At 39.4% G+C, this 72,089-nt stretch overlaps 2 protein-coding genes across 4 annotated transcripts; one reads left to right on the top strand and one right to left on the bottom strand.

Moving 5' to 3' along the window:
* The first annotated feature begins 16,540 nt into the window (after positions 1-16,540).
* On the top strand, positions 16,541-41,480 carry TRNT1 (tRNA nucleotidyl transferase 1). Of its 2 annotated transcripts, none has more exons than XM_053720926.1 (8): positions 16,541-16,590; positions 19,774-19,896; positions 23,350-23,543; positions 27,087-27,225; positions 28,446-28,572; positions 39,954-40,147; positions 40,295-40,548; positions 40,682-41,480. In XM_053720926.1, exons 2-8 carry the CDS (start codon positions 19,794-19,796, stop codon positions 40,928-40,930), a joined length of 1,260 nt encoding a protein of 419 aa, XP_053576901.1. In that variant the 5' UTR covers positions 16,541-16,590; positions 19,774-19,793; the 3' UTR covers positions 40,931-41,480. The 2 variants fall into 2 exon arrangements, with proteins under 2 accessions (XP_053576901.1, XP_053576902.1); XM_053720927.1 differs by having other exon boundaries at positions 16,553-16,577.
* Positions 41,481-41,580: 100 nt separating this feature from the next.
* On the bottom strand, positions 41,581-70,063 carry CRBN (cereblon). Of its 2 annotated transcripts, none has more exons than XM_053720924.1 (11): positions 69,785-70,063; positions 66,309-66,415; positions 64,553-64,755; positions 64,253-64,402; positions 62,014-62,179; positions 61,033-61,095; positions 60,566-60,650; positions 48,164-48,279; positions 48,014-48,078; positions 46,941-47,072; positions 41,581-42,403 (listed from the first exon to the last, which is right to left on the bottom strand). In XM_053720924.1, the coding sequence occupies exons 1-11, from the start codon at positions 69,852-69,854 to the stop codon at positions 42,217-42,219; spliced, it is 1,344 nt and encodes a 447-aa protein (XP_053576899.1). In that variant the 5' UTR covers positions 69,855-70,063; the 3' UTR covers positions 41,581-42,216. The 2 variants fall into 2 exon arrangements, with proteins under 2 accessions (XP_053576899.1, XP_053576900.1); XM_053720925.1 differs by having other exon boundaries at positions 66,309-66,412; positions 69,785-70,061.
* Positions 70,064-72,089: the final 2,026 nt, after the last annotated feature.

Below are 72,089 nucleotides of genomic sequence, written 5' to 3'. Positions count from 1 at the left end.
CCCCTTTTCTGCAAGTATACTTTATTATCAAAAAGAAAGTAATTGTGTTGTAACACAAAATCAAGCAGTTCAATTACAAAGTCATCAGCCTCACTGCCTTTTGGGTTTGTCATTTTTAAGAAGAATTGTACAGCCTGTTTTCCTAGAGAGTGTGATATATTTGAATATAGACTCTCAACGTCAATGCTTGCTAGTAGTGTATTCTCACTAACATAAACATTTTCCAAGCATTTTAGAACTTCTTTAGTGTCTTGGACATATGATGTCAGTGTGTGTACATATTGTCTTAATTTCTTGTCTAAAAAAGTACTCACTTTTTCAGTCAAGCAACCGTTCCCAGATACTATAGGTCTTCCTGGGGGTGACAGTAAGTTTTTGTGAACTTTTGGCAGGCTGTAAAATGTAGCTACTCTGGGTTTCAATTCACTCATATATTGATGTTCTGATTTTGTAATGATTCTTTCACCATACCCTTTGTCTAATATAGATTTCAGTTCTTTTATATATATTAGTGTCGGGTCTTTAGATAAAATTTCATAATTATCTTTATTTGTTAGAATATCAAGACACATCTTTTTGTACTGGGGGTTTGACATGATAACCAAGTTACCGCCCTTATCGGCATTCTTAATTGTTATATCAGTGTTGTTGGTTAATTCTGCCAATGCTTCTCTTTCTTTAAAACTAAGATTCTTTTTAGTTTTACTTTTACGATTAAGGGCTTCAAGTTCTGTAGTTACCAATGTTACAAATTTGTCTATCGTTGGATATTTGGAGATTGTGGGCATGAAGGTGCTCTTAGGTTTCACAATGCTATTTGTTTGTATAGCATCAGTGTCATCATTTTCATCTAGTAATGTTTTCATTAGAGTGACAATTTCTAGATCCTCTTCATCCACTCCCATATCCCTAAGGCATGCTTTATTCGCCTCCTTGTGGTATTTGTGTAGTGCCAGCTTTCTGGCAAAAAGATGTGTGTCTTTGACCCAATTAAAGGTGTCATATTTAGGGGTAGGGATAAAGGAAAGCCCCTTGGATAGTAAACTATGGTGTTCATGTCTCAGAGTAATTTCTGCCAAATTGATGACTTGTAATTGATTATCTTTCATTTTTGTTTGTTTGGTTTTCTCTTGTTCTGTTGTCTTGTTTTTATATTTGCTTTTGGTGGGAACAGATCTTTCTCTAAAAAAATCCTGGTAATGGATGGTTCTGTCATAGGTGTTATAGCTGTAGTTGTGGTTATTGGTGTTGATTCTTCTTCTGACAATTCTGACTCTGTAGAAGAACTTTCTACTGTGGTATTTTTACCTTTATTTTCCTGTATCTGTCTCACATTTCTACGTTTGTAATTAACTTTATAAATATTGCCTTTTTGATGGTCTGACCAGTCTCTCTGTAGTTTTCTATTTTTTGTTTCACTAAGTTCTTCTTTTAGTTTATCAATATGGAATTTTAGTTTTTGATCTAAAGCCTCAAAATCTTTGTCTGAGGTGAATTTATTGGTTTGTATTCTTGCCTCTTCAACTAATTTTGTTAGTTGCTCATATTGACTTCTTTCATATTCTAATGTCAGTTTCATCAGATCTAATGAGCACTGTGTCAGAATTTCCTGCCACCTTACGACAAAGTTCTCATCTGGGATGTGAAAAGAAGGTGCTAATTGTATCCTCAGACCCCTAGGAATGAGTTTGTTTTTTACATAGTTTTCTAGACTAAAAATCTCCCAAAAGGTCTTAACTTGTTTTTTCATAATTTTGGCTATACTTTTGAAGGCTTCTTCTATATTTGTAGCTTTTGGACATATATTGCCTACATTTAGTGTAAAGAGCCTTTCGGCCTCCTGCTTCCATTTATCAAAGTCAATATTAGAAGATAGATAGCCCGCCATAGCTATCTATTCTTTTTACCTTTAAGTTCCCAAATTCAAAGGATGTGAATTGAATCACTATTATAATAAGGTTGGTTAGGGAAGGAATTCAAGGATTTGTAGCATTTAAGCTAAGTGCTGAATTAGGCACTATTAAATTAGATAAGGTTAGTTAAAAATGTTAACACTTTATTTAACATATATACAAAGACAGACAATTTACTTAAATCGGATCACTGTATAGAAACAAACAATCATAAATTGTTTCTATATATTGTCATTCCAAGTGACCCAACTCTAACATCATAAAACCAAACCTAAACCGAAAGGTAAAGGTAAAATATAAGGGCTACGTGCTCTAGAGAATACTATAGTGGTGTCGTTTTTATTGAGTAGGTTTCAAGTATAAATCATACAGTGCTCACACAGGCTATGCGCTCAAAGGCGTCCTCCTACCTGCGTACTGCTGAGATTTAACTCAGTCAGCCGATTTCTAGCTGATCCCTATCAATCGATATCTCAACATTCATACAGTCTCAGTGTATCTGTCGGGGTTTAAATAAAACTAAAGTTGCTTAGTTTTTAGAGTATATATATATGTATTAGCGATTTCAGTTCTAAGTGCTTATCATCTCTACTTGAACCAGTTCTGAAAAATATATTGGCACCATAAGCCCTTTTATCAAATCAGATTATTGCCCTTAGATCGCTATATATATATTTATGAAAGTAAACGCTCTTAGAGCGGCAACAATAGTAACCAAACAGATTTTTCGTAACTTAGTTTCTAACACCACGCTAGAGTTCCAGAGCACGCCCACCGACGCGTTTCGTCACTTGTACGTGACTTCGTCAGGGCATAGGGCCCGCCCAGCCTCAAGTGCCGTCTTTTATCCTCCATAGTTGCCATGGTAACGGCTTGTGTATTGCGGAAGTGTCCACCGCAATATCTACGGCTAATAAGTGTTACTCTCCGATATTACTGTTAGGTAATGTGTAATATGTCCGGTGTAGGCAAATTCCATGTCATTAATCTCAGATTGTTATACGGAGCATTTATGCAGTAATAGGAAGCTATCCTCCGACTGACTGAATGATTTTTACAGACACATCTGCAATTACATATGTATTGTTTGTTTTTCACAGTAGTGAGTGCGATCTATCTCTGAAAATATTTTTATGAAAGTATAACAGCAGTTTATGCTAAACAATGTGTTATTTAACATAAGGACGAAGGGTTAAATGTTTATTGAGCATAAGTCTATATGTATAATCGTTCTAAAAGCTTATATTTCTCTAGTGTCAAACTGACAATTCAGTATGTATCTATTTAATATACAAGAATGTAAAGGAATGTATGTCTATATGACTTAATTAGCTTTATAGATGATTTTATCATAGCACATTTTTGTAAAGTTTACACATCCATCCTATGCTTATCTAGATAAAGGAGCCAAATCCTAATTCTGTTGCTCCCTAAGGGGATATGTGTGTAATTTTCAACTATATATATAGTCATCTTTAGTAGCTACATCCCATACTTCTTGCTTTATTACCGATCTATAGGCTTAGGTATAGATCTTTAGTTCGATCTTAAATTAGAGTATGATCTCTAGAGAAAGCTCTTATAAGAGATTGCCTCATTTAAACCCTTTGGTGATGCAGATTTTAGTTCATGTATCCATCTGCATTCTTTTTGAAGCAGAAGTTTGTTAATGTCACCCCTTCTGCCCTTAAGCTTTAGTTGTTCTATGGCAAAGAAATGTATCTGATATTTCTCTTGTGGATGAACTGTGTTCATATGCTTAGCTACTGGTACATTTCTGTCCCATTTTATGTCCCCTATATGTTCAAGGACTCTTGTTCTTAGTTCCCTTGAGGTTTCACCTACATAGATTAGGGGACATTTGCACATGGCTACGTATACCACTCTCTTGGTTCTACAGTTCATGAATTCCTTTATAGGGTAATTTTTCCCTGTTTTTGGATGAACAAATTGTTTCATTGGGGACATATTTTTACACGCTTGGCAGCGGCCGCATTTAAAGAACCCTTTAGTTTCTTGAAGCCATGTTTTCTGAGGATTTTGTACAAAGTGACTCCTAGTCAGGGTGTCTTTCAAATTCTGTGATCTCCTATTAGTTATCTTTGGTCTATCAGCGATAACTTCAGACAATTCAGGGTCCTCCTGTAAAACGTGCCAATGTTTTTGAAATATGTGTTGGATACTGCTGTGTTTTTCATCGAATGTACCTATAATTCTAATTTGCTGACTGTCTTTATTTCTGTCAGTGTCAATTTTTTCCTGTAATAGGGGTGCTCTCTCTAGTGCCTTAGCTCTTTGGTAAGCTTTTTTGAGGCATCTATTAGGGTAACCCCTTTCTTTGAACCTTTTTCTTAGCTCTTGAGCTTCCAATTCAAAATCTTCTAATGAACTGCAGTTGCGCCTAGCCCTCAGATATTGGCCATATGGGATGCCCATCCTTTGACTTTTAGGATGGTAACTCTTCCAGTTTAGGAGATTATTAGTAGCTGTCTCTTTCCTAAATAATTTTGTACTTAGGGATCCATTGCACTCTTTTCGAATTTCCAAATCTAGAAAGGAAATGCTTGTTTCTTCAATCATTGAGGTATAGTGCATACCATGAGTGTTGTCATTTAGCCATAACATAAAATCATTAAAGTTCTCTTTGGAACCTGTCCATAGTATAAGCACATCGTCGATGTAGCGAATGAATAGATCCATATATTTCATAAAGGGATTCATTTCTTCATTGAGGATATATGTATGTTCTATCCAACCTAAAAACAAATTTGCATAAGTGGGGGCACAACATGTGCCCATTGCTGTGCCCCTTTTCTGCAAGTATACTTTATTATCAAAAAGAAAGTAATTGTGTTGTAACACAAAATCAAGCAGTTCAATTACAAAGTCATCAGCCTCACTGCCTTTTGGGTTTGTCATTTTTAAGAAGAATTGTACAGCCTGTTTTCCTAGAGAGTGTGATATATTTGAATATAGACTCTCAACGTCAATGCTTGCTAGTAGTGTATTCTCACTAACATAAACATTTTCCAAGCATTTTAGAACTTCTTTAGTGTCTTGGACATATGATGTCAGTGTGTGTACATATTGTCTTAATTTCTTGTCTAAAAAAGTACTCACTTTTTCAGTCAAGCAACCGTTCCCAGATACTATAGGTCTTCCTGGGGGTGACAGTAAGTTTTTGTGAACTTTTGGCAGGCTGTAAAATGTAGCTACTCTGGGTTTCAATTCACTCATATATTGATGTTCTGATTTTGTAATGATTCTTTCACCATACCCTTTGTCTAATATAGATTTCAGTTCTTTTATATATATTAGTGTCGGGTCTTTAGATAAAATTTCATAATTATCTTTATTTGTTAGAATATCAAGACACATCTTTTTGTACTGGGGGTTTGACATGATAACCAAGTTACCGCCCTTATCGGCATTCTTAATTGTTATATCAGTGTTGTTGGTTAATTCTGCCAATGCTTCTCTTTCTTTAAAACTAAGATTCTTTTTAGTTTTACTTTTACGATTAAGGGCTTCAAGTTCTGTAGTTACCAATGTTACAAATTTGTCTATCGTTGGATATTTGGAGATTGTGGGCATGAAGGTGCTCTTAGGTTTCACAATGCTATTTGTTTGTATAGCATCAGTGTCATCATTTTCATCTAGTAATGTTTTCATTAGAGTGACAATTTCTAGATCCTCTTCATCCACTCCCATATCCCTAAGGCATGCTTTATTCGCCTCCTTGTGGTATTTGTGTAGTGCCAGCTTTTTGGCAAAAAGATGTGTGTCTTTGACCCAATTAAAGGTGTCATATTTAGGGGTAGGGATAAAGGAAAGCCCCTTGGATAGTAAACTATGGTGTTCATGTCTCAGAGTAATTTCTGCCAAATTGATGACTTGTAATTGATTATCTTTCATTTTTGTTTGTTTGGTTTTCTCTTGTTCTGTTGTCTTGTTTTTATATTTGCTTTTGGTGGGAACAGATCTTTCTCTAAAAAAATCCTGGTAATGGATGGTTCTGTCATAGGTGTTATAGCTGTAGTTGTGGTTATTGGTGTTGATTCTTCTTCTGACAATTCTGACTCTGTAGAAGAACTTTCTACTGTGGTATTTTTACCTTTATTTTCCTGTATCTGTCTCACATTTCTACGTTTGTAATTAACTTTATAAATATTGCCTTTTTGATGGTCTGACCAGTCTCTCTGTAGTTTTCTATTTTTTGTTTCACTAAGTTCTTCTTTTAGTTTATCAATATGGAATTTTAGTTTTTGATCTAAAGCCTCAAAATCTTTGTCTGAGGTGAATTTATTGGTTTGTATTCTTGCCTCTTCAACTAATTTTGTTAGTTGCTCATATTGACTTCTTTCATATTCTAATGTCAGTTTCATCAGATCTAATGAGCACTGTGTCAGAATTTCCTGCCACCTTACGACAAAGTTCTCATCTGGGATGTGAAAAGAAGGTGCTAATTGTATCCTCAGACCCCTAGGAATGAGTTTGTTTTTTACATAGTTTTCTAGACTAAAAATCTCCCAAAAGGTCTTAACTTGTTTTTTCATAATTTTGGCTATACTTTTGAAGGCTTCTTCTATATTTGTAGCTTTTGGACATATATTGCCTACATTTAGTGTAAAGAGCCTTTCGGCCTCCTGCTTCCATTTATCAAAGTCAATATTAGAAGATAGATAGCCCGCCATAGCTATCTATTCTTTTTACCTTTAAGTTCCCAAATTCAAAGGATGTGAATTGAATCACTATTATAATAAGGTTGGTTAGGGAAGGAATTCAAGGATTTGTAGCATTTAAGCTAAGTGCTGAATTAGGCACTATTAAATTAGATAAGGTTAGTTAAAAATGTTAACACTTTATTTAACATATATACAAAGACAGACAATTTACTTAAATCGGATCACTGTATAGAGCTTTGCTCCATCTAAGAAAATGGACAAGTTTCAAACTTTCATAAGCGCAAAGGAGCTGGTAAGGAAATTAACCCTAAAAAGGCATTTCCTAAAATCTCCCATTGATACTTATCAAACACCTCTAAGTAGCAATATAGATAACAGATTTACGCATACTGATCTGAAGGCAAAGTCTTCATTCTACCCGATAACCAGCAAAGGGAGTCACATCGAGACATTCGAAATGAATATCTGTCAAGACATCAGGAACCTGAATTTATCCAAATGTAATAAAATCAGGCATAATCTGACAAGATCACAATTGGAGACAATTAAAAGCCTAGAAAAGAATCATAAACTGACTATAAAACCAGCCGACAAAGGAGGTGGAATTGTTATTATGGACAAGGTGAAGTATGAGGACGAATGTCTGAGGATTCTAAATGACACCAATACCTACCAAAAGCTCTGCAGCAACCCAGTAGTTAGGTTCAAGAAAGAGCTAGATGCCCTCCTAGGAACAGCTAAAACTGAAGGGATACTCAGTGAAAGGGAATATAATTACATAAGAATACCATACCCAAAAACACCCGTATTTTATCAACTACCGAAAGTCCATAAATCCTTAAACGATCCACCAGGAAGGCCCATTATATCTGGGATAGGATCTTTGACAAGCAACTTATCTGAATACGTGGATAAGATGTTACAGAAATATGTAATATCATTACCATCACATCTCAGAGACTCCACACAAATTCTGTCACTGCTAAATTCAATGACCTGGAAGAACAACTATATAATGGCCACATGTGACGTTACGTCACTTTATACAAGTATCCCACATGACCTAGGGATTGAAGCAGTAAACTCATTCCTAGTAAAGGATGAGGAAATACCAGAAGAACAGAGGATATTCATTTTGGACTGTATTAAATATATCTTGAATCACAACTATTTCTGTAACAATAATCAGTTTTACAGGCAATTGTGTGGCACAGCAATGGGGACCAGGTTCGCGCCAAGCTACGCCAATCTCTACATGGGCCTATGGGAAAACATCTTCTGGGACTCATGTCCAGCTGGCGCGGACCTGGTCCTATATTCAAGATATATAGATGACATCTTTTTGATTTGGAGTGGAACATTGGAAGATCTGCTACATACTATCAATGTAATGAACCACAACGAAAAGAATCTTAAGTTTACATACCAATACAGCCAAGAGAAACTGGACTTTCTGGATCTGAGAATTGAAGTGAAAGATGGGAAGCTCGAGACGTCAACCTTCTTCAAGGAGGTTGACTGTAACAACTATATCCATAACACAAGCTGCCATCATCCCACCTGGAAGTCAAATATACCCAAGGGCCAATTCTTGAGGGTCAAGAAAAATTGTTCTACTATAGAACAATGGACTGCACAGGCTGACATACTGAAACAACGTTTCTTGGAAAGAGGGTATGACAATAAGTCGTTGGATGATAAAATCGAAGAAATCAGTAAGATCAAAAGAGAGAACCTCCTGAGTTATAAAAACAAACCAAGAAAAACCTGGGATGATGAAACAATCGACGTACCTATGATATCCGAGTACTGTGAGAACAGATCCATCCTGGAAAAGATTATTAAGAAACATTGGGCTATACTCAAAGATGATGACGTGATTGGGGAAAGGCTGAATCCACATCCGAGATTCATTTATAGGAGAACTAGGAACCTGAAAACGATGATAGCTCCTAGTATACCTAGGAAAGGAAATACTAACGACACGACCAATCCCCAAGGAAAAAGCATTAAAGGCTTCTACCCATGTCCAAGCTGTAAAGCTTGTAAGAACGGACGAAAAACGGATACTTTCTCATCACATCAGAGAAACGAGAAACATAGGATCAAAGAGTTGATCAGATGTAGCAACAAAAATGTGATCTATCTAGTTTCCTGCTCCTGCGGATTACAATATATAGGGCAGACATCAAGGGTCCTCAAAGATAGGATCAGGGAACACATCCTATGCATAGAGAAAGGCAGAATAGATACCCCACTCTACAAGCATTTTGCAACTACCCACAAGGGGAATCTGAAAGATTTTAGTTATTTTGGGATACAGAAGGTCAAAAAAGACTGGAGAGGAGGAAACCATGAGCAAAAACTATTATTCAATGAGTCAAGATGGATATTTATGATGGACTGTCTATACCCTAGAGGTTTAAATCAGAAAGAAGACCTTGCACACCTGATCTGCATTAAATAACATCTATTAAATAACAACCACCATCCATCTCCGAGTGCTCAAATATGATATGACCTAAGTTAGAGAGATAGGATCCCAACATGCAACCGCTAAGTTGTTTACCCCACACAGTATCCCAACTAAATATTTACCTCCGCTTTCATCACTATTTTCTATGTACCTATAAAGGGAGATCGAATACATGAAAGCTATAAACTAGAGTGGAAGTGAAAATCGAAAATGCTAACCCTCTCCGTTTCCTATAAAAACCAAGGGAAATGTAAAAATTTAGAGTGGGCATAATACTTGTTCTGTATTACAAAATGTTAGTCGCTCATTAAGAACAAAATCATATCAGAGAGAGAAACATAACATCAGGCATAGGACAATTTGGTCACAGAGATACATCAGCACCAATGAGTAAATATACAAGCATAAGTACATTTGTCAAGTAATTAACACCTGGCAACAGATCCATACACGGGAATAATAGACCTAAAGAATTGCGACAATGTCGTATTGAATACACCCAGCCTTGTCAAACTGAACACATTCAGTATGACAACTTTAAAATTGTCATATTGAACTAAAAAAGTATCATAGAAAATAAAAAACCATGTATTCATACACTGGTCTATACATAACAATCCAATGTAGGACTAGTTACTGTGTGAAATGAAATAACATAATTTGAAGATTCTGTATCCTGTATCCTCTACCCCATGTCTCCCCAAAGTCAAACAGAAGCCATCACTTTGAGTGTATTTACGCCTGATCTTACACCAGCTGATTTCTGGTTAATGGTCACCTAAAGTCCTTTATATACACATACAAATGTAATGAAACCCTCACAATTAGATCTGAGCTTACACCTTCACTGTGAACAAATAGGAAGATCCTTAATCCCTCTTGAGACATTACAGTTTGTCATCCCACCATCGGTGGTGAGATACAGCATTAGGATGCAATAAACGTCTCACAATGTTAAGTTAGATAAACATTGCAGGTCTATACTTTATCAAGGTCATATATGACTCAATGGCTCCTTGAGAATACCCATAGGCTTTATTTTCAAAAGAACTAGAAGGAAGCAGTGAAACGGCTATCCATTACGAAAGTATGAACAAATAAAAGTAAATTGTAAAGCTATTCAATATTAGGATCCAAGAATGTGCCTAGAATTAACATAGCGAGTTTTATTAGAAGCAGTTTTACTATAAGCAGTGACAGATCAGCATCGTAAGAAATTACATACATTATTCAAAGAATTGACTATTCCCAGTAACCGATTCTATTACATATTGGCACATTGACTCTGACATTATATGTTATAGACACATAGAGACAATGAGCCATAGTAAGATCGGGTAATACTGAACATCTGAGAAAGATCTGTAGTCCTAATAAATGAGGGAACTACATATCCCATAAGTCAATGGGGAATATGATGCTGCACCTTCCGGTCATATGATGCAGACCGGTGGACTAAAGAACTTCCGGTCACATGATAGAGACCGGTGAATCGAATAAACTATGTCTCCCAAAAGCTAAAACGGAAGTTGATGCCGCGATACCAGGCCACTTCCGGTCATAGCAATTTTCAAAATAAGATCGCATTGGAAATTACATTTTTGACATCAACAGGGGCAATTCATAAATGAGAACCAGTCCATGTAAATAAATAAGCAATTTGAGCCCAAAGAAAGGGGAAACCCGCCCAGAAAACTAACGGAGTTAACACAGAATATAATAATAAGAACATTGACAAAACGCTACTATTACCTAATAATGAAAATAAAAAACAAATAAATAGGAAAATCTAGATTTATACTAGAATTTGTGGCAATAATAGGAAACAATTGACCTTTAAGATGGGAAAACATAAACATAACATAGGAAATATCCCAGAGATGCAATGGGTGAAACAGGAAACACAACACAGGAAATATCCCAGAGATGCAATGGGTGAAACATGAAAGGGAGGTGCCTCTAAAAATGGCGCCAAAACAGCACCAATCATTTCAACACTGACCCTACTTAAAGCTCCCAGATTTTCTGATACAGTATAGTCTTGAGAAAGGCCTAGACTAGGCCGAAACGTGTTGGCATACTGGTGAGCTTGGTTTTAATTACCTATATCATATATCATATACAGTGTTGCACTATTTGTTTCTCTTTTGTTCCCTTTTAGGTATTTTATCGATGTATTTGTTTGTTATGGATCTTACCAAGGATTTTTAACATCTGAATTAAGGATTTGTTTTCACTAGATCTTTAGTGCTTTTTAATATTATCACTGATTTTCTATTTTTGTCTTTTGATATTTTTGTATTTTTATTTTTGTCTTTTGATTTTTGACCTTTGTTTATCATTTGAATTCAAGTTTTCCAAGTGGATTTTTTCACAAGTTATTTTTATTTTTATTTTTTATACACCTCACGGATTTACAATTTTTTAATTTAGAAGCTGAACCACAATAATTTGACCCACTCAACGTTTACATTCTACTATTATTGACTTCACGTTATATTTCTACACGTCACTTTGGAGGAAACACTACTGGATTCACTTACATATAACCGGTTGAACATTTGAACATTTTTTATGTACGCCAATTTTTGTGAACACTATTTTTTGTGAATGCTATTTTGCTTTGTTGACAGCTATTGTGTGCACTCAATCACTCACTTAGGTTGTTTATATTATTGGATGTACATGTCCTTCTAACTCCTCATCACTGGCTCACTAAGTCAGCTTCACTCCATTGGATATTTTTAGATACTTTTAGATTTGTTTATTATATATATTTTTTTGTTAAGTCAGACATGGATGCATGCATCTGATTGCCATTTGTAAATTTTTAAATGTATTAAAATGTACTTTTTACTAGCCTTTTAAGCTTTTTAGCGCTTACTCTCTCCCCATTTTAACTTTTATATTGTTAGCCTACTAGGAGGCTATATAGTTAGTAAGCTTAAGGCCCTGGGTGTAGCGCTCGGTCCACTTCTCCTGTTCTTACAAAAAGCAGCGTTAAGCTCCCAACGCAGCCCCATTGTTTCCTATGGGGAAACACTCTCTAAGTCTGCACCTAACACCCAAACATGAACCCCGAGTCTAAACACCCCTAACCTTACACTTATTAACCGCTAATCTGCCACCCCCGCTATCGCTGACACCTGCATTATACTATTAACCCCTAATCTGCCGCTCCGGACACCACCGCCACCTACATTATCCCTATGAACCCCTAATCTGCTGCCCCTAACACCGCCGACCCCTTAAATAAACCTAACACTACCCCCCTGAAGATCTCCCTACCTTGAGTCGTCTTCACCCAGCCGGGCCGAAGTCTTCATCCGATGGGGCAGAAGAGGACATCCAGACCGGCAGAAGTCTTCATCCTATCCGAGCAGAAGAGGACATCCGGACCGGCAGACATCTTCATCCAAGCGGCATCTTCTATCTTCATCCATCCGACGAGGAGCGACTCCATCTTCAAGACCTCCGGCGCGGAACATCCTTCTTCACCGACGACTACCCGACGAATGAAGATTCCTTTAAGTGACGTCATCCAAGATGGCGTCCCTCGAATTACGATTGGCTGATAGGATTCTATCAGCCAATCGGAATTAAAGTAGGAAAAATCTGATTGGCTAATTCAATCAGCCAATCAGATTCAAGTTCAATCCGATTGGCTGATTGGATGAGCCAATAGAATTGACCTCGCATTCTATTGGCTCATCTAATCAGCCAATCGGATTGAACTTCAATCCGATTGGCTGATTAAATGAACCAATCGGATTTTTCCTACCTTAATTCCGATTGGCTGATAGAATCCTATCAGCCAATCGGAATTCAAGGGACGCCATCTTGGATGACGTCATTTAAAGGAACCTTCATTCGTCGGGTAGTCGTCGGTGAAGAAGGATGTTCCGCGCCGGAGGTCTTGAAGATGGAGCCGATCCTCGTCGGATGGATGAAGATAGAAGATGCCGCTTGGATGAAGATGTCTGCCGGTCCGGATGTCTTCTTCTGCCCGGATAGGATGAAGACTTCTGCCGGTCTGGATGTCCTCTTCTGCCCCATCGGATGAAGACTTCGGCCCGGCTGGGTGGAGACGACTCAAGGTAGTGAGATCTTCAGGGGGGTAGTGTTAGGTTTATTTAAGCTGGGGTTTGGGTGGGTTAGAGTAGGGGTATGTGGGTGGTGGGTTTTAATGTTGGGGTTGTATTTTTTTTTTACAGGCAAAAGAGCTGATTACTTTGGGGCATGCCCCGCAAAAAGCCCTTTTAAGGGCTGGTAAAAGAGCTGATTACTTTGTAATGTAGAATAGGGTAGGGACTTTTATTATTTTGTGCTTTTTTATTTTATTAGGGGGCTTAGATTAGGTGTTATTAGTTTAAAATTCTTGTAATCTTTTTTTATTTTCTGTAATTTAGTGTTTGTTTTTTTTTGTAATTTAGTCTAGTTTATTTAATTGTATTTAATTGTAGGTATTGGTAGTTAATTTATTTAATTAAGTTAATGATAGTGTAGTGTTAGGTTTAATTGTAACTTAGGTTAGGATTTATTTTACAGGTAATTTTGTAATTATTTTAACTAGGTAGCTGTTAAATAGTTAATAACTATTTAATAGCTATTGTACCTAGTTAAAATAAATACAAAGTTGCCTGTAAAATAAATATAAATCCTAAAATAGCTACAATATAATTATTCGTTATATTGTAGCTATATTAGGGTTTATTTTACAGGTAAGTATTTAGTTTTAAATAGGAAGACTTTAGTTAATAAGAGTTAATTTATTTCGTTAGATTAAAATTATATTTAACTTAGGGGGGTGTTAGGGTTAGACTTAGCTTTAGGGGTTAATACATTTATTATAGTAGCTGCGAGGTCCGGTCGGCAGATTCGGGGTTAATATTTGAAGTTAGGTGGCGGCGACATTGGGGGGGCAGATTAGGGGTTAATAAATATTATGTAGGTGTCGGCGATGTTAGGGGCAGCAAATTAGGGGTTCATAGGTATAATGTAGGTGGCGGCGATGTGCGGTCGGCAGATTAGGGGTTAAAAATATTTATTATAGTGGCGGCGATGTGGGGGGACCTCGGTTTAGGGGTACATAGGTAGTTTATGGGTGTTAGTGTACTTTAGAGCACTGTAGTTAAGAGCTTTATATACCGGCATTAGCCCATAAAGCTCTTAACTACAGCCTTTCCATGGGCGTTAGGAGTCTTGTCGGTAGAGGCTCTACAGCTCACTTCAGCCAAGACTCTAAATACCAGCGTTAGGAAGATCCCATTGAAAAGATAGGATACGCAATTGGCGTAAGGGGATCTGCGGTATGGAAAAGTCGCGGCTTGAAAGTGAGCGTTAGACCCTTTCCTGCCTGACTCTAAATACCAGCGGGCGGCCAAAAGCAGCGTTAGGACCCCTTAACGCTGCTTTTGACGGCTAACGCAGAACTCTAAATCTAGGCGCATGTAAGTAATGACCCTGCAAGTGGCTACTCACTATGATTCTGCAAAACAGTAACAGTGAGATTAAAAAAAAAAATAAGATATTTCTTATATTAAACATCTAGGCAATGCAAGATTATTACATATTGGAAGTCTACAAATAGCTTTTAACTATACAGTATAAAAAAATACCTTAAAATACTTAGGGCCAAATTACAAGTGGAGGGCTAAATATTGCTTTCATGAAAGTGGTATTTGCGCTCCACTGTGTAATACCAGTGTGCGCTAATGTGTGCTGGTATTACAAGTTCACAGCAATGCAAATGCGACCTTGCGTTCCCATTGCTGGGAAGCATTGTGCTCACGAGAGCTCGCTTCTATAGGCTCCTATGGGAGCCTCGTTCTGATGCCATCAGGTGGCATCAGAACTTACGCGCAACGAAGGGGGTAAGTAGCGCAACGCAGCAATTTTAAATATAAATGTATATGATTATATACATATATATTTATGAGTTAATATATGTCTATACACATATAAACACATAAATATATATGTATATAAGCATATATATACATATTTTTTTACAGGGAACACTCAGTTACCATAGACCACAATGTAAAGGCTGTTTTTTTCTAATACCTCACCCCGCCAACTTTACCCCCAAAATACGCTAGACTGTATTTTGGGGCATATTTATAAAATTAACCAGAAATCTGATCTGTGGTTAATTTTATAAGCACTAATTGCTACCGTGAGCTTGCAGTAGCAATAACCAGCCACGTGTAATGGCTGAATAATTTAAACGAACAAATTGCCCATTTGCAGGCGCGCAATAATTTAGCCCTCCACTTGTAATCTAGCCCTTGTAATCTCCATGTTGACCGTGTTTGTGCTTCGCAGACTTAAACCAAGATCGTGTTTCTATCTTGTATAAATCCATTTATATACTTGTGTGATGATGAAATTGCAACACCCCTAACAACAGAACATTATGAATTAATTTAAACATGAATGCTCATTATACGTAAATATAAGTGAACAAGAATATGAGCGTGTGTGTATATATATATATATATATATATATATACACACATATATATAATGATATACTAGGAAAAAAAGCAAATATAAATTTATTGGTCTGCATGGATCTAGGTCTGGGAACAATAATACAAATACAAGTGCAGCAAAAATGCACATTTTTTAAGCATAAAAGCCCCCAAGGCTATCCACCTTCCCTATCCTCATATGGACTTTTATAGTAAACCATGGCAAGTTAGGAAGATTACAAAAAAAAAGGCAATTTAATTTGGTGAATTCTGAGAGATTAAAATAACTGTGTTAAGTAAATATTATTTTGTGATTTTAAAAGTACAGTTATACCAAATAAGCATGTAAACTTAAAAATGTAACCAAAATATAAGTATACCAGGAACAGGCTGCACATATATCAAGAATATTATCTGACCAAACAAAAAAGGGTGTAGATCCAAGAAGCTTGAGTTGTAAACCAAATTTTATTTTTATTCACATAATAGTGTAAATGATTCCATGTTTACATGAGGAACATTTATTTTTGTAATCTACTTCAATAGGAAGCACATAGATGGCATTTTGTATTACTACATACGCCGTTTAATATTTTATTAACAATATTCAAATATACACTGACTGACTGGCACATGGAATACTGGAGTTATGTCTGAGACGATTACAAAATGTCAAATGAATTAAAGGTAGCACCAGTCACGTGGCACTCAGGTGGCATTCAGCAGCAAACACTAGTCAAGTGCCATGCCATGTAATATTCTTCAGTCACCGCTATAAGGTGGCACATAAATAGTAAAACGCTTATTGTTCTCCTATTACTTTATACAAAGAGCACTATTTACATCAGCCACTTGGTGGCACTTGAGGAACAAAAATATGGTTGCCAATCCCAATATGGCGTAATGAAACGCAAGTTGACTTTCAAGATAGGTTTTCCGGCGCAGCTTTATGTCGTAAGCAAGCAAGTGGACTGTTTTCGCTGCAGGATCCTGACAACCAAGGTGTGGGAAGTGTGCTAGACTGGAGGTTTGATCTCAAGGTTCTTCACTCATCTTTTATACATTAATTTTAGCGTTCAATGTATATTATTAATATAGATTATACTTTTATTTTTACATGATACTCCCTCTAGGTTTTTATTATATTTGTGATTCCTTCATCTATTTTATAACATGCATTTTCTTTTTTTAATATAGAGACGCTTAAAAAATATGAACTCTATCCTACTTCCAGCAGCATCAACCCCCTTATTACTGTTTTAAGATTTATTTTGTTATTTGCTCTCATTTTAGCAATAATATTTGCTTTATTTTATCTTTCTTGGGGTTAGGGATTTTTAAAAAAAATATTTCTTAAAGGGATAGAAAAGTCAAAATTAAACTTGCATGATTCAGATAGGGCATGCGATTTTAAGACACTTTTAAATTTACCTCTATTTTCAAATGTACTTTGTTCACTTGTTGAAAAGGAATACGCATAAATCCTATACTAGTGGGACCTAGCTTCTGATTGGTGACTGCACACATTTGTCTCTTGTGATTGGCTAACTAGATGTGTTCATCTAGCTGCCAGTAGTGCAATGCTGTTCCTTCACCAAAGGATAACAAGATAATGAAGCACATTTTGATAATATAAGTAAATTGGAAAGTTGTTTGAAATTGTATGTTCTATCCAAATCATTAGAAATTTTTGGGGTTTCCTGTACTTTTAAATATGAATAAGATACTTTAATTAATTATTATCTGCACCAATAGATATGATTATTTTGTAACCAATTGCTGTCAGCCTAAGTTTATATGTATCGATTTATATAATTATATATCTGTTACAGAGTATTTGTATCAGTCCATGTTTGTTTGTATCAGTTTGTTTTCATGCCACTCGACTTTCCAATGGCTTAAAGTGATAGTAAATTCAAGCATATTACTAACGCTAGGATTTACCATTACTAAAAATAAATATAAGTTTCTCTCATAGATTTGTAAAATACAGCGTTACACTCACCCTAGCTGTTAGGAAAGCATATCACAAACACAGAGCCTCCGGCCGCCCACAGCACAGTTCCCACCCTAACTCCGCCCATCCACTACTTCCTAGATTTGTGTGTGTGTTGATGTATAGAGCGGTCCCACCCGCTCTATACGTAGCTCAAATGCGCATTCATAATTAATGTTTGTATTGCGCATGTGCGAATCCCGGATTCCTAACTCTAATACGCATGTGATTCTCGCCGATATCTCTTCCCTCTCTTTTGCTCTCTCTCTCTCCCCCTCTTTTGCTCTCTCTCCTCCCAGATTCCTTTCTGTTAACGGATCCCACATGGGATCCCCCTCAATGATGCAGGGTTTTTTTTATATATCCTATAGCGTGGCCGAGCGGTCCCACCCATTCCCGCCCTCCTCCAGTGATGGGCCACCCACCCGCCTCCCTCCTTACACTCCTACCCACCAACGATTGGCACCACCGCTGTCCGATACATCAGTAACTCTGCAAATCTATTTCTGCAGTGCCCCACTCGTGGGGCATGCAGAAATAGCACAATCTCGCTATTTTGAGCGAGATTGCGGCAGAGAGAAGCCCAGGACTGTAACAACGTACAGGGTACAGTGCTGGTCCTTAAGGAGTTAAAGGGATACTGAACCCTCTTTCTTTTTTTCTTTTTTTTTCTTTCATGATTCAGATAGAACATGCAATTTTAAGCAGTTTTCTAATTTACTCCTATTATCAAATTGTCTTTGTTATCTTGATATATTCATTTGAAAAAGCAAGAATGTAAACTAAGCACCAGGGTAGCGCTTGCTGATTGGTGGCTACATTTAGACACCAATCAGCAAGTGCTACCCAGAATCTGAACCAAAAATGGTCCGGCTTCTAAGCTTTACATTCCTCCATTTCAAATAAAGAAAGCAAGAATACGAAGACAAATTGATAATAGGAGTAAATTAGAAAGTTGCTTAAAATTGCCTGCTCTATCTAAATCATGAAATATTTTTTTTATTTCCCTTTAATAATGATTCTAGTAAAATCTGTTGCCAAAAGCTGGAATATCTACACGTGGATGCTCACAGCCTATAGATAGAAGTATGTTACATGCACAGCAAAAGTTATTACTGAAACAGTTATAGCTTGTATTTTTGTATTGCACATATGGTTCTAATCAGACTTGAAACATTTACTGATGTCTATTTTACTTTTGCCTAATATGTAATTTCCTTTTAATGACACGATGAGTCCACAGATCATCTTAATTACTAATGGGATATTCACCTCCTGGTCAGCAGGAGGCGGCAAAGAGCACCACAGCAAAGCTGTTAAATAGCTCCTCCCTTCCCTCCCACTCCAGTCATTCTCTTTGCCTGCGTTAGTGATAGGAGTTACTGCTCATTCCACGAGGGCGGTTGCTTCCTCATGGGCATTCAAAAATGAAGCTTCTGTGGAACAGATTTGCAAGGCTGCAACTTGGTCTTCTCTTCACGCTTTTTCAAAGTTTTACAAATTTGACACACTTGCCTCAGCTGAGGCCTCCCTTCTGTATCATCTGTGTACTCTAGCTTTGGTATTGGATCCCATTAGTAATTAAGATGATCCGTGGACTCATCGTGTCATTAAAAAGAAAACAAAATTTATGCTTACCTGATAAATTTATTTCTTTTTTTACACGATGAGTCCACGGCCCGCCCTGTTCTTGTAAGACAGGGTTTTGGGTTATGGTTAACTTCAGACACCTCTGCACCTTTGGCTTTTCCTTTCTTTCCTTAACTTTGGTCGAATGACTGGAGTGGGAGGGAAGGGAGGAGCTATTTAACAGCTTTGCTGTGGTGCTCTTTGCCGCCTTCTGCTGACCAGGAGGTGAATATCCCATTAGTAATTAAGATGATCCGTGGACTCATCGTGTCAAAAAAGAAATAAATTTATCAGGTAAGCATAAATTTGGTTTTCTTTTGGATTGTGATTTTATGTAATTCAGTATCATACCTTGGCACACATGCATTTCCTGCCTTCCATATCAACTCCATCCATCCATTTATTTATTTTTAGATTCTTTGATTCTGTGTACGTTGTCACTGTATTCTCAGTTTTTCACAATCACTGAATAAAAAAAGGCTCCTGGGTAGTGCTTTCAGCCAAAAAACTACATACTCATTTGACCAAAGCTGCCTGCAGTATATGCACTGTTTGTTTGGAATATACGTATTATAAACCATTGGGATTTGTCTTTCAGGCAGAAGATCTCTTGGTCACATGCTGGGCCGGATCTGGACCCTAAGCAGGCAGCTCTCTACCATGAGAATCGAGTCTGAAGAGTTTAAGGCTCTGTTTACTGAAGGGTTAAAGACAGTAGAACGTGAGTATACAATTTTACTAAGTGGTGATTGGTGGAAACTGTTAGCTGTCATGAGGCAGGACCTTCAGAACAGGGACCTACTCAACAGAGGGCCCCCTAAAAGGTAGAAAGATAAATAGGTAGCTACACCTCCAACCTGCAGTAATAAAAGGCTCACCTATATTAGGATTGTACACATTCTGCACAAGCCTATTTATAGACTGACTGCTATGGGCCCCCCAGCCCTTGGGCCCCGGTGCTACTGCCCCTGCTAGACCAATGGTAGTTCCGCCCCTGCTTCAGAACATTCTGTTTGTCTATATAGTCATCTCTTGTCTTATTTATTATATACCCTGCTTCACCCAATAATGTGTGTGTAGCCAAGAGCCGTTACCATTCCCCAGTCAAGTTAGAGAAGGCTCCTCAGCTACCAATCCTGCACTCTGTTAGAGAAGCTGTTGCTTATCCCTAGCAGGAGTGTAAGGAGTGTCTAGTAAAAATAGACTGCAAATGTGAACATAGATTGTGCATGGTTAAAGGGCCATGAAACCCAAATATTTCAGATAAAGTATATCATTTTAAATAACTTTCCAAATTACTACATATTATAGAATTGCATATACATTATGTGATAACAAAAAAATATCAACTTACATCAGCAATTGGTTTACATTGGATAATAAAGGGATAGTAAAATTATTTTAACTTGTTTGAAAACCTCATTATATATAAAAGATATTTGCAGTTGGTACCTATTAAATGTTTCTGGTATTTTTCCTGCAATTTGTACTCCAAAATGCAAATCATGGCGGTTCGCATGCGCATTGAAATAGTTGTCTGGTTAACGCATGCGCATATTTGTTTCCCTCTGTCCTCTCTCCTAATCAAGTGCTGGATGTGGACGGGTAAGTATTGTAATCAATAGTAAGTATGTAACATCCACTTAGCTATTGCTTACAATCTTGCTTATGACATATGAAAAAACAGTAAAGATGGCGTCCGGGTCATTTAGTATCAAGAGCACATGCAGTTGCTCTTACAGTGTACTGCGCATGCGATCTTCAGCGAGATAGTACATTATAAATATTCAAATTACATGTGCAATGCTGCAGCACGATTGGACTATGCTTTATCCACTAGTTCAGTCTTCTTTTATGGGCAGTCGTCGGAGCGGTTTATTGGGGGGAAAAAAAGTACAAAATATATATATTTTGAAGCTTCATTCTTAAATATAAGTAAGTGGATTTAAAACTGTAAATATTAATGTATCAAATCATTTATTTTATTTTCATGCAATTTAGCATACATTTCTATACCTTTTAAGAATGTAATACATTAGTATCGTGTCTATATTGTAACAAAAGCAAAATGTAAAAATGAGAGAGAACTAAAATATCATAGTGTACCTAAGCGTTTACAGCAGTTTACATTGGATAAATAAGAATGTAATACTTTAGTAACATGTATATATTGTAACAGAAGCAAAATAAAGATGAGACAACTAAAAGATTTCGTAGTATACCTGAGCATTTACAGCAGTCAATATTGCAGTAAATAAGAAAACACACACACACACATAAAAAATACTCCCCTCCTCCGAACCACCGTTCACCCTATATCCACCTCCTATAGACCCTGGGTTATCTTTGGGTTCCTCTAGGATTTGTTTTCCCACTGCTCTAGAAATTTGGAAGACTTAAGTGGTAGTAACATTTGAGTTTTCTCTAATTGGGGCAGGAAATTAATATAAGATTCCAATTTTGTTATGAATCTTGCTATAGGTTTTTCCCCAAAACTGCGTAGATGGTGTTGTTCCAGTATTAATTGTTGCTTCATTGAATTAATAAATGGAGTGATTCTTGGAGCTTTAACATCTTTCCAAGCTTTAAGTTGTAGTTGTGCCCCATAATTATAATTAGATGAATTAGTCTGGTCTTAGACCCCTATTGCTACCCATCACAAAGAAATGTTATATCATTATCTTCCTACCTTACACGTTTTCCCTAACCAGTGTTGTAATTTGAGCCAGAATTATATAATTGTTGGGTAATCCAAGATGCAATGTTTTAAATTGGCCACTAGAGTACCACACTTTGCACGCCATGCTTCTTTTTCATTGTACCATTAGTTCAATACATAGGGTGTTACATATGCTTAGTATAATAATTTTAGATGTGATTCTCTCCTTTCCACAGAAGGTGTTGCTTTCTCAACTCTGGTTAAGCTTTTTTTAACCAATATTTCCTTTAGGCCAGAGTTTGTCCACTCCTGTGCAATGAGGACCACATTTTTTAATTTTTCCTCTGTAAATAAACTTGCATATAGATAGGAGTTTTTATAACAAAATTTAAAGTTACGTCCATTTCCACTGTATCATGTGACAGCCATCAGCCAATCACAAAAGTAAATACGCATATTCTGTGAATTCTTGCACATGCTCAGTAGGAGCTGGTGACTCAAAAATTGTAAATATAAAAAGACTGCATGTTTTGTTAATGGAAGTAAATTTTAAAGATGCTTTAGATTGCTGCTCTATCTGAATTATTATTTCAGATGATTTAAAACTTAGTAAACAATGTAGTAATGCAGCGAGTAAGGCTAGCAGAATGCTTGGATGTATTGGTAGAGGTATTTGCAGCAGAAATAGTAAGGTTCTTATGCCACTTTATAGATCATTCGTTAGGCCTCATCTTGAGTATTGTGTGCAGTTCTGGAGGCCATATCTTCAGAAGGATATTAACAAACTTGAATCTGTGCACAGGAGCGCTACCAAAATGGTACATGGTCTAAAAAATAAAACTTACCAGGATAGGCTCAATGACCTAAATATGTATAGCTTAGAGGAGAGAAGGGAAAGAGGTGATATGATGGCAACTTTCAAGTGCGTTAAAAGGCTTAGTAAAACTGAGGCTGTGGGTATTTTACATAAAATGGAAAATTCAAGAACAAGGGGTCATGAGCTCAAGCTAAAGGGCAGTAGATTCAGGAGTAATTTGAGGAAGCTTCTTTACCGAAAGAGTGATTGATTTATGGAATAAACTTTCTCAAGAGGTAGTAGCAACAAACACTGTGGGGGACTTTAAAATGCCTGGGACAAGCATAAGGCTACAAACTAGATAAGTTTACACTGTTAGGTAATATCAGGCAGACTTGCTGGGCCTATGGCTCTTATCTGCCATAAATATCTATGTTTCTATATCATGTCAGACTAATCTATGTTTGAATCATTAAAGTTTAATTTTCGCTTGTGTGTCCTTTTTAGGTGTGCCTGGCCTTTAGCACAGATTGATTGGTGCTGTGGTCTGTCATAGACTCTCAGCACAGTAGAATAGCAGCTATGAATTGTCACTGACTGTGTGGGGTAATCTAAATTACTGCTTATACTCTTAAAAATATGAGCCAAAGCTACATCTGTCACTGACCTCACAGCAAGATCTGAGTTTCCATTGATAAAAACAGTCTTTTCTGCTATAGGTCTGTTTTCTCAGGAGAAGTACGAGTTACGCATCGCAGGAGGTGCTGTACGAGATCTTCTCGTTGGAAACAAACCTCATGATGTGGACTTTGCTACCACAGCCACCCCTCCTCAGATGAAGGACTTATTCCTTAAAGCAGGAGTGCGACTCATCAATAACAAAGGCGAGAAGCATGGCACTGTGACTGCTCGGGTACGTATAGCATGAGAGGGCGAGCGTGCATAGTGACAGCTGGGAGGGTGAGTGCGGGAGAAAGAGAGTGGTGTGGATTATTGCAACTAGGGGGAAGCAAAGAAGGAGAAGTTTGTAAAACTAAAGTGGAAGAGGTGAGTATATGTGGATTAAAATGGAAACAATTGTTTATGGATAGTATATTAATCCTTTGAGTGCTAATGACGGCTCTGAGCCGTCACAGAGTTTCCCACTCTGGTGCTAATGACGGCTCAGAGCCGTCACTAGCACTCTCCCACCTTGAGGGAGATATGGGGGCTCCCACCCGCTCCTACCCCGGCGATCGTGCCTGTAGAGTGACAGGCATCACCGGGGCTTCCTGTTTTGCGGGGTGACGTCACGCGCAATAACGTGATGACGTCGCCGCACAACTTTATTTATACTTAACAATGTTAAGTATAGGAGCAGGGGGCATGCTGCTTAGAAGCCTGTATCTCAGACATCTAAGGAGCTACAGACCCACCATTGGAAAGGTAATCGTCTAACCTTTCCAACAGTGTCTTGGGGGTCTGAAATTTTTTTTTTAAAAAAAGTAAAAAATAAAAATTGTTCAAAAAATAAAAAAAATATTAAAAAAATCTTAGCACCCAGGTCAAAAAGTGCTTAGTACTCAAAGGGTTAAGAGATGGAATAAAAAGGATTAGGGCAATTAAGGGAAAGTGTTGAAACATTTGAATAAAACATGTGAACATATAACTTAATAATAAATAATTATAAGATAGTAGTGTGAAAGCAGCAAGGATGGCATTTAAGGCTTGTGACAGCTAGTGGGAAGGCACATCATGGCAACATTTTACACTTAAAGGGACATTTTCTTATGTTCAAAGGGACCAGAAACCTAAATATTTTCTTTCATGATTTAGGTAGAACATACCATTTTAAACAACTTTCCAGTTTACTTCTATTCAAATTTCCTTCATTTTCTTGGTATCATTTGTTGAAGGAGCAGCAATGCAGTACTGGTTTCTAACTGAACACATGGGTGAGCCAATGACAATTGGTATATATATGCAGCCACCAATCAGCAGCTAGAACCTAGGTTATTTGCTGCTCCTGGGCTTACCTAGATAAACCTTTCAGAAAAGGATAACAAGAGAAAGACGCAAATTACATAATAAAAGTATATTGGAAAGTTGTTTAAAATTGTATTCTCTCTAAATCATGAATGTCTAATTATGACTTTACTGTCCCTTTAATGTGTTCACAATGGTCCATTTCACCTCCTGGAGTGTGTTTGTTTACAAACGGCTTCTATTTGAAATAACTAGTTTTGCCGGTATCCCCAACTATACTGAAAACATAAGTAACTTTATTGTTGTGTAAAAAAAAAAAAAGAAGCTAAATAAATAGGCGATACTAGCACTAATTAATCTCCCATTAGGGATGTGAGGGAGGTTTTGTATGTGAAAAAGTTGCTTGTGTTTATTCACCCATAGCCATAATTAGCATTTCAATACCTAACAAGTATAACATTAGTAGGTCTGCTTTACTTGCAAGCTCATCCCATTGTTATGGACATGTCCTCGTGATGGTTTTAATGTGAAAAAACATATTTGAAATACAAAAATAAACATGAAGGAACAATTTCCTATACATTTTGAATCAGCAGTAGGTATAACAAGTCATTTGTAACACATTAAGGGGAAACACGTTGTATAGTACAGTGTCAATTTAAAGGATATATATATATATATATATATTTTTTTTTTTTTTTTTATCTTCCATATTAATGACTAGTATTTAACAAATCATAGCAGATTTGCCTGAAAAAATGTGAAGTGAAATCTGTTCAATTCAGACTAAAACAATTACAGCAGTATCCAGGGCTGGTGCTACAATAGAGGCAGGCTCGGCAACCGCCTAAGATCACCACAGCAAGGGGGGGTGCAAATTTGATGCATGACATACTGTGCATTTCTTTAATGTGTATTTATTTTTGCTGCCTAACTTGGGCTTCATAGTAGTGGCCATATGTTGTGGCATTATGGATTCTCTACATGCATACCTATACATTAAAGTGTATAGATGGCCATAAACATTATTCTGCACAACATGTCCTATTTCAGTGCATAGATACTGGGCATAATTATACAGTGCAGTTTGTTCATTTTCAGTGTATAAATGGTTGGCATTATTATGTTCTACAGAGTTTTCACCATTAGTGTGTAGGCACCCATCATTATACAGTAGCATATATGTTATCAGTGTATAGGTACTCCGCATTCATTATACAGTTTAGCATTTTTATTGCTGTATAGATGTCTTGCATTATCATATATTGTGAAGTGTTACGTTTTAGTGTATACATTTTCATTATCACTATACAGATAGTGACGCTTGTCCAAAATAAGTGTGAGTTGTACTGGTCCCATGGCCAAACCTTGCCCAGAATGCCACTGCAAGTTAATGTGATCTATTAGCTTGACAAATGTATACTTCTGGGAAAATCAAGATACATTTGCAGCTTTTAGATACTTATAGTTCAGGCTTGCAAGAGTCTACAACCACAAATTTATCCTAGGTGGCAGGGATAAATCATCACTACATTTATTTGGGGTGATTGACAGGCCCTGCTCTCAATCAAATGGTTGCCCAAGAGCAGGGGGCAGGATTAAACAGAGCTCTTCTGTAGTCTTAATTTTTGGCAGTTTGCTTGGGAACGTGTCCGCCTGCAGCTTGATAACATTTCCTGTTAGACATGCTAGTTTCAGTCTAGGTAAAGAAGTCAACCTGCCTCCAGGTTTGTGTATTTTATATATTGTCACCACTGTTTGATTCAGTATGCAGAGCCACCACTGATTTGCTACGTTGTGCAGAGCCACCACTTTGATACATTATGTCATGCAGAAATGAACCATTATAGTTATAATAAATTCGATTAACATTTAAGAATTTGATGCGATAACATAAACCTATTCATGTTTTTAAATAAAGCATAAATTCTTACAAAAAACTAAACAAACAAATAACAAAAGTAAATCTACAGGTAACACATTTAAAGAGACACTGAACCCAAATTTTTTCTTTCGTGATTTAGATAGAGTATGCAATTTTAAGCAACTTTCTAATTTACTCCTTTTATCTTCATTCTCTTAGTATCTTTATCTTGAAAAGCAATAATGTACGTTCAGAAGCCGGCCCATTTTCGGTGAACAACCTGTGTTGTTCTTGCTGATTGGTGGATAAATTCACCCACCAATAAAAACGTGCTGTCCAGGGTACTGAACCAAAAATTGTCTGGCTCCTTAGCTTAGATGTCTTCTTTTTCAAATAAAGATAGTAAGAGAACAAAGAAAAATTGATAATAGAAGTAAACTAGAAAGTTTCTTAAAATTGCATGCTCTATCTAAAAGAAAAATGTTTGGTTCAGTATCCCTTTAATTTCTAACTAATATGGAAAATAATCCAAGTGGCAGAACCACTCACTGACTCACTTGTTCTCAACTCTGCTTTATAGCTTTCTCCCTGGAGGTCTCACTAAATTATTTTCCTTTCTTTTTTCAGATTGATGAACAAAACTTTGAGATCACTACACTTCGGGTTGATCTGCAGACAGATGGACGTCATGCTGAAGTTGAATTTACTAAGGACTGGGAGAAAGATGCAGAGCGACGAGATCTTACTATTAATGCTATGTTTCTGGGTATGGCGCAAGAAAACGCACTGCTTTACCCCTATATTCTCTTCATATTGACTAGTCCCTTTTTATTTATTTATTGGGGGGGGAGCTGCTACTAAGAGAAAACTGCTCCACCATACATTAATTTGGATAATCCATTGTATGTAACCAGAAAAGGCTACATTCCATTCTACAGGACCCACTAACAAGCCATGTATCTACAGTACAGCACATGTGATAAATCCAAGGTAATACTGACATTCTAGCCTAATAGTTGGCCCCGAGCACTGGAATTGAAGAATTATGCTCTAAACTGCATGAAATGTAATATTGAAAACTGAATATGTTCACGTTTCAGTGACCTGTTTGCAGTATACTTGTATTTGCAACAATACTTCCAGTAAAAGTTAATACTTGTTCAGGGGCATATGTATATATGCTGCACATGCACAGTGCGCCTACATTCACTACACCAGCAAAGGAAATCAGTGGTGATTAGCATGATGCATACTGAGTATTTGCTGACATTATACATGAAATGCTGGGCTCTCTGAGCAGGCACAGTGTTTGAATGTGGATGCACTGGGTAGCATACAGTATGTACATACACAAAAAGGCCCAAATGACCATAATAACTATATGTGAGTGTTGGACATTCAATTACAAAACCATGGGTATTAATATGGAGTTGCGCCCCCCCCCCCCTCCCTTTTTTATGGCTATAACAGTGGCAACCCATAGGAAGGCTTTCCACAAGATTTTCAAATGTGCTGGAGGTAATTAGTAGCCAAACGAGCAATTGTGAGGTCAGGCACTGATGAGGTCTGACTCGCAATTGGCGTTCCAGTTCATCCCAAAGGTGTTCGGTGGCATTCAGGGATTTGTGCAGGTCACTCAAATTCCTCCACACCAAACTCGTGAAACCATGTCTTCATTGAGCTTGCTTTGTGCACTGGGCACAGTCATTATGGAACAGTAAAGAGACTTCCCAAACTGTTGCCACAAAGATAGAAGCACTCAATTGTCTAAAATGTTTTTTTATCCTGTAGCATTAAGATGACCCTTCATTTTAGCTGGGTGGTGCACCCTTTAAAAAGGTCTTAGGGAGAACACTGAGAATATTCTATATCATAAAAGTTGCTTATTGGACAGACACAATGTCTTCTACTCCCCACCCAAAACACACATTACACTTTAATTTCACAGGCCTGCTCTTTCTTCATTGTCTGCTCTTTCTACCACAGGGTTGGATGGGACTCTTTATGATTATTTTCATGGCTATGAGGATCTGAAGAATCGTTGTGTTCAGTTTGTTGGCGATCCAGCTCAGCGAATCCAGGAAGATTATCTCCGAATTTTGCGCTACCTCAGGTGGGGCAATTGTGCTTGTCTATACCAGTGTTTCTCAACTCCAGTCCTCAAGTACCCTTAACAGGCCAGATTTTCATGGTATCTGAACTATGGCACAGGTGAAATAATCAACTGATGTGTGAGAGCTGGTTAGTAACCATGGTTACTGATGAGCTGAATATTTTACCTGCTCTAGTTCAGATACCATGAAAATCTGGTCTGGAATGGGGACTTGAGGACTGGAGTTAACAAAACACTGGTAAATACTACTATTTCCTGTTGTGTCTTGTCTTTTAAAAAGATAGTTTATTTCAGCAAAGATTACCTTAAAGGGACATAAACCCCATTTTTTTCTTTTAGAATTCAGATAAAGCATGTAATTGTAAACAACTTTCCAGTGTACTTCTATAATAAAATTAGCTTCATTGTCTTGGTATCCTTTGTTGAAGGAGTAGGAATGCACTACTGGATAGTAGAGGAACACGAAGCATGAGCCAATGACAGGATGCATATATGTGTAGCCTCCAATCAGCAGCTAGCTCCTAGGTGTGCATTGCTTCTCTTGAGCCTACTTAAGTATGCTTTTCAACAAAGGATGCAAAGAGAATGAAGCAAATTAGATAATTGAACATTTGAAAACTGTTTAAAATTGCATGCGCTATATGAATCATGAAAGTTTAATTCTGACTTTACTGCCCCTTTAACAAGTGGATTATCCGTCTTCATTTGATTTGGAGAAGCAGAAATCTAAAAACAAACCCCTTTCCCATCATGTTTGGCTTCTATCTTATTTTGGATACTAATATAATATGTAAGTGGTTTTATCTATTTCAAAGGGATAGTCTAATCAAAATTAAACTTTCATGATTCAGATAGAGCAGCAACTTTATAATTTACTCTTATCAATTTTTCTTCGTTCTCTTGGTATCTTTATTTGAAAAGGCAAGGATGTAAGCATAGGAACCGGCCCATCTTTGGTTCAGCACCTGGATAGCGCTTGCTGATTGGTGTCTAAATGTAGCCACCAATCAGCAAGCTCTACCCAGGTGCTGAACTGAAAATGGGCTGGCTCCTAAGCTTACATTCAAATAAAGATACCAAGAGAACAAAGACAAATTGATAATAGGAGTAAATTGGAAAGTTGCTTAAAATTGCGTGCTCTATCAGAATGACAGTTAATTTTGACTGGACTATTCCTTTAAACAAGATGAAAACGTATTAAGCTTTTGTTAGCGCCTTGGACATTACTCCTGCAAGGATTACAATTATTGCAGGATTTCTTTGCATTTAATTATTTCTTTAGTTAAAGCACAAGGACAAGATACTTGATAGCAAACTAAGAGGATGTGTCAGAGAATTTCTATAAGTCATTTCAGTTATTGCTAAACAGTGCAGTTAAATCTATGTGGCTGTACAATCCTCCTAGGTCTTCTACAAATATTCAACCTGTAAATGTCTAGTCTAAATTAAACTTTCATGATTCAGATGGAGTACACAATTTTAAACAACTTTCTAATTTAATTTTATCGTCAAATTGCTTTGTTTTCTTGGTATTCTTTGTTGCAAGCTAAACCTAGTTTTGCTCATATGCTAATTTCTAAGGCCGCCTCTTATCTCAGTGTATTTTGAGTTTTTCACAGTTACACTGCTAGTTCATGTGTGTCATATAGATAACATTGTGCTCACTCCTGTGGAGTTACCTATAAGTCAGCACTGATTGACTAAAATGCAAGTCTGTCAAAAGAACTGAAATAAGAGGGCAGTCTGCTGAGGCTTAGATACAAGGTAATCACAGAGGTAAAATGTGTATTATTATTGTTATAACTGTGTTGGTTATGCAAAACTGGGGAATGGGTAATAAAGGGATTACAGGTGGCCCTCGGTTTACGCCGGTTCAATTTACACCGTTTCAGAATAACAACCTTTTTTTTCCAGTCATGTGACTGCTATTGAAAAGCATTGAGAAGCAGTGCATTTATTAAAATAGCCAGTAGGTGGAGATGTCCACTTGTGTTGCAGCAAAGCCAAGCAAGCTGAAATTAATGAATTTAACCAGACCTGAGCTATCGAGCAGATTTCAAAGGAACAAGATCTTCCTGTCTATAAATCAGTCCAGATTGGAATGCATAGAAAGAACTGTTTGCAGAAAAATGCAAGTGAAGTCTGTGTTGTGTGATTATTTTATTAGGCTTATAATGCTGTTTAGCAAATGTTTTTGTTCATTTAATTTAGTTTAATGATATATTCTGTGTTGTGTGATTATTTTATTAGGTTTATAATGCTGTTTAGCATTTAAAGTCTTCATTTCAAAGCTTTAAAAATAATGTATTAGGTGTTACTTATGCCAATTTTGAGAGGGGCCTGGAACCTATCTCCCTCACTTCCCATTGACTTACATTATAAACTGGGTTTCAATTTACAACGGTTTCGATTTACAACCATTCCTCCTGGAACCTAACCCCGGCGTAAACTGAGGGCTACCTGTATCTATCTTTTTAAACAATAACAAATCCGTCCCTTTAGTGTAACCATGATTACAAGCAGTCAGCCTGTTTTCTATTCTGTAACAATACGGGCAATGTAGCAAATATTGTACTGTGCTGCACATCTCATAGCTTTAATAGTAGTGTTTACTAGCGACTTCAAGAAGAAGACAGACGAACTTGCAGGATTCTTCCCGCTACTATTGAAAGTTATATGCAGAGTGGTACAGCTGCACATTGGCTATACAGTATGCATCATTATGGACTGAAAAGCAGACTTCATATAGAGGCAGCTGGCCACTTGTAAATAGGGTAAGATATTAAACATTTACAGGTGGATTACTGGTAGAAGAGGTTTGAGGATTGTATATCTGTAGTGCATAGATTTCATTGCACTATTTCACAGTACTGTCACCTTAAAGGGACACTAAACCTAATCTTTTTCTTTAATGATTCAGATAGAGCATGCAATTTTAAGCAACTTTCTAATTTACTCCTATTAATTTTTCTTCGTTCTCTTGCTATCTTTATTTAAAAAGCAGGAAAAAGAAAATTTATGCTTACCTGATAAATTTATTTATTTTTTGACACAATGAGTCCACGGATCATCTTAATTACTAATGGGATATTCACCTCCTGGTCAGCAAGAGGAGGCAAAGAGCACCACAGCAGAGCTGTTAAATATCTCCTCCCTTCCCTCCCACTCCAGTCATTTGACCGAAGTTAGGAAGAGAAAGGAAAAGCCAAGGTGCAGAGGTGTCTGAAGTTTACAATAACCAACAACCTGTCTAAAAGAACAGGGCGGGCCGTGGACTCATCGTGTCAAAAAATAAATACATTTATCAGGTAAGCATAAATTTTCTTTTCTTTTTTAAGACACGATGAGTCCACGGATCATCTTAAATTACTAATGGGATTCAATACCCAAGCTAGAGTACACAGATGATACGGAAGGGACAAGACAGGTAACCTAAATGGAAGGCACCACTGCTTGAAGAACCTTTCTCCCAAAAGCGGCCTCAGCCGAGGCAAAAGTGTCAAATTTGTAGAACTTTGAAAAAGCGTGAAGAGAGGACCAAGTTGCAGCCTTGCAAATCTGTTCCACAGAAGCTTCATTTTTGAACGCCCATGAGGAAGCAACAGCCCTCGTGGAATGAGCCGTAACTCTCTCGGGAGGCTGCTGTCCAGCAGTCTCATATGCAAGATGTATGATACTCTTCAGCCAACAAGAAAGAGAAGTAGCCGTAGCTTTCTTTCCCTTACATTTTCCTGAAAAAAACACAAAGAAGACTGACGAAAGTCCTTAGTCGCCTGCAGGTAAAACTTTAAAGCACGGACTACATCTAAATTGTGCAGAAGTCTTTCCTTCTGAGAAGAAGGATTAGGACACAAAGAAGGAACAACAATCTCCTGATTAATGTTCCGATCAGAAACAACCTTAGGAAGAAATCCTAATTCAGTACGTAAAACCACCTTATCTGAATGGAAAATAAGATAAGGTGACACATACTATAAAGCCGAGAGTTCTGACACTCTCCGAGCAATAAGAAATAAAACTTTCCAAGATAACAACTTAATATCTAAGGAATGCATAGGCTCAAACGGAGCCCCTTGAAGAATTTTGAGAACTAAATAAATACTCCATGGAGGGGTAACTGGTTTGAACACAGGCCTGATCCTGACCAAGGCCTGACAGAATGATTGTACATCTGGAACATCTGCGAGACGTTTGTGTAACAAATTAGATAAGGCCGAGATTTGCCCCTTTAGTGAACTCTTCGATAAACCTTTCTCCAAACCCTCTTGGAGAAAAGACAACATTCTAGGAATCCTAACTCTACTCCATGAGTAGCCCTTGGATTCACACCAATAGAGATATGTACGCCAAATCTTATGGTAAATCCTTCTAGTAACAGGCTTACGAGCCTGAATCATGGTCTCTATGACTGATTCAGAAAACCCCCGCTTGGATAAAATCAAGCGTTCAATCTCCAAGCAGTCAGCTTCAGAGAAACTAGATTTGGGTGAAGGAAGGACCTCTGAATCAGAAGGTCTTTCCTCAACGTAAGTCTCCAAGGTGGTAGAGATGTCATCTCCACCAGGTCTGCATACCAAATCCTGCGAGGCCAGGCCGGTGCTATGAGGATCACTGAGGCCCCTTCCTAATTGATTTGAGCAATTGCTCAAGGAAGAAGATTAAACGGAGGAACAGGCTAGATTGAAGGTCCAAGGGGCCGCCAGAGCATCTATCAGTTTTGCCTGGCAGTCCCTGGATCTCGACCCATACCTCGGGAGCTTGGTATTCTGTCGCGATGCCATGAGATCTAATTCCGGCTGACCCCACTTGAGAATCAGGCTGGAGAACACTTCCGGATGGAGTCCACTCCCCCGGATGAAAAGTCTGCCTGCTCAGGAAATTCACCTCCCAGTTGTCCACCCCTGGGATATGGATTGCCGATAGACAACAAGAGTGGGCTTCCGCCCACTGGATTATTTTGGTTACCTCTGTCATCGCTAAGGAACTCCTTTTTCCTCTCTGATGATTGTTGTAAGCCACTGACGTCATTTTGATCGATTGGAACCTGAGAAACTGGACCAAGGCTAATTGAAGCCAGGTCAGAAGAACATTGTAGATCGCTCTCAGCTCCAGAATGTTTATAGGAAGAACAGACTCTGGCTGAGTCCAAACCCCCTGAGCCCTTAGGCAGCCCCAGTCTGCTCCCCACCCTAGAAGGCTGGCGACTGTTGTCCCAATCACCCAAGATGGTCTGCGAAAGCAGGTTCCCCGAGAGAGATGATCCAGAGACAACCACCATTGAAGAGAATCCTTTGTCATCTGCCCCAGTAGTATTTGAGGAGGCAAATCTGTATAATCTCCGATCCATTGTCTGAGCATGCTTAACTGCAGAGGTCTGAGATGGAACCAAGCAAACGGGATGAGGTCCATTGCCACCATCAGCCCGATTACCTCCGTGCACTGAGCCACTGAAAATCGAGTAGTGGACTGAATGAATAGACAAGGATCGATAATCTCTGCTCTCCTGACATCCTGTCAGAAAAATCTTCATTGATATGTAATCTATTATGATTCCCAGAGAGATACCCTTGTACATGGGACAAAGGAACTCTTTTCCAAATTTACCTTCCACCCGAGAAATTGCAGGAAGGATAACACCATGTCCGTGTGAAATCTCACTCGCTGTAAGGATGGCGCCTGCACTAGGATGTCGTCCAGATAGGGCGCCACTGCAATGCCCCGTAACCAAAGCACCGCCAACAGCGATCCCAGAGCCTTTGTGAAAACTCTGAGAACTGTGAAAAGACCGAAGGAAGAGCCACGAACTGGCAGCGTTTGCCCAGAAAGGCAAACCTTAGGACTTGAGATGATTCTTGTGAATGACACGAAGATACGCGTCCTCTAAATCCACTGTTGTCATAAATTGACCCTCTTGGATCAAGGGAAGAATGGAACTAATAGTTTCCATCTTGAAGGACAGTACACTAAGAAATTTGTTTAGACTCTTGAGATCCAAAAAAAGTGGTCTGAAGGTTCCCTCTTTATTGGGGACCACAACCCGATTGGGATACAAAACCCAGACCCTGTACCTGTATTGGAACTGGAACAATCACTCCCAGGTCTGAGAGGTCTCCTACGCAGTGTAAGAACGCCTCTCCTCTTGTCTGATCTGTAGATAATCCTAAAAGCAGAAACCTGCCTCTGGGAGGAAAAACTTTGAACTCCAAATTGTATCCCTGGGACACTACTTTATATAGCCCAGGGATGCTGAACATCCCGAACCCAAGCTTGAGCGAAGACGGAAAGTCTGCCCCCTACAAGATCCATTTCCGGAACGGGGGCATGCTCTTCATGCTGTCTTTGAGTCAACAGCAGGCTATTTGGATCCTTCTTTTTTTTTTTTTTTTTTTTTTTTTAATTGAAATTCTTTAAATTTCAAAAGAGATTAATTCCGTCAAGCCAGGTCTTCCCCTTGTAAGGAATCGCTAAAAGCTTAGAGACTTAGAGCATACATCCGTAGAACAAGGCTCTAACCATAAGGCTCTGTGAGCTGGAACAGAGAAACCTTTGCTCCCTTGATAACTTGAAGGGAAGAATTTAAAATAAAGGAAGTAGCCCATTTGAAAGCTTTTATCCTATCCTAGATTTTATCCAGGGGAGTTTCTGACTTAATAGCATCAGACAACGCATCAAACCAATATGCCGTCGCACTGGTGACGGTAGCAAAGTACACAGCTGGTTGCCATTGTAAGCCCTGGTGTACATCCCCTTTCTAATTTTTGTCCATAGGACCTGTGAAAAAACCCAACTATTCTCTAGGGGTATCGTAGTTCTCTTAGCTAGGCTGTAAACTACTCCTTAGTGACAGGCTTACTCCTTAGCTGTATCGGCTATGGGAAACATCTTTTCAAATATAGGTAATGCGGTCTCTTCCATTCCTTATACCTTACTGGACGCACTAGGATAGAGTACACCAGTAGTGTCTGAGTCTCCCAGGGTAGCTAAAACCTCCTACAGTAACAAATGGAGATGTTCAAGCTAGAAAACTGAAAGAAAAAAACACAAACTAAGGATCAAATAAGCTATTATTCATCTGAGTCTGAGGATTCACTCTCAGATAATTTCGAAGTATCTTCCTCTTTCAGGTAACAGGGAAGAACCATTCGGAATAGCAACTACTGAATCAATCATTGAAATAATTCCTCTAGTAATGTTTTCTACCACGTGGGAAAAACATAAAGTGCATGAAATGCAGAGTAACCCCGAGTGGAGTGTGAGAGGAAGCGCAGGGCACTGCATGTGGGCCATAAAAATTTTTGGGACACTATAGGAGAAATTGTGGCATAGATTAACCATTGTCAACAGACTCCTAACAGCAAAAAGCCTTAGAAGGAGTAGGTTAAAAAAGGTAATTTTTTACTAAAAATTGACACATAAAAAAAAACATTACTGTTTCTTTAAATTTTAAAAAGTAACCTTATTTTTTGTGTGCTCTTGTACCATCCTAAGTCAGAAAGGATGAAGTAAACAAACAACTGAAAATCTTTTAATAAAATTAACAAAAAAACGTTACTGTCTCTTTGAATTTTAAACTAACTTTTTCTTTTTGCATGCAGGAATGAGGTAGACTAGCAAGCAAATATTGTAGCACCTACTTACACCTCAGATATTTTGCTGAGGTGCCCATTTAAATGCAATAAGACTCATTTAACATCTCAGTTTAATGACAGAAAAATACATTTTAAATTGTTTATTTCCTTGTATAAACGATACGTTAAAAAACATAAGCAAGCCTGAAACGCTGTACTTTTCACAGTGCTGGCTGGACCGCATTGAGAGGGAAAAAACGAATGACTGTTAGATGCTCTGCCTTCCGATATTTGTAATTGAGGTGGAGAGCGCAATCTAACACAGCCTCAACGTAGCTCCCAATAGTGCTCCACTTCCTCTGAGATTTTTCCAGACCCAGAATAAAAAGTTAGCACTTACCTTTAAAATCTGCCCGACAGCAGGGCAGGTTTATGAGGTCCTCTCCCTCACATAACCCTGTGGAAAAAGGATAGAGCCTTAAGCCATCAGAGTTAGGGGCAGCATCAATGTATGGGAGGCGCAGTGAGAATTATGTCCCACAAGTTCCCATTGCTCTAAAGCCACCAAAAGCTCTACTGAAGAGACTGATATGGACTACGGCTACACCCTAGAACAAAGCAGCACAATCTTGCACTACTTTAAAAATAATAAACTCTTGATTGAAGAATCTGTACTAACACCTCACTTTACCTCTTCCTATCACTAACGTAAGCAAAGAGAATGACTGGAGTGGGAGGGAAGGGAGGAGCTATTTAACAGCTCTGCTCTGGTGCTCTTTGCCTCCTCCTGCTGACCAGGAGGTGAATATCCCATTAGTAATTAAGATGATCCATGGACTCATTGTGTCTTAAAAAAGAAATAAAGCTTAGGAGCCAGCCCATTTTTGTTTGAGAACCTGGGTTATGCTTGCTTATTGGTTTGCTAATTGTATTCACTAATAAGCAAGCACTATCCAGGCTGCTGAATCCTAAAATGGGCTGGCTGCTATACTTTAAATTACCGCTTTTTAAATAAAGATAGCAAGAGAACGAAGAAAATTTGATAGTAGGAGTAAATTAGAAAGTTGCTTAAAATTGCATGCTCTATCTGAATCATGAAAGAAAAAAATTAGATTTAGTGTCCCTTTAAGATCTTGGGGTAAGTTCTCTGCCCTCCCAAAGAATCTGTTTTTATTAAACCTATCATTAAAATGTTCCTGGTTGTGGCAGCTTAAAGGAGCAGTAAAGTCAATTTTCTTTATTCATGATTCTAATATGGCATGCTCTTTTAAACATTGGTACAATATACTTCTATTATCTGTTTTGTTCTCTTAGTATTTTTTGTTGAAAAGCATAGCTAGGTAGGCTTAGGAATAGCATTGCATTACTGGGAACTTCTGGTGGCTGCACATTTATTCCTCTTGTCATTGGCTCACCTGATATGTACAGCTAGCTCGCAGTAGTGCATTTCTGATCCTTTAAAGGATACAAAGAGAATGAAGCACGTGTTAATAGAAGCAAAGTGGAAAGTTGTTTATATGGGGTTTCATGTCCCTTTAAGGGGTTGGGTTAGTATTCAGTATGAGCACTGGAAATGCCCTTGGACTATTCCAGTATGCTCGGTTTTAGCACTTCTCTCTGTGCTTACACTGAGTGACTGGATTCTTTCAAATGGATATGCTAGCGTAATAACACACTGTAATTCCATGAATTAAACTTTTATGCTTCAGATAGAGCAAATTTTGGTATAACCTGGTTAAAAACATACCTAGGTAGGCTCAGTAGCAGCAATGCTTTACTGGGAGCTAGCTGATAATTGGTGGCTATACACATGTGCCTCTTATCATTGGCTCGCCAGATCTGAAAACTTACTTCACATCCTGGTTAGTGTTTGCTTATTTTTTTATTTATTTTTTCTATTTGCTCTCTGGCTTTTTGGCCAGGTATTTAACCTCTTAAGGACATATGACGGAATTTTTCTGTCATAAAACAATTGAGCAAACTGAAAGCTGTGTCCTTAAAGGGTTATACTGGTGGCTGACAATATGGTAGAGGAAGTAAGATACAGCGTCATTATAGAAAACATTTCCAGGTGGGTAAGAAAATAACGTGGTTATTGAAAGAGCATATAAAGATGGTTTCAGCAACACAAATATATATATATATGGTTTCCAGTCCCTGGTATTCAAATGTTCTGGGGTCTCTATGGGTGCCTTCTTGTCCGGTGACTCTGTGCATCTCAGCCAGTGGTATCTAGGGCCATTTTTTTGTATGCTAATCTCAGAGATGGTCTTTTGTTGTGGTTTGTCTCTGGCTGCCTTTCTTTAAAGGGACATTAAACTCTAAATAAATGCTAGGTAGAATGATGCTTTCAAAGAGATTAGTCTGAGAATAACATGTAAATGTATTTTTAAAGTCTTGTTAGCTTTTTAAATATGACTATAAAACAAAGGGAGCTGCCATGTTGTAACTTAGGTTACCTTCTCTGCTGTAGCCAATTAGGGACAGTTATAAATAGGTCACTAGAGTGTGCAGTCAATGGCTGTGTGGAATAAAACTGTGTTCTGCACTTCCATGTGTAACAGCAACTGAAAAGCTCACAATTTCAGAATGGAATTACAGGGGACAAAATTAATAATGAAAATATATTGCAGAGTTTTTTCTATATACATTATATTTCATTTTATATTACAATATCAAATGTGTTTAATGTCCCTTTTAATATAACATTGTATGTATAGAGTGGTTTCTATGGGTGTTTATCTCCACCATAACGGTGTCTGTGAACAGTGGTTTGTAACTGGTGCTCTCTCGTGTGTAGATCATCTGTAGTTTGTCGATAACCAATGACGTCATCAATGCTCTTTACCTCCGCTTCTCATGCCGCTCGTAGCTTGCTTGTGAGGATACAGACTTCCCAGGGTCTGATACGGAACTTTAGGAACCTGTGCTCTCTCTTTTCCCCAGATCCAATTACAGATTTATGAAGAACAACATAGGAGCACCAGGCAGGTCCAATAATAAAATGTAATTTTTATTTCAGCTTACAGCAGCTTCCAATTTAAAAAAAAAAAAACGATTGACACGTAGTTCACAACATCATTACACAGATTTAGAGCATAGTTCCTGCTTACGTGTTTCGGCGATAGTATGCTATGTCTATCGCCGAAACGTGTAAGCAGGAACTCTGCTCTAAATCTGTGTAATAATGTTGTGAACTACGTGTGAATCGCCTGGTGCTCCTATGTTGTTCTTCATAAATCTGTAATTGTCTCTACAGTGCACCTGTTTATATTAAAGGGACAGTCTACTCCAGAATTTTTATTGTTTAAAAAGATAGATAATCCCTTTATTACCTATTCCCCAGTTATGCACAACCAACACTGTTATAGAAATATACTGATTACCTTGTTTCTAAGCCTCTACAGACTGTCCCCTTGTCCCAGTTTTGTTGACAGACATGCATTTTAGCCAATCAGTGCTGACTCTCAAATAACTTGACAGGAGTGAGCACAATGTTATCTATATGACACACATGAGCAAGACAGTTCAAGGGCTTAGAAATTACCATGTGAGCCTACCTAGGTTTAGCTTTCCACAAAGAATACCAAGAGAGTAAAGCAAATGTGATGATAAAAGTAAATTAGAAAGTTGTTTAAAATTACATGCCCTATCTGAATCATGAGAATTTAATTTTAAGTAGACTGTCCCTTTAAGTGAATTTGAATAATTATCTCTTGTTTAAGCGATTTGTCTTTCTGAACACTCTTATGTGATGTTTTTCTTAATTTACTATATGTAAAAGCCTCTTCAAGCTTTGTGTGTTGGTTGCAGGTTCTATGGTCGGATTTCAGAGAAACCAGGGATTCACACACAAGCTACCTTAGACGCAATTAGAGAGAACGCAGCTGGACTGGGTGGCATCTCAGGAGAAAGGATATGGGTGGAACTGAAGAAGATTCTGGAAGGAAATCATGTTAACCACCTTGTCCTAACCATGTATGAGCTGGGCGTGGCACCTCATGTTGGTGGGTGTCATTGTTAAATTATTGGTAAAGTTCTAATATTTTTGTTATACTGGAGAACAAAAAATGCTGGCAGGGAAATGCTCCATGTAGTGGTGGGATACAGTCTATTGATGGTCCCCCTTTGATGACTTCTGTTTGTTTTTTCAGGATTACCTATGGATGGGAACCTGGAGGAGTTTACCAGGGTCTGTGTACGTTCAAGACACTTGTCCCCTAAACCTGTTACTCTTCTGGCAGCTTTATTTTCAGATCCAAATGCTGTGCACAGACTGGACCTAAGGCTGAAGATCTCCAAAGAAGAGAAGGGACTGGCCTTATTCCTGATAAACCAGCGAAGGGAGCTGACATCTGACCCAACAGACTCACCCCCCCTCAAACCGTACCAGGATTATGTAACTGATGTAAGTACTTTTAGATTATTCAAGAAGAAGAAGCATATCTAGCCTGTGTTTCCCCAACATTCCCACTTTTCCTTTCATTGTATTCTAGTTTTTCCTCTTCTAGCTGCTCATCAATATATTGCTTTCTTTCCAGTCCCGTGAGCCAGATGCACACAAAAAGATATGTGAGCTGTTAAAGTACCAGGGTGAGGAGCAACTGCTGCGGCAGATGGAGGTATGGACACTGCCTCGTTTTCCAGTTAGCGGTCATGACCTACGGCGCTTGGGCATCTCCTCAGGCAAAGAAATTGGACACATCCTGCAAGAACTTAAAGTACGCTGGAAGGAAAGTGGTTACCAGATTAGCAAAGAAGAACTACTGGACACTGTGAGCCATAAGTAAAGGAGTTTACAAGCAGTTGTACGTTTTAAAGGGACATTAAAATTAAGATTAAACATTCATGATTCAGACAGATAATGCAGTTTTCTGTTAAAAAGAAAATCCTTTCCAATTTACCTCTATTATCAGATTTGCCTTGTTCTTTTGGTATAATTTGTTCAAACTTGGCTTCTTTCCATGAGAGCATACCTAGGTAGGTTCAGGAGGGTGCACATCTTGAGAACTAAATGGCAACAGTGGTACAAACTGCACTATAGTACTCAAGATATGTGCATGCTCTTGAGCCACATGAAAAAGATACTAATGTAAATTTGATAATAGAAGTAAATTAAAATGGTTTATTTTCTTTAATGGCACGCTCTATCTGAATTATGATGCTTTAATTTTGACTTGCATGTTCCTTCAAATATTAGGTCTGGGTTGCTGGCTACAAAGAACATACCACTGTTGGCAGCCTGGGTACACATGGGCTTTGAGAAAGGGCAAAACAAATGTCAACTCATTTCTGTTGTTTTTTCCTTTACCTAAGTAAATATAATATTTTTTTTATTAAGATCTTTGTATTTTGTTCTATTTAAACATATCTGTTTCATTACATGGTGTTGCAGAATGAGAGTCAGTGTGTCTCATTCCCCCACAACAACAGAAGCATCTTGGTTTAAGATTCTATTTATTTCCATGTTCTAGACATTGACATTTTTGCAGTGCAAATTTTTTTTTACCTCTTATTATACAAAGAGAGAAAAAGTAGGACGAAGCAGGTTTTCAATGCCCACATGAGTCTGTCAGGTGTTTTAAGCTCGGGGATAAGGGTTGGCAGCTGCTTCTGTTACAAACAATAGTGTTCACTTATTCATCTTCTTTGTGAGGATACAGTCTCTGTAGCCCTCCCATACAGGAGGAAAACTGTTACAAGCCTTGTACAAATTGTAAGGGCACAATCGCCTCGAAGCGCCCACTGCACAAGGTGAGGGAGTGCTGGACAAACAAGAATTTAGCACAGGAATAAAGCATAGGATTTAAAGGGACAGTAAACTGTTAATTTCCTTAGGACTCTCCATTTGTGATCTTGGTTCAGTTTTTACCATTCCGTCTGACAGTAACAATAGCCGGTTGCCTGTCTCAGCCCCACGCTGTGTCTCCTGCTAAAGATTGTTTCACTACTAGCAGAAAGATGAGACGCTAATGCTCGGGCAGCGCAGGCGGTCATCCACAGAGTAGGTGCTAGGGAGAGAGCTTACAAGACAAGAAAGCTGATCAGTGTCACAGAACTTCATTGTAAGGTGGAGTCACAGACATAAAATAGGAGATTGATCCTGCCCCATCTCTCCATCATCTGGTTCAGGAATACGAGGCAACAAAGCTGAACGTGTCAAGCCCCAAAACCTCTGCGGTGAAAGATCTTTCCGTACTGCTGAGAACTTCCAACCCATGTGACTCCCACAGACCCTGCATTGTGCAATTGTCCAAGCAAACCTGTAGGGGGGGAAATATATGAATGAGGCATTATGAGAAATACATGGAAACTAGAAAACATTCAGAAGGGACAGAAAACTCAGACAGAAGATTATATAGAAGATGGCCAGTTCCTAAAATCAACCTTTTGTTAATTTTGTGAGAAATATGGGAAAGCAGCTGGTTTGAAATGAGGGGAAAAAAAATACAACCAAACCCATCTGTAAAATGATTGGAGTTAGGTTATGAAATTGTCCTCTCCAGTAGGAGATCTTTACAGAAGGTAAAATAGAAGTAATCCATTACATAATTAGATAGTATACACTCCTATTTTGTATCCTTTCATTTGTTCCCAATGATCCATTTTACCTGCTGAAGTGTATTAAAAATGTTTACAAATACCTCCTTTATCTTTAATATTGTCATTTGAAATAGATGATTTTGTCTGTGTGTGCTTAAGTATAGGCTATAGAAAAGCAGAAGAAATTACACTCCCAGTGTGTGTTAGGAGAGATAAGTGATCAAATGTTAATTTTCAACGGTTCTCTCTAAGTATTGGGCTTTGGTATACAGAGATAATGTAAAGAAGCAAATAGGTGTGTACAAAAGTTATAAAATATGCAGATCTTATTTCCCTACAAGAACAACCCATTTTAATGGGATGCAGTTTCAAAGAATAAAAACTATTATTTCATATACAAAAATAAACCAAAAGTAATTTCTCGTACATTTAAAACAATAACTATTACCTTTCTGATTACAGTATGGTTCTGATGGTACTATGTATATGCTGTATTATGACATGTAAACCTTAACTAAATGACACAAGACGTTTCCATTTGGTCCCTTCCAATTTTACAGTTGCAAATAGAGAAATATTCCGAAATCCAAAACTATTCCAAAATCCAAACCTTTCCGGTCCCAAGCAGTTTAGATAAATGGTTTTACACCTGTATAGAACAACCTAGATTACATGCACAGAATGTAAAACTGCACAAGACGTAGATGAACACTGCTTTCATATTGGAAATTTGTCAGAACTCCACAGTAAACAATAAAAGTTATAGCATACATTTGTCTGATATTAAGCATGTTACTCAAATGAGTTGGCTGGTAAGGACATTCTTAAAGGAAACAGAAGAGCCGTGAGCCCTAAACTTAAAGAGATATTAAACCCAATTTTCTTTCATGGTTCAGATTGAGCAATTTTAAGCAACTTTTTAATTTACTCCTATTATCATTTTTTCTTCATTCTCTTGGTATCTTTATTTGAAAAGCAGGAATGTAAGCATAGGAGCCGGCCCATTTTTGGTTCAGAACCTGGGTAGCACTTGCTGATTGGATGCTACATTTCTGCTTTTTCGAATAAAGATAGCAATAGAAAGAAGAAAAATAGATAATATGAGTAAATTAGAAGTTGCTTAAAATAGCACGCTCTGTCGGAATCATGAACGATAAAAAATTGGGTTTAATACCCCTTTAATTATGCATAGTAAAATCATTTAAAAAAAAATTTTTTTGTGTAGTGGTACTTTATTTTGTCTGCTTTTCTACTGTTTCAACAGAGGCTGGAAAAGCAACCTGCAAAATTCTAAAACACGATCACTGTAACATACCAGACAGGGATTACTTGATTAGTGCAATAGTTTATTTATAACTGAGCGTAACTGGCCACAGCAGATAAGATAATCATACTAACTCAGTACTGGCTTTTAAACGGTTGTGTTGTTAACACAATGATTAGTTTTAAGTGCTTTCAAAACCATTTGTTGTTTATACTGATGTTTTGTAATGCAGTGTTTAGTTGCCAATATATACTTTGCATATATAAAAATAATTTCCAAAGTTCTCCCCAGGACCTTTTGTAATGGGTTCACCATTAACATTTTAGCTATATGAAGCTAAAATTAGTTAATAATATTTTTATATCTCAAATTACCGTTAAATTATGCAATTATTTAGTGCTTTGGATAGCAGAAAAGTGTATAATACTAGAAAGTACTACACTGATACTTTATAATGCCACCTGGCTGGCAATTTTTTCTGTGGAGAACACTGCATCCCTTTAAGTGAAGTGGTGGATAGGTCCTCCCTACAGTGTTAATACAGCCTCTCTTTACATAGAGATGCTCAGGTGATATTTTCCTGTCAGCTGTTTACAGTTATATTGCATCAGTTTCAAGTGATTTAGCTTATGAGTATTATGCCCCTTTAAAAGCAAACATAGGTAGGCTCAGAAGCAATGCACTACTGTGAACTAGCTGCTTGTCATTGTCTCACTCAATGTGCTCAGTTACACCTCAAAAGAGCATTGCTCTCCTTTAACAAAGGATACCAAGAGCATAAAGCAAATTTGATAATAAAAGTAAATGTGAAAATTGTATGCTCTATCTGAAACCCAAAAGTTTTCTTTAATGATTATCTCCATTTAAGATTTATTTCTCAACTCTGTATATAACATGTTGCTGTGAAGTAGGGAATGTTATTTCTGCAGACACAAATTAACAGTTTTGAGAACTACAAAACCAATATGTGTTAATATAGAAAAAATGCCCAAAATAATCTGACAGAAACCTCTGGGAGAGTATGACATTGTGAAGGGATTAATTAACCCCTTAATGACCGGACCATTTTTCAATTTTCTTACCCTTAATGACAATGGCTATTTTTACATTTCTGCAGTGTTTGTATTTAGCTGTAATTTCCCTCTTACTCATTTACTGTACCCACACATATTATATACCGTTTTTCTCGCCACTAAATGGACTTTCTAAAGATACCATTATTTTCATCATGTCTTATAATTTACTAAAAAAAATAAATAATAAAATATGAGGAAAAAATGGAAAAAACCACACTTTTTCTAACTTTGACCCCCAAAATCTGTTACACATCTACAATCACCAAAAAACACCCATGCTAAATAGTTTCTAAATTTTGTCCTGAGTTTAGAAATACCCAATGTTTACACGTTCTTTGCTTTTTTTGCAAGTTATGGGGCAATAAATACAAGTAGCACTTCGCTATTTCCAAACCACTTTTTTTCAAAATTAGCGCTAGTTACATTGGAACCCTGATATCTGTCAGGAATACCTGAATATCCCTTGACATTTATATATTTTTTTTTTAGAAGACAACCCAAAGTATTGATCTAGGCCCATTTTGGTATATTTTATGCCACCATTTCACCGCCAAATGCGAGCAAATAAAAAAAAAAAACTTAACATTTTTCACAATTTTAGGTTTCTCACTGAAATTATTTACAAACAGCTTGTGCAATTATGGCAGAAATTGTTGTAAAAGCTTCTCTGGGATCCCCTTTGTTCAGAAATAGCAGACTTATATGGCTTTGGCGTTGCTTTTTGGTAATTAGAAGGCCGCTAAATGCTGCTGCGCACCACACGTTAATTATGCCCAGCAGTGAAGGGGTTAAATTAGGTAGCTTGTAGGGAGCTTGCAGGGTTAATTTTAGAGATCAGCCTCCCACCTGACACATCCCACCCCCTGATCCCTCCCAAACAGCTCTCTTCCCTCCCCCACCCCACAATTGTTCCCGCCATCTTAAGTACTGGCAGAAAGTCTGCCAGTACTAAATAAAAGGTTTTTTTTTTTTTTAAATAAAAATAATAAAGTATTTTAGCTGTGATGGACCCCTGCCTTAGCCCCAACCTCCCTGATCCCCCCTCCAGCTCTCTAACCCTCTCCCCTACCTAATTACCACCATCTTGGGTACTGTCTGCCAGTACCCAGTTTGGCCCCAAAACCCCCCCAAAAAGTATTTTTATTTTATTTTTACTTAAAAAACTATTTCTGTAGTGTAGCAGCACCCCACAATACCCCCACCCCCTCCCAGATCCTTTTATATTTTTTTTTTTTTACAAAATCCCTTTTTTTCCCCCTTTCGGCCCTCATTCATTGGTGTCAGTGTGGCTAATGGGTGCACGTGCACTCTCACGTGCACACACACACATCGTGCACGCGCACCCTCACACCCGGCACCATCACTACCGGTGCAGAGAGGGCCACAGAGTGGCTCTCTCTGCATCGGGGGCTTGTAAAGTGGTATTGCAGGATGCCTCCATATCGAGGCATCACTGCAATACCCTCAGAGCTGCTGGAAGCATTTGTGATCGCTTCCAGCACTCTGTTAGACAACTGACGTACCAGGTACGTCCATTGTCATTAACTGCTTGTTAATGCATGACGTACCTGGTACGTCAGTTGTCATTAAGGGGTTAAGGAATTTACCAAAAAAAGTAAACATTATAGCCATGAATATACAGCATATTGCTATATAATTAAAAACAAATTTATATTTCAGAATGAATAACATTTAGATCATAGTGTATCTTAAATAGAAACTATCTTTACACAGATTTTTCCTCAAAAAGCATTTTATTTAAAAAAAAAAATCCTATTAAATAAAATAAATCTGATGTGTTTTTTTTTTTAAATCATTGATTTTTATCCACCCTGTTTTGTTATATGCGGATTTGTATTTTGTAAAAGAGATAATGAGGAGGCTGGAGTCACTTATGTATGTGCAACCTGTACTCACCCTGGAAACCAGCTGTTCTCTGTGGAAGAACGCCCAACTAAGCTCAAGTTAAAGGCTTTGTAGACAGTCAGTGTCTCGTGTACATATCCATGTGGATTCACATATGCAGCCATTGGACCACAGAGGGAAAGGCTACAAACAGACATTAAAGAGGAACATGAGTAGGCAGCTCACTAATTTCTCTAATGAAATAAGCCTGAACATACCCACCTATATACTAACTACTACTTGTCTTGCATCTCCCCAAAAATAAACACACCAACAATCCCTATGCTCTTGCACATCTCCCATAGAACTGTATTAAACCATCATGTTATGTTTCCTCAACCACATAATCCTGCTAGTTTACTCTGTCCCAAGTAACCATAAGCCCAGGTCACTTATTTCTGTACTTACATGAATATGCTACGCATTTCACACTACTCTTATCTCCTCACCTCATATAGCCAATAGGCCACATATACAACACAGTGCTATTACCCACTCTTCTTTACACACCTATCTCTTACCTATTTATCCTAGCATCAAAATTAAACTAGGTTTAAATTAACAAAATTAAAATCATCATTAATTACTTGTTCCCACAAAAATCATTACTTTTTAAATGTGGAAAAAAAATCAATAAACTATTGGGACACTATAATATCTGGGTACTCTAAATATATATGCCATCCTACTAGACCACTCTCTAACATCTTGTTACCTTAACATTAAAGGGATAGGAAAGTCCCAATTAAACTTGCATAATTTAGATAGAGCATGTAATACGCACATATCCTACACTAGTAGGAGCTAGCTGCTGATTGATGCCTGCACACATTTGTCTCTTGTGATTGGCTAACTAGATCTGTTCATTCTAGCGGCCAGGAGTGCAATGCTGTTCCTTCAGCAAAGGATAACAAGAGAATTAAGCAAATTTTATAACAGAAGTAAATTGGAAAGATGTTTAAAACTGTATTGTAATATCCAAATCATGCAAGAAAATTGAGGTTTTCTGTCTCTTTAAATGCAACCCTGTGATCATTCTTTACCAATATAATGCCACTTGCCCACCAATAAACTAACCCACTCACCTGAAAATCTCATTCTTCGTTGTGATCTCTGTGTCATGACAGTGCTTGCAGCAGAGAGACGTGCACTGCGTGGAAACAAACAGATGCATAACATTTAACAGGTGGTTCTAGGTGGTTAGAATGGCTAACAGTTGTTTGAGAGGGACTCACTTTGCTCATGATATCCAGCTCACAACGCAGCCGCTGTATGGCGTTTCCAATCTGCAGAAGCTGGATGCGCAGAGCATCATCAATAGGCAGACAGGCAGCTACTCGGTATGAGAAATCTGACAGTGGGAGAAAAGGGAATTGGAAGGGAGAATGATAGCTGTACAACTGGAGTTTTAATACGATTTGGAATAGGCAGAGATATTGAGGAAAGACAGGAAAGGAAAAAGTAGAGAAAGCTCATAAAGGGAGCAATGGGGGGTGAGCAAAAGTTAATATCTAATTAGGCATTAATCAGGTATATCTTAATTTAAAGGGACAGTATACACCTTTGTCATTAGGTTAAGTTGCAAATAGCCTCCTGTACCTTTTCTATATCATGTAACAGAAATGGTAAAAAAAAAATATTTTAAAATGAATAGTTTCTGGCCACTTTAAAATGGCTGATCAGCTCCGCCCACTGGTGACATCACTATCATGTCTGCATATGATGTCCAATCACAAAAGGCTCACTAGTTTGATCCAACAAACTGTCAATGCTATTTAGCAGAGTGCATAGATGCAGCCCAGATGGTGATGTCATCAGTGGGCGGAGCTTGGCAACTATTTCAAAGTCGCCAGAAACAATACTCATTTTAAAATAACTTTTTTACTGTTCGTGCTGCATAATATAGAAAGGGTTCAGGCGGCTATTTTGCAGCTTAATCTAAGATGTAAACTGTCCCTTTAATTGATCAATTTTATAACAAGTAAATATAAACATAAAGATATCTAAGGAAACAATGCACTAAAGAAAAAACATTAAACATCATATGGGAGTAGGCAATTATGGCACTGGAATAGCCAATTACAGTAGAATAACGCAAGGTGACAAAGTATAGCCATATCGTTTTGATAATCAGCCATTCAAGAACGTATTAAATAAACCAAGATATACAATTCGAGGAGGGTGCAGAAGCTTGAGTAAGATATTCAGAGAAATGTAAAATACGTACAAGAAGAATGTTTTTATTCCTAATTGGATAGCATGAGTTTACTTCTGTGCCTGCAAGACACCACGTAGCAGCAATAACATTCTACACAAAACTTATTTCACCCCTTTGATATAATCACATATATACATATATATATATATATATATATATAATGTTAAGACGAAATAACAGAAATAAATGGGTAGTGAAGGTATCATTAGAGATTGCATTTGGTATTAATATAAGTGTATTAGTAAGAGTCAGGCTATGTAATTAAACAATAGAAAAGCTGAATGCATTTTGTGGAAAGATAAACCTAGGTATATGCTCCTTTCTAAGCCGTTGAACTTCCTCTTATCTCAGTGCATTTTGACAGTTTTTCACAGTAAGTTCATGTGTCATATAGATAACATTGTGCTCATTAACGTGGAGTTATTTAAGAGTCAGCACTGATTGGCTAAAGTGCATGTCTGTCAAAAGAACTGACATACGGGGGCAGTCTGCAAAAGCTTAGAAACAAGGTGATCACGGAGGTAAAAATATATTAATATAACTGTTTTGGTTATGTAAAACTGGGGAATAAAAATTCTGAAGTAGATCGTCCCTTTGAATGTCCATTTTTTTTAAAATATACCCTGCTTTGCAACTAAATTTTAAAGGCCTCCAAAGGCTATATGCAGTACAAATATTGCCCAGAATGAAATGGCACCACAAATGCATATCTCCATGTGTTACTGGGAGCCAAGGAGGGTGTTAAAACACTTCTCTGTGTGTATCTTCGATGTAGCCATTGAGGTGAAAGCTCTGCTTTGTGCTTTTTAACTGGTAACCATAAGGGTTTAAAAACACTGCTCCCTGTGCGCTACTGGAAATCATGGGAAGTCAAATCACTGCTGTGTGTTACTAACAGACAAAGGGTCAAAATCACTGATTTGTCTATTACTGGCTGACAAAAGGATAGCATCATCAGTTGAAAAATATGAAGTAAATAATATATTTAGTGGTGTAAAGGGTGGCACTTCAAGTACAGCCTTAGGGAGGGCCATTGTATGACCCCACCCATGCCCTGTCACAGACTGGCCACTATTTGTGTAGATGATAGCTGGCAGCCATAGTCACATGTTACAGGGAACTGGCAAACTGAAGCCAATTTTGACGAGACTAGCCATGGTTATATTGTTAGTATAAAGTACCTTGTTTTGCAGTTCTTATCTGTTAAAGTCAATTAGGGACATATGTAGCAAGATTAGCCTACAATGTGTTATTTTATAGTTCTGAGAATGAGAAAAGCCACAATTTTCTGAGCTAAATTACATGAAAAGGGGGCAAAATAAAATATAATGCAAATTTGTTTTACCACACAACTAATTTTATATTAAACTATCAAGAGGTTTACTGTCATTTTAATAAATCACTGAATCAGACTTTCGTTTCCTGTAACCAATTAAGCCTTAATAGCTAGGGCAGATAAGAAAATTCAATTTTAGCCTTATCCATCTAAATGGTCTCATAACTGCTCTCTGAAGAGGTTTAGAAGTTTTACATTGTAGGGCAAAACAAAGTGACCATAAAAGTGCAAAAAAATAATATAATAATACTGTGTAACTTGGTGTAATATGTCAATATTAATTTCCTTGTTTTTGCTGTGTAGATTATATATTTATATCAGGAACCTGATGTGCTTTAGAGGGAGCTTCCTCCAAAGCTTATTATCACTATAACCTTCTAACCTGGGAAATAGGGGTAGGAGGAATCATAATAGATTAACCCCTTAACGACATGCGTCGTATAGGGTACGTCGCACACAACCTGGTCTTTAAAGACCAGCGACGTACCCTGTACGACGTTGGGGTTGAAAGCGGCTGGAAGCGATCCTGATCGCTTCCAGCCGCTTTCCGGTTATTGCAGTGATGCCTCGATATCGAGGCATCACTGCAATAACATTTTACCCCATCCGATGCAGAGAGAGCCACGCTGTGGCCCTCTCTGCACCGGACATCGATGGCCCGCAATCGTTGGTGGGTGGGAGCCGACGTGGGAGGCGGGTGGGCGGCCATCGGTGCATTACGTAATGCAGCGGTGGGCGGGCTCGCGTGCGTGCACGTGGGGGGCGGGCTCGCGTGCGTGCACGTGGGGGGCGGGCTCGCGTGCGTGCACGTGGGGGGCGGGCTCGCGTGCGTGCACGTGGGGGGCGGGCTCGCGTGCGTGCACGTGGGGGGCGGGCGGGTGGGAACCATTACACTATGGAACAGATTTTGTATATTTAGAGGGAGAGAGGGGGGTATATAAAACTTTATATATATATAATCTAAGTGATCTGGGAGGGGGTGGGGGCTTAGTATTGGGGGGGAAGCTACACTACAGAAAAGTGGGGGGGGGAAATAAAAAATATATCTTTTTTTTGTAAACTGGGTACTGGCAGACAGCTGCCAGTACCCAAGATGGCTCCCAAAAATGTAGAGGGGGAGGGTTAGAGAGCTATTTGGGGGGATCAGGGAGGTTTGGGGCTAAGGGGGATCCTACACAGCAGCATATGTAAATATGCTAAAAAAAAATAATAATAAAAAAAAAAGATACCTTTTATTTTAGTACTGGCAGACTTTCTGCCAGTACTTAAGATGGCGGGGACAATTGTGGGGTGGGGGAGGGAAGAGAGCTGTTTGGGAGGGATCAGGGGGTCTGATGTGTCAGGTGGGAGGCTGATCTCTACACTAAAGCCAACATTAACCCTGCAAGTTCCCTACAAGATCCCTAATTAACCCCTTCACTGCTAGACATAATACACGTGTGATGTGCAGCGGCATTTAGCAGCCTTCTAATTACCAAAAAGCATCACCAAAACCAAATATGTCTGCTATTTCTGAACAAAGGGGGTCACAGAGAAGCATTTACAACCATTTTTGCCATAATTGCACAAGCTGTTTGTAAATAATTTCAGTGAGAAACCTAAAATTGCGAAAAAAATTACGTTTTTTAAAATTTGATCGCATTTGGCGGTGAAATGGTGGCATTAAATATACCAAAATGGGCCTAGATCAATACTTTGGGTTGTCTACTACACTACACTAAAACTAAAATTAACTCTACAAGCTCCCTAATTAACCCCTTGACTGCTGGGCATAAAACACGTGTGTTGCGCAGTGGCATTTAGCAGCCTTCTAATTACCAAAAAGCAACACCAAAGCCATATAAGTCTGCTATTTCTGAACAAAGGGGATCCAAGAGAAGCATTTACAACCATTTATGCCATAATTGCACAAGTTGTTTGTAAATAATTTCTGTGAGAAACCTAGTTTGTGAAAAAAAAAATTGAAAAATTGAACAATTTTTTTTATTTGATCGCATTTGGCGGTGAAATGGTGGCATGAAATATACCAAAATGGGCCTAGATCAATACTTTGGAATGACTTCTAAAAAAAATATATACATGTTAAGGGATATTCAGGTATTCCTGACAGATATCAGGGTTCCAATGTAACTAGCGCTCATTTTGAAAAAAAAGTGGTTTGGAAATAGCAAAGTGCTACTTGTATTTATTGCCCTATAACTTGCAAAAAAAAGCAAAGAACATGTTAACATTGGGTATTTCTAAACTCAGGACAAAATTTAGAAACTATTTAGCATGGGTGTTTTTTGGTGGTTGTAGATGTGTAACAGATTTTGGGGGTCAAAGTTAGAAAAAGGTGTGTTGTTTTCCATTTTTTCCTCATATTTTATAATTTTTTTAATAATAAATTATAAGATATGATGAAAATAATAGTATCGTTAGAAAGTCCATTTAGTGGCGAGAAAAACAGTATATAATATGTGTGAGTACAGTAAATGAGTAAGAGGAAAATTACAGTTAAACACAAACACCGCAGAAATGTAAAAATAGCCTTGGTCTTTAAGGGAAAGAAATTGAAAAATGGCCTTGGTCCTTAAGGGGTTAAACTAAAGATAATACAGCATATGCAAAATCATATTCAAGAGCGTACAGTATGCTTGGTTGAATTAAGTTAGAACTCATATGGAGTTCATATGAGAAGGGCTATCAATAGAGGAAGCAGGAAAAATTGCAGTGCCCATGTAGGACTGAGGTTGAAAGGAAAAGTTAGAGAATACTGAACAATAATTAGGGGAAGAGATGCAGCAAGTTGAAGAGCTTATAAGCAAAGTGACACTCTCACCAAGAAACAATGCTAAAAGAACATAAAAAAGGGATTATAAATATGAACCTATCTGCCAGCCCACAGTTTAATGCTATCTTAAAGGGACATTAAACACTTTGAGATGGTAATTGTGACGGATTACTGGTTCTTCCGACTGAGTAGCTCCGCCAGTCGCCCTCCCAAATCCTGGAACCCGCCGCTATGTAGTGGAGAACAAGTGATAATAGTGATTGCCACCCAAATAACTAGACATACTAGCATTCAGGTGAAACAAGAAAAACATTTTATTGGGACAAATACACAACATTTATACAAAAACTCATCTTGATAAGAAACTGGACATTCCCACAATTTTCCCGTGCCTCCATAGACCCCCATGTCCCATTGTGTCCTAGCGGCCCCAGGTTGGCGATTCTGGGGTGATCCTTGGAGAGCAGCCGCCCGCCCAAGGTGTAGTTGGAAAGCTTCTACAGTCCCAAAAAGCGACATGATCCATGGCTGGGGGCCGAAGCTACGTCCGACCAAACAGACACCCGAAATGGGCGGCCAAGTGGGGTCCAGGACCCCCCTTTACCAAGGTGGCTCCCCTCCGGTAATCACCCCATCTCGAGCCCTACCCAGGTGCTAGCCATCCCCTAAGAGCAGAGCCCTAGGACAAATAGCCGAGAGACGGTCCACGGAGAAGGCTCCAAAAATCCAAGGTTTCCTATGGAGCATACCTCCGGCAATTGGCCCACATCTTGCCCTCTCCCAGGGGTGTCAAACACCAAAAGGGCAGAGCTCTGGGGCAAGGGGCTTTCAAGGCGGCCAAAGTTAAAGAGCGTAATGCAGGTCCGGGCAGCTGGTCGGTAGTTCCAGAGGGCCGGCTGCAGAGGCAGTAGGTGGTTCCAGATCCAGCTCTTTCAAGACACGTTCCAGTGGGACAAAACAAGCAACAGGGGGCTCCTAGAGATCGCGGTTGCTCTGAGGAGCCCAAAACCGCTGAGAAACAACAGGAGTGAGGTAGTAGGGGGTAGGGGTTTAACCCTTAAAGCCCGGTACCCGTGACAACTCCCCCCTTCCAGTTCGGCAGACCCAGCTAGATCCACACAGGTCTAATTGGGGCTGTCCGAGGGGCATTCTACATCAGTTGGCCGGGAAAGTCCATCAACATTCCCATTGTTTTTTCCCGGCCTGTACTGAACGTTAAAGTTGAAGGGCTGCAGGGCTAAACTCCACTGTAACAGGCGTCCATTGTCTCCCGATACTCGGTTCAGCCACACCAAGGGGTTATGGTCAGTGAGGACAGTGAAAGGCCTTCCATATAGGTACTGTTGCAGCTTCTTGAAAGCCCATACCAGGGCAAGGCATTCCTTTTCCACGCCGCGTAGCCTACCTCTCTGGGTAACAGCTTCCTACTGATGTAGGCTACGGGGTGGTCTTGTCCTCCTTCGTCCACTTGGCTTAGGACTGCTCCCAACCCGAACATGGAGGCATCTGTGTGAACACAAAAAACGTTTGTTGGGGTTAGGGGCGGCCAAGACGGGGCAGTGACCAAGGCTGATTTGAGGCTTTGGAAGGCAGCTTGGCACTCTGGGGACCACAGGACCTGTCGGGGGAGTTTCTTACGGGTTAGGTCGGTCAGGGGTTTTGCGAGGGTACTATAATTGGGAACGAACCTCCAATAATAGCCGGCTGTTCCTAAGAAGGCTAGGACTTGGGTCTTGGTTCGAGGAGTGGGCGCCACTTTTCCACTGCCGCGACCTTGGCCGGCTCTGGTCGCTGCTTTCCGCAGCCCAGATATTGGACTTCCGACTGCCCTATGGTGCACTTGTCTGGTTTCAGGGTTAAGCCAGCGGCTCTAAGGCTATCTTGAACGACGCCTAGGTGGATTAAGTGGTCCTCCCAGGTGTCGCTATAGATGGCAATGTCATCTAGGTAGGCACAGGCAAAGTCCTGGAGGCCATCATAGAGGCGGTCAACCATACGCTGGAAGGTAGCTGGGGCATTCTTCATCCCAAACGGCATGATCTTAAACTGGTAGAGGCCGAAGGGGGTGATGAAGGTGGATTTGGGGACCGATTCAGGGGCTAAGGGGATTTGCCAATACCCCTTACAGAGGTCAAGGGTAGTCAGGAAGTGTCCATAGATGATCCTGTTTAACAGGTTATCGACCCGGGGCATAGGGTAGGCATCGGTGGTGGTTCTGTTATTGAGTTTACGGTAGTTAATGCAGAACCGGGTGGTGCCATCTTTCTTGGGGACCAGCACCACCGGGGATGCCCAGGGATTGCTGGATGGTTCAACAACACTGAGGTCCAACATTCCCAGGAGATCCCGGTGCATACCGTCTCTGACAGCTTCAGGTACTCGGTATGCTGCCTCTCCCGGGGTTTCCACTCGGTGGATGGCCACTGTGTTATACCCAGCGACATTGGAAAACATCTCTCGGCGGGCCTCTAGTAACTGCCGGACTTGCTGTCTCTGGCCCACCTCTAACCTTTCGTTGAGGGTTATGTCTCCGACCCCCTGGGGAATCTCGTTTGGGCCGGGGAGCTCTGGCATGGAATTTTAGGACATACTCCACAACGGAGGGTCCTCCCTCCTGTTCTGATCCCTTCCAGTGGGCTCTCAACAAGTCTAGGGGTCCCCTGATCTTCCGGCCATACAACTCAAAGGGGGAAAACCCGGTAGATTCCTGGGGCACCTCCCTGTAGGCAAATAGGAGGTATGGCAGGTTCCTGTCCCAGTCTTTGTGAGTGGCCGAGAATGTACGAAGCAACTGCTTCAGGGTCCCGTTGAATCTTTCACAAAGCCCATTGGTCAGGGGGCGATATGGGGCACTGAACAGGGGTTGGATCCCAAAAAGTTCCCACAACTTTTGGGTGACCTCGGCGGTGAACCGAGTCCCCCGATCCGAGACCATTTCTAGGGGGAAGCCCACCCTGGTGAATATCTGCAAAAGTGCATTGGCCACTGTCTCTGCTTGGATATTCGTCAGGGGTACTGCCTCCGGATACCTAGTGGCATAGTCCACCACCGTATGTACTTCTTTCCGGAGGGACTGGGGCAAGATAAGGGCACTACTAAAGGGTTTGTCAATAATGCGGAGGGGGTTTAGGGGGGCTTTGGTATGGTCCCTGGTCTTCCCTACTTTCTGGCATACCATCCACATTCTGCAATATACCTTAATCTCTTTTGTGATTCTTGGCCAGAAAAAGATTTTGGTAAGGCGGTGGTGGGTTCGGGAGCTGTCCAAATGACCAGCCAGGGGGATGCCATGCCCTATGCACAACAGGTTGGACCGATACCTTTTCAGTACTACCAGCATTCGCTTGGGCACTGCCCTTTCTTCCTCTGGGAGACCAGGTACAGCAAGCCATTCTCCCATTGGAAGCGCTCTTCCCCTGGGCAAAGTTGGAGGAGGAGGCCCAGGATAACTGATGGGGAAGGGGAGCAGGACGTTGGGGAAGTTCAGGGATGTGGGTGGAAGGTCTTACCTGGGTCTCAAGCTGCGGTGTGTTGGCTTGGCGTTGGGCTTGCCCGTGGGTGGTTACTGGCTAGGAGTTGAAACGAGGAGGCTGAGGTTGTTTCCCAGGAGGCCAGATGGGGCTGAACCAGGGTAATGGTGGACCCCAGTGTCTCTTAATCCTTGGGCCACCTTCCCATTGACCCAAACAGGTCTGGTAGTGGTGCTGACGGTTATAAGAGGCCACCAAGTTATCTTCCTGTAGGGTTCCAACCTCCTCTTCAGCCCATTCTGGTAGGCCACTGGGGCCAGGGCATACACAGTAAGCCAGGAGGTGGGCTGGGGGTGTCTTTGCTGGGCGGCTGGTTGATGTCAGTTCTGAGTCGGGCATTCCCACCTCAAAATGTCCAGTTTGCCCACAGGCAAAGCATCCTCGGGAGTCCTTGACTCTTGCCAGAGGGATAAAGGCCAGCCGAACCGAGGGCCTGTTGGTAGCCACCGGGGGCTTGATAGCGGTGAGAGCAGGGTGGAGGGTTGGCTGGGGGTCAGAGGGAACCGGGCGGTGAGCGTCTGCATACTGGTCCGCCAGAACAGCCGCCTGGTCTGCTGTGGTGGGCCTTCGATCTTGGACCCATTCCTTGACCTTGACTGGAACATGATTGTAAAAATGCTCCAGGAGGAAAAGCTGTGCCATTTCGGCTCCAGTGGTGGCTTGACAGCCAGCTAGCCAGGAGGCCATCGACCTAGTGAACTGGTGGGTCCACTCGGTGAAAGGCTGTCCCTCTTGTTTCCGTATTGCCTGGAATTTCTGCCGATGAGCCTCCGGCGTGAGTCCATAACGAGCAAGAATACGGTCTTTCACCTTGCCATAGTCTTTCTGGTTGTCTAGAGGGGTGGAGTGGAAAGCCACCAAAGCCTGTCCAAACAGCTTGCCAATCAGGACCGATAGTTGGTCTGCGTGGGCGACCCCCTACAGTTCACATTGTGTCTCAAAAACCTGAAGATAGCAATCAATATCTTCCTCCTCTTCTTTGTAGGCCCAGAAGGCCCCATGGGGTAACTTGGGTGCCCGGGGAGCCTGCATCTCGGAGGCGGAAGGAGCACCTCCTGTAGACTGGTTGAGCTCCGTTAACCTGAGCTGGTTAACCTCCGAGATTATCTTTGTGATGACCTCCTGAGGTGACCGGGTATCATACAGCGCCAGCCGCCACTCCACTTCCCTTTGTATGTCAGATGCAGTTGTCCCCTGGGTAGATGCTGTACTAGGTGCCGTGCTAGATGCTGTAAGAGGTTGGTCATGGCCCTGGTCGTCATCTGACCCACCGACCACCTTCCAGCATTTCTCGGGTGAGGGCTGGTCTGCTCTTGGGGCCCGCAGTCTTTCCTGGAGTCTCCATCCGAGCTTGTCTTTAGGTGGTGGTTTGAATGTTCCAGGAACTTGGAAGCATCCCACCGCTGCCACCAATGTGACTGTTTGCTGGCTACAACGACTGAGTAGCTCCGCCTGTCGCCCTCCCAAATCCTGGAACCCGCCGCTATGTAGCGGAGAACAAGTGATAATAGCGATTCCCACCCAAATAACTAGACATACTAGCATTCAGGTGAAACAAGAAGAACATTTTATTTGGACAAATGCACAACATTTAAACAGAAACTCATCTTTATAAGAAACTGTACATTCCCACAATTTTCCGGTAATTTCTGCCCCTCCAGACAGGCTGGCCATGTCCCATTGTGTCCTAGCAGCCCCAGGATGGCGATTCCGGGGTGATCTCAGGGGAGCGGCGGCCCACCCAAGGTGTCGTTGGAAAGCTTCTGCAGTCCCAAAAAGCGACATGATCCATGGCTGGGGGCCGAAGCTACGTCCAACCAAACATACACCCGAAGTGGGCGGCCGAGAGGGGTCCGGGACCCCCTTTTCCCAAGGAGGCTACCCTCCGGAAATCACCCCATCTTGAGCCCTACCCACCAGGGGCTAGCCATCCCCAAAAGAGCAGAGCCCTAGGACAAAAAGCCGCTGGAGCGACCGGGGTTGAAAGGGACCGGGGCTGAAGCGGCTGACCGGCAGTTCTAAGACCTGGCCGGCCGAGACGGTCCACGTAGAAGGCTTTGAAAATCCCAGGTTCCCTATGGAGCATACCTCCGGCAATTGGCCCACATCTTGCCTTCTACCAGGGGTGTTAACCACCAAAAGAGTGGAGCTCTGGGGCAAGGGGATTCCAAGGCGGCCGGAGGTAAAGAGGGCGGTAATGCAGGTCCGGGCGGTCAGTAGTACCAGAGGGCTGGCCGCAGAGGAAGTAGGTGATTCCAGATCCAGCTCTTTCAAGACAAGTTCCATTGGAACAAAACAAGCAACAGGGGGCTCCTAGAGATCGCAGTTGCTCTGAGGAGTCTAAAACCGCTGAGAAACAAACAGGGGTGTAGTAATAGGGGGGTAGGGGTTTAAGCCTTGCAGCCCGGTACCCGTGACAGTAATATAAAATGATAAATAGTATATATGTAAATAAAAGTCTGCAATAAAGTTTCATTATTTATTTTGCCCCCCTTTCCTGTAATGTCACTCTGAAATGGTGACCTTTTCAGTTCCTGTTAGAAACGGAAGTGCAAAACACTGTTATATTCCACGCAGCCATTGACTGCACACTCTAGTGAACCTATTTATAACTGTCCCTAATTGGCCACAGCAGAGAAGGTAACCTAAGTTATAAAATTGTAGCTCTCATTGTTTTATAGACACTAAATCTTTACACCTATTTTGTCAATATTTAAACAACTAATGAAACTTTAAAAAATACATCTACGTGTAATTCTCAGACTAATCTTTTCTTTAAATGCATCATTCTATCTAGCATTTATTTAGTGTTTAATGTCCCTTTAATAAATGCTGTAAAGAAATGTTCACTCTATGCCAGGTCTTCCATTTGTATTACTTATGGTCAGAACATCATTGTATTAATGTTGATCATTATATAAATTACAATAGAATACAATGAATATAAATATGGCAACATAATTAAGCACATCATATTTCTATAAGTAATTTTATTTAGTGGATGTTGTAAAAGAAGATAGTGGAATTTACAAAAAGAGGGGGGGGGGATTTGTCTAAAATGAAAGCTTTTATTGATAAAATTCAAAGCTTCTCATAGCTATAATATTTTTAACTTTATAGCAATAGTTGAAATAGTTTTCTATTGAATGTAATAATTATTTATTTGTAGTTCAGAAACATCTATAGTATATCAGACTATAAGAGTTTTAGAAGTGAGCAACTTTAATCATTTCACCTAATTTTCAGTTCTTAAATAGATCTGCAGTTAAAGCAAATAATTTTTTGGGAGCCTGTTTCTAAAAAAATTCTATCTATCCCTAATTCGTACTTTACAAAAAATAAAAAAGAATGGGAAGGAGTTTGCAAGCATCTGAAATAGAGGCTATGTATAAGCCAGTTTAAATGGACAGGAAACCCCAAAATTGATTTGGATAAAACATGCAATTTAAATTTACTTCTTATATCAAATTTGTTTAATTATCTTGTTATCCCTTGCTGAAGGATTCTTTGGCAGCCAGCTGAACATCTAGTTAGCCAATCACAAGAAACAAATGTGTGCAGGCAGCAATCAGCAGCTAGCTCCCACTAGTGTATGATATGTGCATATTATTTTTCAATGGATACCAAGAGATCAAAGCACATTTTAAAATAGAAGTTAAATGTCTTCAGGAAGGTGCTGCCATTAGGTAAGAAAAATACAGTGAGGGAGCAACAAACTTGAAAAACAAACAGGATATAAAACAAGAGATGGGCTGGACTGGCGAAAGTCACAAAACTCACCAATTGGATTTGCAGGCAGAGAATCATCTCGGAGATTCTCATCCCATTCATGCAACTGTTTCTTTACTCGCTCCATTAAGTAATCCTAGTGGGGGGGAAAAATCTTTAGCCTTATCCTTGTTTGCGAATTCCACATCTGTAGCCTCGAACCTTGATTCTCTTTTTCTAAACAGACAGACACACACACACCTAACCTATCTCTTCACACTCACAGATAAGGAAAAGATTACTGGTTCACCACCTTGAAATCTCTGTTGCAACCCTATAGTCAATCTGTTTACCAAAAAGACCACAAGTAGACAAAGTAGTTAGTGTACAGACACTTCGGAATAGCTTTCACGTACTACAAGCAATCAGATATAACTTACCTATATCCCTCAGAGGTCATACCCACTCCTTCCCCACAGAGCTCATCCTCACTGCCAATGTATAATGTATAATGTAATCAAGGATTAAGTGGCACTCACAGCATCATACAAAGCATACAGCCAGGAAGGCCATGATGTCAGGCTGGCACCGCGAAACTTCCTCTGTGTGAACGATAAAGTTGGATTTTTGTAAAAAAAATTTTTACACATAAATGCATTAAATATCATGGGGGGTTATGGTAAAAGGTGTGGTGGTAAAGGTGGTAGAGTAGAAGGAAAGTCAAGTAAGGAAACGGAAGAGACAAGAAGGATAAAAAAGAAGAATGAAGGGAAGTCAGAACTAGTGGGAAGAGGATAGATCATTTGTAAATGGGAAAAGTGATAAATAGGAATAGTGATAAAAAAAGCAAAAAAAATAAATAAGGGAGCAAAAAATATAAGATGTGCCAACATAAATTAAAGGGACATGAAACCCTAAATTTTTATTTTGTGACTCCGAGCATACAGTTTTTAAAAAGGGTTCAATTTACTTCTATTATCCAATTGATTTGTTCTCACAGTATTATTTGTTGAAGAGATACCTAGGTAGGTAGCATCCACATGTTTGGAGCACATGACAGGAAAAACTGCTGCCATATAGTCCGGCAGACGTGCACACTCCTGAGCTTTCCTCCCTGCTTTTCAACAAAGGATACCAAGAAAACTAAGACAATTTGATAATAGAAGTAAATTGGAAAGCGGTTTAAAATGGTATACCCTATCTGACTTATGAAAGAAAAATGTTGGGTTTTACCTTCCTTTAAATAAAAAGGGGACAAAATAAATAATGGAAGGATAATGCAAAGTTGTTTCATTGCACATAACTACATCAAGGTGTTTACTGTCCCTTTAAAGTCTATGGGTATTTTTTTTTTTTTTTTAACATGTGACTGACCCAAAGGTTACCTAAAATCAAGCACAAAGCAGGATGAATCTGAATTCATAAATCTAAACATATTACATACACTGAACTTAATCAGCATGCATCAGTTATGAGACACACATGTAAATACCCAATAGATATATTCCCAGGATACATACCCTGTGGTATCTGTGTAGGCGTTGACATATGTTCTGCTGGCTCCGACCACTGGCAGGTTTGCTAGATGGTAAAAGCTGATGCCGACTCTGAGAGTCCAGCTGAAGAGATATCATAGGACATGGTAGAACCCGCTCAGGAAGGATCTGTACACGCGCTTGCTGGATCCTGAAAAAAAGAAATAAAATAAGATCATTCTATTTTAATACAAGAAGCCACTTTATTCCTTCAAACCAAAAAAAACGGGAACATTTGCACTTTCAATTTCTTTTGTTATGTAGTTTAGTAGCGACCCCAGAGGCAGAACTTTTCTTCACTTTCTGCGATGAGATGTTTGAAATTAAATTCAATTTGAAATTAGGCAGTTACACTAAAGCACCAGTTCAATTGCAATGTGTTTATTAACCAGAGAATAAAGCCATTTTTAAAGTTTTATATAATATTGCAGCAGTTGAAAATTAAATTGCAAATTAGCTCCAGAGGGAAAAAAAAAGAAATTTTGTTAAGTTTTTAAAATGCCTTGAACAAAGTTGTTTCCTTTTACCTTGGTATAACATCACCTAATTATACTGTAAAAATGTAGTAATAAAAAGGTGCATTTCTCACAAGAATGTCATGTTCAGAATTAACAGATTTGCAGATTGGGAAAGGCTAGGGGGTGGGGGGGTTGAAAAAATCCCTGAGCCACAAGGTCCACAATTTTTTGAGTAAACATCCACAGGCCAGAAACATGATTAGACCACTCACAAATTTTGAACATCTATTCTTAAGATCCCCCACACCAAGACACACTATCTCCATTATATATAATATACTATCCCAAAATCAACCAGGCTATACACATCCCTACATAGAAAGCTGGGAACATGACTTAGGACTTATCATACTACCACAAACATGCCAACACATTTTTCAATCCACATTAAAAACCTCAACCTCCTCCTTAATAGTAGAACTAAACATGAAAATTTTACACAGATGGTACTATACCCCTCGCAGAATCCATTGAATATACCCTAAAGCTAATAACACTTGCTGGCGCTATGGTCATGTAGGAAGTGGAATGGCCCACATATGGTGGTGGTGTTCTGCTATCCAAGACTTTTGGAGAGAGGTGATAAAAGAGATTGAGAAAATCCTAGAAATACAGATCCCATTAGACCCCTTAATCTGGCTCTTGAAAAAGCACCCCAAGATTAAATTCAAACCCTACCTTAAACTATTTTTTATTATGACTAATAGGGTTAAATTTCTAATAGCTAAAAACTGGAAGAGCAGGGAGGTCCCGTACTTGACGTTGTGGACCAGAAGGGTTTCTGATTTCCTGGAAATGGAAGAGCTTCATTATTTAAAACAAGATAAAATGGAAATGTATGCGGATATGACCACAAAATGGTAAAGCTATATCACACCTAAAAAGAAGGAGTTACATGATATTAATTATGAGAATAGCTAATTGACTGCAACTGAAATAATGTGAAAGTTTCTTGTTATCTTTATTTGTTATTACTAACCTGAAGTTGAGTTTTAGAGATGTGGAAACATTTGTTGGAACAGAGATTTCCAGTCACATATTATTGTTACTATAAGTTTTATTTAGAAGTCACACCTAAGAGAAACAAACAGATAACGGGTTCCAGTGTAACCATGACTACTTTATTTTTCTGTTTAGATATGGTTTAAGAAAACAGAATTAGCTTTCAAATGTAATCTGACGGAGCTGCGTCTCCGAATCTTGTAAACTTCTTTTAACATAAATAAAGCTGGTAAAAAAAAAAAAAAAAAAAATCCCTGAGAGCCAATCATAATCAATTCACTGCTGCTTTGCAACTCTGGTCTGTATTTGTTCTCTTCAAACAGCACTTTTCTCTGGCTTCACTGTGTAAATGAAAAATTACACAGTGCAGCAAGGGCAGAGCTGTTTGAAGAGAACAGTTTAATGTGGGCAGCGCTGCAAAGTGAAAGCGCTAACAGTTCCTGCATGTGACCTATACTTTCTGCAGACATGCTGCATTTTCTGTGATCGTGTACATCTTAGATCACAGCATGTTCTGCCTTGGGGGTGGCGACCAATTCTTCTATGAGCTTTAAATTCATCATCACAGAACAGAATGGATTCTGTTGTTATGTAGTTTAGTGACGACCAATTCCTCTATGAGCTTTGAATTCATCATCACTGAGCATCCACCACAACAAGATGGATTCTGTTCACCTTCTCAAAACTTTGCTTTCTGTTCATACCCATCTGTTTGGGTTCTCATTTCCAGGACTCGGAATCTCTGCCTTCCGACTGCCTTCACTTTCACAGTCTCAATTCCAAACTCCTGCTCCTCTCGATATGCATAAATTTCAGCAGTTGTTCCAAAGTGAGCTTCTCTTTGAGGGCTGTCACTAGAGCGAATAAAAGCTTATAAAGCAGTTAGTCATTTTTTTGTGGCTCTTTTTTAAAAACTGCAGATGAAAATTCATCTGCTTCTTCTGCACATGCATACACCTGAATAGTCCCGTTTATACACATGACAGTCTCCCACACTGACATACCTGTATGCCAGTACAGCAAATGTCCTGTCCCTCTGAATAAGTCCACGCACCATGCTTACTTCTTGAGGACGCGAAAGGTGTAATGGCAGAGTTTGGCCTGGGATTAGCATCACCTGCATATGGGGCAGCACCGGGATCGTATGGCAGCTGTCATCATCATGTAAAGTGCGTCCATGAAACTCTTCCATGTCTACACCCAGGTACTTTGGTACATTAAAAAAGAAATAAAAAAATTTGGACATACACCTACTCCCCCGAAAATCAGAGAAATATCACTACACCAATATCCAGCAGAAATATTCAAACCAACATACATTATTTGTATTCGAATAGACAGGGCTCTCTCTCCCACCCCACCGGGAGGTTAAAGGGACAGTCTACTCCTGAATTTTTATGGTTTAAAAAGATAGATAATCCCTTTATTACCCATTCCCCAGTTTTGCATAACCAACACTGTTATATTAAAACACTTTTTTACCTCTGTGATTACCTTGTATCTAAGCCTCTGCAGACTGCCCCCTTATATCAGTTCTTTTGACAGACATGCATTTTAGCCAATCAGTGCTGACTCTTAAATAACTCCACGGGAGTGAGCACAATGGTATCTATGTGACAACCATTAACTACCAGTGTCTAACTGTCAAAGATAAGTGGCAGTTCAACGGCTTAGAAATTAGCATATGTGCCTACCTAGGTTAAGCCTTCCACAAAGAATACTAAGAGAACAAAGCAAATTTGATGATAAAAGTAAATTGGAAAGTTGTTTAAAATTGCATGCCCTATCTGAATAATGAAAGTTTAATTTTGTCTAAACTGTCCCTTTAATTTCTGCAGCTGCCTCTTGCTTACATAGCTTAGCTTTTCTATACCCAATATTGCAGTATTAAAAGTTTAACAGAAAAAAATAGCTAATTAAAATGACAATATGAAGGTAAGGGAGCAATTTGTAAACACTTTAATAAATCCAACACTTAAAATGGAAGAAATATTATAATACAATGTCCTCTAAATGGCATATTAATACATATTTTCTCACTAGCACAAGACGCGACTTAAAGGGATATGAAACCCATTTTTTCTTTCCTGATTCAGATAGATCATACAATTTTAAACAACTTTCTAATTTACTTCTTTTATCTAATATGCTTTATTCTGTTGGTATCCTTTGTTGTAGGAGCAATAATGCACTACTGGGAGCTAGCTGAAAGTCAATGGCAAGAGGCATATATGTGTAGTCACCAATCAGCAGCTTCCGAGTCTTCCTATGTATACTTTTTAACAAAGGATACAAAGAAAACAAAACAAATTAGATAATAGAAAAAAATTGGAAAGGTATTTAAAATTTGCATGCTCTGCCTGAATCATTAAAGAAAAATGTTTGGGTTTTGTGTCTTTTTAAATTGATACCTAATCCATTGAGAGTACGGGAGATACAGGAAATCAAACCCCACAACAGGCCCAGAGACATTGATTCAAATACACAGAAACTCTGTGAACTCAAACAGGAATTGGTATTTGTCAGGTGGAACAGTAATATTAAATAGAGCCAGAGTAGTAAACCTGTATAATAAGGTCAATCTCCTAAGAAATTATTGGTAGCAATTTTACAACGCTACCTTGTCAACAGCAAATCCCAATAAACAATGATGCTGCTGTACTAAATGTAAGGCAGGCATAACATACACCCATTATATAAACAGTATACACAGTTAGAGGTACAGGAATATTTTAGGCACATGTTACTATTTAAACATACCGCATGTGAGGTAGGCAGGCTAGTGTCGAAGTTGATGATATTAGGTGAATCTGTGTCATTTCCATCAGGGTCTTCCATCTCCATATCATCTTCCTCCTCGCTCTCTGCTGGAGACAGAACAGTCTTAAAGGGACATTGCAGCCAAAATTGGAATCCACATGGATGCATTTCATTTTTGAATAGAAGCATTTTTGTAATATACATGTATTGGCAAAAATGTTTCTAATAAAAGCGATAGCTGTTTCAAAAGTGTATTTAAGTATGCACTGTGCACCAGCATTTTAAAAACAGCACTTGCTCAGAGAGTTTAAGGTGCCTGTACCATCTGGTAATGACTACATTTGTTAATTGCTAACATGATACAGGCCCCACTGACTCTCTGAGCAGCTGCATTATTTAAAATGCTGGTGCATTGAGAACATTTATATATCCTTCACATACAAATGCAGAGAAAAGTATTAACACTAAAACAGTGATAACTTTTATAAGAAGCATTTTTGCCAATACATGTATATTACAAATGTTTCTATTCACAGATGTAATTCATCTATGTGCAACTAAATTTTGACTAGAATGTCCCTTTAAAGTCAAATCCATGTTAAAAAACAAGCAAAACAAAAAAAACCTACCTATAAAGATCACTGTAGAAAACCTGCACTATGTACCAAGAAAGACCATGTGTATAATCTATGGTATGATGTATGCATGTGCCTTATAGAGATGCTACAGTGCTAGGGGTATGAGCTTTGATGTGAGCATGTGGCAAAGATGGGTTGCAGAGTTGGGGGCCTAACTGAAGACATGATGTGGGCATGTGATTGAGAGTGGGACTGCAGGGTCAGAAATCTGATGTGTGTATATATAATCCCAGGTGAATTTGCATTTACACCTCAAATACATCTGCCAGGGTGTCAGGAAATTTAAATTAGTCCATGAAATGAGATATCCATGTCACGGATACCGGGATGCAGGGGTTAAATCTCTACACCCCTACTACCTCACCCCCTCCTTTTTCTCAGTAGATTTGGGCTCCTGAGAGTGACTGCAATCTCCCAGACCTGTTGTTTCCTTTATCTTGTAATGTGAACTTTGTCAGCGAAGAGCTGATCTCTGACCAGGAAAACTTTTCTAGGCTGGCCGGGCTCCTGGAACTGCCGATCGGCCGCACCGCAACGGATACCCGCCTAACCCCTATCAGGCTGGCCGGGCTCCTGGAAATCCCGGTCAGCCGCATCACGCCAGACACCCGCTAACTTTACCCCTGGTCGCTCCAGCAGCCCTTTGCCCCAGAGCTCCGCTCTTTTGGGGATTGGTAGTCCCTAGGAGGACAAGAGGTGGGAGAATTGCCGGAGGGGAGCTCCTTTGGGAACCAGGGGTTTTGGACACCCCTAACCCCTATCTTTACCGGGTTGTAACTCCGGTCCCCAGTAACGAATCACGCCGCGTTTTAGACTGTGGCATCTGGGGACCGAGAGCTTTCAAATGACATCCTGGAAATTACACCTGAATGCTAGTCTGTCTAGTTATTTGGGTGGGCTCCTGCTATAATCACTCTTCTCCGCTACATAGGGCAGCAGCTGAGTATAACTTTTTACACAGAACTTACTCTGCTGAGCTGAGGAGATTGTGAGGTAAAATATCTTCCTTTTTTACATAGAGATGCTCAGGTGATATTTTCCTGTCAGCTTTTTACAGTTATACTGCATCACTTTCAAGTGATTTAGCATATGAATATTATGTCCCTTTAAAGGGACACTGAACCCAAAAAAAATTTATTTCGTGATTCAGATAGAGCATGCAATTTTAAGCAACTTTCTAATTTACTCCTATTATCTCTTGCTATCTTTATTTGAAAAAGAAGTCATCTAAGCTTTTTTTTTATTCAGACCCTGGACAGCACTTTTTTATTGGTGGATGAATATAATAGGAGTAAATTAGAAAGTTGCTTAAAATGTCATGCTCTATCTGAATCATAAAAGAAAAATGTTGGGTTCAGTGTCCCTTTAAGTAAATTGGAAAGTTGATTAAAATTGTATGTTCCATCCGAATCACAGAAACATTTTTGGGGGTTTCTTGTCCCTTTAATGTCACTACTGTACATCTGTCAGGCACAGTGGTCTCACTGCCAAGCTTCGCCCTCTGTCATTGCCTTTCATCTTCAAGAATCAGAACCCTAATTGTCACTGCTCACATATGCCAGGCTTTGCTTCATTACTTTCTGTGTAAAAACATTGCAGTACTCTTCCATTTTTTTTTATTGTGCTCCTTGATGATTGTCTCTGCAAGGATAACAAGCAAAGTTGATTTTATTGAATCCAGGCCGAAGTTTTACAGTATTAGCACAAACTGTCAAAGCCTGCCAGACTGAACCTTAAAGAGACATGAAAATTTTTCTCTCATAATTCAGATAGGGTATACAATTTTAAACAACTTTCCAATTTACATTATTTATTCAATTTGCTTCATTTTCTAGGTATCCTTTGTTAAATGAGTAGCAATGCACTACTGGGAGCTAGCTCAACACATTGGATGAGCCAATGATAAGAGGCATATATATGTAGCCACCAATAAGCAGCTAGTTCCCAGTACTGTATCACTGTTCCTGAGCTTACCTAGGTATGCTTTTCAACAAAGGATACAAAAAAATCAAACCAAATTAGATAATAGTTGATTAAAATGGTATATTTTATATGAATTATAAACTGTCCCTTTAATGAAATTGTCTCATATGTAAGGCTCAACCCCCTGTCAATACCTCTACAACTGCCAGACTCAGCAAGCCTGTTGTCACTGCCACAAACTTGACAGGGTTAGTCCATCTATAATTAGTTCCTCACACCTTCAAGGCTCAGGCCCTTATCATCACACAAGGATCAACATTCTATACTTTTACTAAATTACACCAACTAGACTGGTCCCCCTCACTGTCACTGCCTCACACTAGCTAAAATCACCTACTGTCACTGTCTTTAGCCTCTTGTGGTCATAGACTATCAGGCTACCCCCTTGCTATCACTCACCTGTTAGGCTGGGGCACCACCTTATCTGACTACCTTACCCTTGCCTGTCCACCACCCCCCACACGTCATTGCCTAACACCTGTCATTATGACCCACTGTCACTGCCATACATCTACTAGGCTAGATCCCTCATTATGACACTATTGTCATCACTTTAACCCACTACCTCATACCAACCTTCCTACACCCCTGACACCTTCCAGACTAAGCCCCCCACATGTCCCTCCTCATTGCCATTGGATAAGCTGTCACTAATATAACTGTCAAAGCCACACATCAAACAGGCAAGACCCCATACTATCAATACGACAAGACTGGGCCATCACTTTATGCCACTACCTCACACATGACCGTCCACGCCCCCTAAATGTCACTTCCTCCCAGCAACCACATTGAGCCCCTAACCCCCCAAACCGATCCCCCATCTGCCAGACTGTACAACCTCACTGTCATTACCCGGGATAAGCTGCAGCTGGTTGCCCATGTTATTGTAACCGGGATCCTCCTCTCCCTCCTCCTCCGCCATCTCTGTTTACCCGCAATGCATGGTGGGAGCACCTGACAGCAACCAATGACAGCAATTCACAGACTCAGAGGCTTGACATAGCGCAATTATACTCGGCCCGCCCACAAAGCATATAACCTCCCTGATTGGCAGCTTTGCAGGCGTCAATCGATTCGCTTCTTGTCTCCAGACCTTTAGGAAATGGTGCGCATGCGTGTCAGCGTTAATATCTGCTGTCAGCTGAGCTCAGGGAGGAAAAAATAAGGGGGCAAACGGGAAGGTCTTGAACTTCAGCTGTAGCTGTGATAACTGATAAGACTGCGGGGAGATAGTGGAAGGGAGGAAATACTGAGAGGAAAATTGTGCAAAGAAGACAGCAATTGAAAAAAAGCGTTAAATAGACATATAAATGTTTAAACAGAGAATGGCAAACTAAAGAGATGAAAGGGTAGGGTAGAGATACGAAACGAGATGGAAAAATGTGAGAAAGGGAAACGTTAGAGCTCACGATTACAAAAAGGAAACGGGAGAGAGAGAAACTTCTGGTATGGGCGGGAAATATTTGTGTGAAATGGCAGTAAAAATTGTAAAAAAAAAAAAAAAATGAGAGACGCCAGAGGCAGATTAAATGCATATGAAACGTGTTCCTTTAGTAATAATATATGTATATACATAATTATATATATATATATATATATATATATATATATATATATATATATATATATATATATATATATATATACACTAAATCAAAGTAAACAAAAATAAACATGTTAAAATAGCAAATAATTTACTTGTTTTCTTGACACTTAGAAATTCTCTGTGTAGCCACTGCCTGTAGCTAGATATAAGAGCTACCATCTTCCATTAAGTAACATGAGTTCTACTATCACATGATTTTGCAGCAAAAGTCCTCTCCTGAGCATAGGCAATAAACTAACTATAGCTAGAGCAGATGTTTACTTGCAACTCTTCAAAAGAAAAGTTGATCCTTTGCCTTCCTTTAGAGACCACAGCCCCCTTGTGGGACAGTGACAAGAAGTAATCCACCCTTTACAAATAAAGTTAAAAAAATAAATTAAAGCTAAAATCCATTTTGCAATGATTTCTATTAAAGGGCCATAGTAAAAGAAAAATACACACTAGTTTTTTACTAGCATCCCTGCATTACTGTGTGTTTACCCCCTGCCAAATAGGTAAACACACAGTAGAAGTACTGCTTGGGACCTACAAAGGACTCATGGTCTTGAGAGCAAACTGATGCTGTTCTCATTAGTAACCCTCGTTACACAGTAGTGCAGTCTCACTTATGGCCCTTAATGATTACCCACAGCAAAAAAGAGGGGAGAGAGAGCAAAAAGAGAAGGGGAAAGAGCAAAACAGATGGGGGAAATGGAGAGCAAAAGAGATGGGGGAGAGAGAGAAAAAGAGAGGGGGGAGAGAGAGCAAAAGAGAAGGGGAGAGAGCAAAAGAGGGGGGAGAGAGAGCGCAAAATAGAGGGGGGAGAGAGCAAAAGAGAGGGGAGAGAGAGCAGAAGAGGGAGAGCAAAAGAGATGGGGGAGAGAGAGCAAAAGAGGGAGGAGAGAGAGAGCAAAAGAGAGGGGAGAGAAAGCATGAGAGAGCAAAAGAGAGAAGAGAGAGCAAATGAGGGGAGATAGAGTACAAATGAGAGGGAGAGCAAAAGAGGGGGATATAGAGCGCAAAAGAGGGGGGAGAGAGAGCGCAAAAGAGAGGGGAAGAGCTAGAGCAAAAGAGGGAGAGAGAGCAAAATAGGGGGAGAGAGAGCAAAAGAGGGGGAGAGCATAAGATAGGGTGGAGAGGGAGAGCAAAAGAGGGGGAGAGAGCATAAGATAGGGTGGAGAGGGAGAGCAAAAGAGAGGGGGGTGAGAGAGCAAAAGAGAGGGGGGAGAGAGAGCAAAGGAGAGGAGGGAGAGAGAGCAAATGAGAGGGGGAGAGAGAGTGAAAGGGGTGGTGAAAGAATCCACCTGGATGGATTCTTTCACCACCCATCCTTTTTCGGAATCCACCTGGATGGCAGGGTGGTGAAAGAATCCACGCTGCATCCAGGTGGATTCCGAAAATGGCAGGGTGGTTCCGTCACCACTATAGACTGCCCTCTGGGCAAGCTTTCCCACTAGTGCTAAATAGTTTCTAAATTTTGTCCTGAGTTTAGAAATACCCAATGATTACATGTTCTTTGCTTATTTTGCAAGTTATAGGGCAATAAGTATAAGTAGTACTTTGCTATTTCCA

Source organism: Bombina bombina, chromosome 7, assembly GCF_027579735.1.
Source record: "Bombina bombina isolate aBomBom1 chromosome 7, aBomBom1.pri, whole genome shotgun sequence".
In the NCBI taxonomy this organism is placed as follows: domain Eukaryota; kingdom Metazoa; phylum Chordata; class Amphibia; order Anura; family Bombinatoridae; genus Bombina; species Bombina bombina.
This window is presented reverse-complemented; position numbering and strand designations above follow the sequence as displayed.

Coding starts and splice junctions, on each gene's coding strand:
- CRBN (XM_053720924.1), bottom strand. CDS start 69,854: ATGGCGGAGGAGGAGGGAGAGGAGGATCCCGGTTACAATAACATGGGC. Junction 64,403..64,552: donor TTTGCTGTACTGGCATACAG/GTATGTCAGTGT, acceptor TATTCGCTCTAG/TGACAGCCCTCAAAGAGAAG. Junction 60,651..61,032: donor TGTATGCTTTGTATGATGCT/GTGAGTGCCACT, acceptor CCCCCCCACTAG/GATTACTTAATGGAGCGAGT.
- TRNT1 (XM_053720926.1), top strand. CDS start 19,794: ATGCTGGGCCGGATCTGGACCCTAAGCAGGCAGCTCTCTACCATGAGA. Junction 19,897..23,349: donor AGGGTTAAAGACAGTAGAAC/GTGAGTATACAA, acceptor TTTCTGCTATAG/GTCTGTTTTCTCAGGAGAAG. Junction 28,573..39,953: donor CGAATTTTGCGCTACCTCAG/GTGGGGCAATTG, acceptor TGTTGGTTGCAG/GTTCTATGGTCGGATTTCAG.